Source organism: Mus caroli, unplaced genomic scaffold, assembly GCF_978045245.1.
Source record: "Mus caroli unplaced genomic scaffold, Mus_caroli_1 scaffold_7, whole genome shotgun sequence".
In the NCBI taxonomy this organism is placed as follows: Eukaryota; Metazoa; Chordata; class Mammalia; order Rodentia; family Muridae; genus Mus; species Mus caroli.
This window is the reverse complement of record NW_028227262.1, coordinates 50,836,042-50,908,130: the sequence shown is the minus strand read 5'-3', so window position 1 is coordinate 50,908,130 and position 72,089 is coordinate 50,836,042. Positions and strand designations below refer to the sequence as shown.

Here is a 72,089-nt window from a genome sequence, read left to right as displayed (position 1 = left end):
GTTTTTTAAAAAGTGGGAATTCTTGAATGCAATTGTAATCCCAGTGCTGGGGAGGTGGAGGCAGGCAGATCCCAGAAGCTCAATAGCATGACACCCTGTCTCAAAAAAACCTGATGACACCTGAGCTTGACCTCTGTCCTTACGCATGTGCACAAAAACACATGTGTACTCCACGTGAATATACACATGCAAACTGTTAGAAGGCAATCGTTATGGTTTAGTTTTAGTTTTAAGTGTGTTTAGGCCTCATTAAGTAATCACAGGGAAGCAAGAGGCCCTAGGCCCCTGTCTTCCACAGCTGGCAGCTGGCAGCTGCTTGTCCAGGTACTCTAAGTTCATTCCAGTGCTGCAAACCCATAGGCAGTCGGCTACATGACTAAGCTTGTATACAGAAAAGGAGGTGATCTCAAGTCCCAGGGCATACACTAGATAGATAGGACAGGGCTTTAGGGCCGAGGCAATGCTAGGCACTGAGAAGATTGTATTTCCCAAGGAAGTCACTCAGTCAGGGAAAATGTGTGTGTGTGTTCATGTGCATGTGTTACTGTTTCATGCCACATCGGCCATTTTTGCCCTTTCTTTACACTGACACCCAAGTTCTCAAGGTCATAAACTATTTCCCTCTCACTACTCCGAGTCTCCAGTACTCTTGTTATGCAGTAAGGACCATTGTTTCTCACCATACACACACACACACACACACACACACACACACACACACACACACCACACACAGAGTCATCTTACTAATTCAGGGTCTCGTCCAGCAGAAGGTTTCTTGTGGCCTCTCAGGTCATAGACACAGGCACAAATGGCAAATACTGCTTCCAGCAGGGGACCCATCCTTTAGGGACTGGAAGGTTAGACAAATGGCTGTGTGTGTGTGTGTGTGTGTGTGTGTGTACTCCCAGAAATAATCGAGATTAAATGTGGAATTGCTTAAAGCTTAGCAAGGTTATTCTCTAACTCAAGACTCCCCTCCCCCAGCTTACAGGTCCCATTCTGACAGCTTGATGGACCCTCCCTGGTTTCCCATTGTGTACAGAGCTTCAGATCTGTGTGGGCTTTAAGCAAATACCACCTGTTTTCTCTGCAGCAGCTGTTGCAAATAGCAAGGATGGATCGGGGCTCCGAATAGGGTCCACAGTGAGAATGGGAGGGAGAGACGGAGGACAGGCTCTACAGAGTGCAGCTATAGCCCTTTCATCATTTCAAAGGACCACTGACTCCCCTGGGTTGGAATGTTCTGCAAGAAGCGTGGCCCGTTTTTTTGTTCGTTTGTGACTGTGTTCTCCTTCTCCTCCTGTGTGAGCCTCTCAGAGCCTTAAAAGCTTGGATTCATCACTCTGTGGAGGAGTGACCTTGGATGTATCCTTTTGGTCTTAGTTTTCCTGTCCGTAAGAAAAGGAAAACTACAGCTGTCTTTGTGGCCACTGGAGATGGATTGAAAAGTCCTGGGGAAGTCTCAAGGGACTGTCTGTCCTGTGGCATATGCCAACAGTAGATGGCGCTCCTTCTCCTTTGCCAAGACAGAAAAGGTTAAAGGACCAGAAGAGTTGAGTCTTCCATAAAACAGTATGAAGCTACCCATATTGGCATTCAGTCTTTTGCCTTTAAGGTCAACACAGATGTTGGTTTCAGCCTTCAGTCAAGTCCCTACCCCAGGCTCTGCTTGGGGGGAAATCTATACACCGTAGTGGTTTAAATGTGACACACCTTTTGTGAGCTCCTGTGTTTGAATACTCGATCGCCAGCTTGTGACACCATTTGGGGAGGATATAGAAACTTTTGGAGGAAGTGAAGCCCATGGAGATGTGGGTGAGCAGTGTCTGTGCCATGCCTTCGCTCCTGTAGCCAACGCCACTCCCACCCCATCAACACCCATGCCTTACCTCCCATGACGCACTATACTCTCAAATAGTGAGCCCAGTCTCTTAAGCTATTCCTGTCAGGGGTCTGTCACCTGCACAAGAAAAGTCCTTATTAAGTTGGCCATTACTCATACTGTGTACCAGGCAGGATGCCGCTGCGGGGGAAGAGATAAACTTACCACACCATGTCTAATATGGACAAGAGAGGCTGGGTTGAGTGGCTTGAAATGGGTGGGGATCTTCTAGTATACAAGTGAAAATGCTGTCAGTGTAGAGAGCAAGGGGAGTGTGGATCCAGACACCATACTTCAGATTTAGCTCATTTTAAAAAGCAGATGGAAGCCGTGTGATCGTTCATGTCTATAATCCCAGCATTTGGGAAGCAGAGGGAGGGGCATTGGTGTGATTTCCTTTGAGGTCTACTTATTAAGTTCTAGTCCATACTGGGCTACAAAGTGAGGCTGCAGGTAAAAAATGGAAACAGATTAGAGCTCTGTGGCAGAGTGCTCACTCAGCAAATGCAAGGGTCGGGGTTCAAGCCCCAACACCACAACAAACAAACACACAAAACCGAAACAAAAGCAGCTGGGATATCCTCGACAGTGTACCTGCTTTGTCACATCAGAAAACGAAGGTCCTTGGCTCTGTGACTTCTAAAGCAGAGACATTTAGCATATAGGAATGAAGAGGCTGCTATGTTAATTTAACGTGAGGGATTGTGATCTAAAACCACAAATGGACCCAAGAAGGAAGCAGTGGGCAAGGCTCGGGTATGCAGCCGTGGTTCTGGGAGGGACTTCCCAGTGGCAAATACACATTTGGGTGGATGTCTAGTAAATTATAAAGTCTAGGCAGATTTACTTGCTTGTCCTGTGAATAAGAATTCTTTCTGCCTTCTTCAACCTTCACTATGCCAAGTCACACATTTTCCTGTCCTTATAAACTTCGTCCGGGATGGGCTATGAAGTCTTCCATACACCTACTCCTTCAGCAGAAGGCAGAGAGGGAACGCTGGAGCATAAGACAAGTTTCACATCACAGCAGACAGGAAACCTGAGGAGGAGATAGCTGCTCAAAGCTGCTATTGTCGGTTTGAGAGTGAATGGATAGCAAAATCATAATCTCTTAATTCTTAGTGGTCAAACATCATCTTTATTGAATAGATGAGCATGTTGCTACCTGGGAAATAAGAATGACTGGTTTCAAAGGGGGGGGGGTCTGAAACTAATTCTGTTACATGGTAGGAATACCCCCAATTAACTGTGTTTATCATCCTTATCTTACCCCTGATCTTCAGAGGAGACAATAGATTTTTCCTTCCCCATTTTACTTACCTTCAAAATCCACTGTCCCACCCACCACCCAATGCAGCCAATCAGTGCAAAGAGCACAGGGAAACTTTAACACTAAGAGGGGGGTGGGGCAAGTGGGCTGTATTCAATAGGGCAACACAGAGAGGAAATCAAGGTCATTTGAATATCATATGTGGAGGAAACAATTATGAAGCCCAGGGAATTGTGCCAAGACTGGCTTGGCATTGAAATTCTGGGCTGGAAGACCTGGAGGCCTCAGAACTGTGTCTGTGAAATTCCACAGGGAGGCAGCATATCCTCATGGTGACTATAACCTGAGGGACTTAGGATGCTAACTTTTGCTTCCACGGGCAGCAGAAAGCCTCAAAGAATCTTGGGCTCACGTGTCTATCCAGGCCCTTCTGTTTCAACATCTCAAAGCACAGCTGGATGCTGGGGGCACAGCTTTTGCATTAAGGACAGCAATGACACTGTTCTCACACTGGAACCCAATGTTTTATGTCATGTAACCTCCCTGCAATCCCTGAGCATCATCTGGTGGCCTGTCATCATTTCTCACCCAAGGACACTATGGCTCAGAGTCATGTCACCATGTGAACTGGGAAACTTGATTTACTGTATTTTCTTTGGAAAAGTCTTTGGACCCTGCGGTGATAGAAGGAAGGAGTCTTCCCAGCTTGGCTCTGTGAAATCATTGCTTACTATTTGGATGCAAACTTGAAAGACCAGCAGCAAAATGGTGGTAGTCATAGTTGGTATTTAAGAACAATGCCAAGCACAATGCCGAGGACTTTAAATATGTTGTGTCACTTAATTCCCCAAACTATGCGGACTGTCCCAAAGGTAGTTGTGTGCTCAGAGCAAGCAGGCATTGTATACATTCTTGTTTTAAAAACAAGTTTTACTGTCCCACATGCATTCAGTGTTGAATTAAAAATATGTTACAATATCAAATCCTTCCTTATCCCACTCCCATTGAAGAGGGTTAGCAAGTCTGTGAACTCCAGGAATAAAGTGTGAATGCCTACCACGTGCTCTCAGGCAAGTCCCTGAAGCTCTACTGCCTTAGCTTCCTGATTTATAGGGACTGAAGAGATGTGTGCCAGGAAGCTTGGTAAGGTAAAGCAGGATGAGACCCGGAGACTCGGTGGGCACACACCTGAGACTTAGGCAACTCCATCCTCCCTGCCAGATTCCTGGCCTGGAACACGTGTCACACCCCCCACATAAGGAAATGTGACTTGTGATCATGTAAGCCCAGAACAGAATTCTCCATGCTAATGAGGTACCTAGAGGCCCTGAGAGCTTAGCCAGCTATGTCCTTCAGATGCCAAACCTTTAGTGTCCCATTTTAGGCCCTACCAACACAATCCCAACATCTCCCAAAATGGTACCCTGGACAGAGGAGCAAATGTTCCAAACACAATATTTGGAGGCAATTCAAACTGAAAACCTGACAAGGACCTCACCCAGGGTTTCAGTTTCTAGAGCCTGGGCTTCTCCCCTCACTTTGGAGAAATCTTTTGTAGTGACGTTCCTATCACAAACATCTTTGCTACCATCAGGACTTGAGGGATCATTTTCAAATCAACATGTACACATATACGATGACAGAAAGATGCCCTTGTTCCCTGAGGGGTCCTTTGGCAATCTCGGAAGCAAAATGCTAATAGTGCTGTCTCCTTAAGAGATACTTTCATGATTCCGAGGAAAATGTAATAGGGTCTTAAGAGTGAGGCTGCCCATGGAGATGTGGGGACCTGTCACCAGGATAGAGGTGTTGGAGGTGTTGAGCTGAATGAGCAGACATTGATGAAGTTGAGGTTGGCTTCTGCATGCTCACTCCAAACCACCCTGCATGCAAATAGACGATAAGGTTCCAAAGTAACCTCACCTGTAATTTACAGATTATCCCCTGGCTGCTTCAAAAGCAGTTTTCCCCCAAGGATGTGCCACAAGAAGTTCCTTCTTAATTATCGGGAATTATTAAGATTACCATTTAGTAGTGACTAATTGTTTCCTATTTGGGCTCTCAAACGTGCTTAATTATACTCAGAGAATAATGTGCTCTGGCTTTATAAATAAATCTGGATATTATTGAAGTCACTTTTTAAAAGTCCAAAGGGAGTATGCTCTAATATTGGAGCACATGGGGAAGTCAATGTCTTCTCCGTTCTGTTCCCAGGGTGGCTGTGTAACCTTACACCAGTTGAGAAAATTAACACTATAGTGCTTACCTGTTCAGGGTCCTGAAGGCTAAGCCACTGGCTAAGCTCCAAGTACCACAGGCTTTATATACTTCAACATGTTATCTTTGCCATAGTTCTGTAAGTGTCAACTAGGGCAATCCTCAAGTGGAAAGATTATGATGTTCTATCTTTTGGTTTGTTTAATGCTCAAACTATATTGCCGACTTGAGGAGATTTAGTCTCACCATAGAAACACACCTCTGGGTGTGTCTTTGAAGAAGTTTCTAAAATAAATGAACTGAGGCAGAAAGACTCACCACAAATGTGGGCAGTTCCATTCCATAGGTTAGGAGCCCCTGATTGAAAAAAAAATTGGAGAAAGCCAATTGAACACTAGCAGGAATCTCTCTCTCTCTCTCTCTCTCTCTCTCTCTCTCTCTCTCTCTCTCTCTCTCTCTCTCTCTCTCTCCTTTCCTGCTCAGATGAACTGTGACTATGAAATGTGACTGGCTCAGGCTCCTGCCACCATCACCTCAATGTGGGGGTGGACTCTGCCATCAATTCTGAGCCCAAACAAACTCTCCCTCCCATAACTTGTCCAGTATTTAGTCACAGCAGAGAGAAGAGTAACTGATTCAGACTAAAGCACGGATATTAAGGACTTTGCCTTTGGTTTCACAGTGAATAAGGGCTCCAGGAAACAAGAGGTCTGAAAGGTAGAGATAGTGTGCCCCCGACATTCCGCAAAACAAAATCAAAGCAGTCCTCTCACCACCACACACATGCATTTCTTTTAGAAATGAATCATTTCAGATGAGAGAATTGGTGAACTGTGTTTGGCTCTGAGCTGGCATTTTTTGAAGTGGGCTGAGAAGAATGAAGAGAGCCTTTTAGTGTCTCTGTTCACCATGCAAAGATTTTTCTGAGACAAATGTGTTATTTCTTACACACCTGAAGCTGTGGCTGCACATTTTGACACTAAAACCCCAATCTGATCTGAGAGTCTTGTGTGTTTGATTCTGAAAGGTGGGGCTCTCGTTCATTAAATACCAGTGACTCTCTGAAGCTCAAATCTGCATCCAGAGTGAGATACCACTGCCCTTGGCTTCTGTAGCTAACACTTGCATCAGCTTTTTGTAGGATTCTTACATACCTCACCATACCTTTCACAGCCCACCCAGGACATCGGGACAGCAGATGGCATTGCCTCTGTTTCTCAAGATGAAATGAGGAAAGAAAGAAAGAAAGAAAGAAAGAAAGAAAGAAAGAAAGAAAGAAAGAAAGAAAGAGGAAGAAAGGAAGGAAGGAAGGAGAGATGAGGGAGGAATGGATAGAGGGGAGAAAGAGAGAGAGAGAGAGAGAGAGAGAGAGAGAGAGAGAGAGAGAGAGAGAGAGAGAGAGAGAGAGAAGAGAAGAAAGGAAAAGAAAAGAAAAGAAAAGAAAAGAAAAGAAAAGAAAAGAAAAGAAAAGAAAAGAAAAGAAAAGAAAAGAAATAAGGAAAGAAGGAAGGAAGGAAGAAGGAAACAAAGAAAGAATCAAGTCTGTAAAACCCGGTGCTGGGCAGATGTCTCAGAAGGCAAGAAAACGTGTGCAAGCACAAGGACCTGAGTTCAAATTCCTGGCACTCATGTAAAAAATGCCAGGTATGACTATGTATGCCTGTAGCTCCAGCACTGGGGAGGTAGAGTTGAGTGGATCCTGGAAGCACCCTGGCCAGCCATTCTAGTCAAAGTGTTCAGCTTCTGGCTCAGTGAGACACCCGCTGGGTGTCAAGGCAATAAGCTGACTGATAAAGAAGTGTGTCAAATGTCTTCCTTTGGCCTCTGCCTGCATGTGTACAGGTATATGCACCCACATGTTCACAGGTTTGCAACACATACAGGGGGGGGATAGGGAGAGAGAGAAGGAGAGAGAGAGGGAGAGAGAGAGAGGGAGAGGAGAAAAAGGAAAAGAGGGGAGAGGGGAGGGGAGAGGGGAGAGAAGGGGGGGGAGAGGGGAGAGAAGGGGGAGGGGAAAGGGGAAGAGAGAAACAACAATACTTTTTAAAATAGCACCTAGCAAGGACTGGAGTGGCAGGCATATAATCCCAGAACTTGGGAGTAAAGTCTCTAAAACCTATGTCACACAGCAACCTCCCTAGCAGCTCTGAGAAGTCTTTATACATATTGGGAATCTAATGGGCCTTTGAGATCTTACTGATTCGTTGGCCACTGTTATCTCAGGAAATGCAGTTAAAATAGTTGGGCATAGCAAAGACAGCTCGAACTCTCTCTTTCTTCTCTGTCATTTCCCCCAAATGTTCTCCATTGCTTCTAAAGATATAACCACCAAAGCTTGGCTGTACCTGTAGGAAACCAGAGAGATGGAGGGAGGTGAAAGAATTTGTGAACCTGGGAGAGACTTGGGGCTAGCAGCCAGTTCCATCCATGGTGTAAATTTCACACCAAGGAGCTTAGCTTTCCCTTCCAGGAGGGCAGAGCAAGAGGGAATTTCCCCAGTCACTGTGTTCCTTCAGCAACTATAGGAGTGGCAGCTCATGTCTACGTGTGAAGCTTCTTAGTGTAGCCCACTATGAGAAGGCCATTTGTAGATACTTTTGAAAAATAAAGTATCTGGCGTCTTTTTAATTTTGCTTTGCAGTTTTTTTTCTTGAAGAAACACAGGGGCTTTCTTCCCAGTTAAATGTTCCTTTTAAGAAAAGCAACATAAAATATTTCCCTCCACTCGTTTCTTCCACTCTCTTCCTCTTCAGTGGAATCAGGGTGTCCATTGTAAAAATAGAAACTAGGACCGTCCATGTTCAAGACCAAAGACCTACTTGCAGATGAGCAGAGAACACTGGGCCTCTGCTGGCCCCTGCTGGTCTCGTCACCCTCCACCCAAATTAAAAGGTTTGAATAGAAAGATTGATAACAGCAAAGTTTGCCTAGTGAACCACTGACTGGTAAAATCCATGCTTCTGGTAAGCTTTAAAATAACAGGGTGTAAAACATAGAGATGAACCCACAGGTACAGTCTTTGTGGAGAAAAGGCTGAATGTAAATGGAAGGAAATGTGTAAGATTGTTTCCTCTGACACTCTGACACTGCCCCCAGCATTAGCCAATGAGGAAAGGGAGGAAGGGACGGTCATTGGGATTATGAACACTGTTCTCTGTTGAGTCAGCTTGGCCCCCATTTTGATTAGCCTGGCTCCCAGTTCTAGAGAAATTAAAATAACCCGCCTCGTTTTCATCACTTGAAGTCTCTTGGATTTGTTGTTGCATATGGTGGGTCCTCCTGATGACACCAGTAAGCCTGTATTCATCTATGTCAATAGAAGGATGAGGATGGCCCCACTTCCTGAGCCCCCTCATAGTGCTTCTTTCCGTACAACCTTGTGGTGGCCAAGCTCTGAGCAGCTGTAGAACCTTTACTTTGTGGCCCCTGTAAGGCCCTTTGCTCTACAAACTTCACTATTCCTTGGCTTTGACTGAATCAGGGAGATAGATTTCTCATTAGTGAGCTATGTAGGGTCCTCCAATTCCTCCTCCACCCCCTTTACACACACACACATACACACACACACACACACACACACACACACACACACACTTCCTCCCTAATGTGTACAACTTGGAGGACTCCTTTTAAGAAAGAAATTCCATACTACAAATATAATGTTCTCTGTGAGTACTGGGTAGGATTGCTCTGTGTTTGAGATCTTTACCTAACATAGCTTGAATCTTAAAAAAAAAAAAAGATAGCAGTGACAACGGAAAAATCCTTAGGAAAGTAAGTATACTCAGCATGAGAAAAGACCAAGTTTTCAAGTCAAATGGCTCTCTCTGGAGCATCCTGAGCCCCTCTGGATGCCCGTTTGCTTCTTCTCCTGTAGAAGCGCAAGGCTCTGTGCCTCAGTTATGTACTCTGATCTGTTAGCATCTGTGTTCTCTCTACTTGCTAGACATCATGGGTAAATTCAGAGGCTCCATCTACCATGCTCCTGAATGTTTGGCTAAACTCTGTGGTTTAGAAAACAGCCTTTGCTAGAGACACAGCATGCTTACAAGATCAGCCACAGGAGGCGCTTCATTCAGTGTTCCACCTGTCTTCCATGCTTGTACCTATGGAGGACAATCATGGGATTCTTGGCACAGAACAGCCTAGACTTGGAGTTAAAGTCTCAAGGAATTTTCTAATATTCTCAGCTGCCCAATGTCCAGAGACTTGGGATTTGTTGGCCATTGCCATCTTTCTCATAAGGTCCCACTGGAATGCTCCTCACTGATGAAAATGCCAGTCTGGCTTGACCTATATCCAGTCTGTCTGGAGTAGAGGCAGAAGATCACTTATATATTTATACCTATTGCAGCATACACACCTGAATTTGTATTTACTGGATCTGTGGGAAAGTCTACTTTATGGTCTACCATATGGCACACCTACATATGAACACATACAATAGGCTCATCCCAAAGATGCACTCGTGTAGAAGACATTGACTTTGTAGGATGGGACATATTATTATTATTATTATTATTATTATTATTATTATTATTATTATTATTATTATTATTGGTGGAGAAAGAGGTGGGGTCGCAAAGTAGCTGTGAATTGCAACCCTGCCATGTATCTAGCTCATAGTTGACTTAGAAACCTATGCCCGTTGCTGTCGTTCAGAAGCCTCACCCTGTTCTGTCTCCATGCAGAGCAGAGGGACAAGGCTAGGGATTAGAAAGAGAAAGCTGATGGCTCCAGGGCATGCTCTGCTGCTCTTCACTGTGTATTCGTGGGCAAGTTGCTTTCTTTTCTTTTCATTTCTTTTTTTATTAGCCCTGGCTGACCTGGAGTTAGCTCTGTGGACCAGACTGTCCTTGAACTCATAGAGATCAGCCTACCTTTGTCTTTGCCTCCTAAGTGCTGTGACTAAAGGTGTTTGTCACTACTGCCCGACTGCAAGTTGCTTTTAGCTCTAACTCAGGAACCCTGCCAACAGGGCACGAGCAGGCCTCATCTCCCAGGATCAAGGAGCCAATTGAAGGAGATACTTATCAGAATGGTACACTATGCAATGTTAATATGTCTATTATCTATATACATAATATATCCTTTATCCTTTTGGATTTTTGTTGTCTACAGATTATTCAGCAATAGACATTTGGTAATGAATGAATATAATGAGAATTCATATTGGGTCAAGATCGGGAACACTGGCAGATGCTGTAAAACAGAGCAAATGGAAACAGATCAGTGCACACAATATTCTCATTTCAGTTTTAACCTTTGGTAATAAGCCATCCAGGGAAACATTCATTCACGTATATATAGACTCATCACACAGCATATACCAGCCACCATGAGTGACTCTCAGATCTAAGTGTGAGTGAGTTACCGGATAGAGGTTTTTAATGAGACCCAAGACTTCCTTCCGAATTGTTGCTGGCACCACACTAGCAGATTACTTTTTGAATTGATTGGTCTCGGGTGTATCTTGGAGGTAAAAAACGGAGAGCAGCATCTCTTCCCTTCCCACCTTTCTAGTGTAACTTTCAGGTACAAATATAGACGGAAGTGCTGCTGTTGCTAGCATGACACACTTTCACAGAGGCTAAGATTAGACAGCTCCAGGAGAGGAGCTGGCAAGGCTGTGGTCCAGCTTGGAGCCCCCACTTTGCTTTTCCATACACTAAAATAAAATGGATGAACATTGCTAATTACCTACTATGTGCTACCGGGGAGTTAGGGGGAGATCATGGAGACATCCTTGCTTCATGTATTTGCAAAACCGTTGAAGAGGGAAGGAAGAAGAGGGAATTTAGAAGAGGGAACTTCACTAAGCAGGCAGTCAGTGCCTCAGATTCTGCACTGGGAGAGTTAGAAATCCACTGGGCTGCAATAGAAGAATTCACTGTGAGCCCAAAGAAAGAACTGTAGGACTAGACTCAGCAGAGCAATCAAACCCTGACACTACAAGGCCTTATCTGGGGGGCAAGGGTCCAATCCTAGCATAACTCACTTTAATTCTGCATGCTAAGCTCTCCCTGTCTCGGTCTCATTCTCTCTCTCTCTCTCTCTCTCTCTCTCTCTCTTTGTCTCTCTGTCTCTGTTTCTCTGTCTATCTCTGTCTCTGTCTGTCTGTCTATCTCTCTCTCTCTCATTCATTTTTCAGACAGGGTTTCATTCTGTAGCCCTGGCTCTCCTAGAACTCACTTTGTAGACGAGGTTAGCCTTGAACTCACAGAGATCCTCTTGCCTCTATTTCCCAGGTGCTGGGATTAAAGGTGTGTGCTACTACAACCCTGAGCCTACTGCTTCTAATCTCCCTTTCATACACCCTGGGTTTGGCTACCTAAAGCTACCCATCGACTCCTCTGCTCAGAAGCAAAGGTGAGCATGAGCTGCCATTTCTGAGCCTGAATTTCAAACTTAGGATTTATTACCCTCCTTGATTTGTATATCTAGTCCCAAGCTGACATGGTCATACTGTACAAGCCATGATCACCACTAGAGGAGTATTCTCATTGCCCACAAGTGCCAGGCAAAGTCAGATTGTCCAGGAAGGACTGTTCAGAAGTCAGTATGTTCTCTCCATATGATTATCAATATTATTATCAGTAATGCTTAAGGGCTAGATAATAAATAAAAAGTTAGCCAGTAGACTGTTAAACAATAAAATAATGGCATTAACCACATAGCAAGATTCTTAGGGATAAGTAGGTTCGTTCAAACATTTAAGTGTTTTGAGCAACCTTGTAAGAGTCTCCACACTTCCTTCATGGTACAAGACAGCTGCTATAGATTTAGAGAAGACGGCTGTTGATGGTTTAGACAAGACTTCCCCATGCTCCTGTTAGCACAGGCAAAGGGGTATGTGATGTAAGAGGTGGTCTTGATTATTCCATAGATGTACCACATACAAAAGTTGGTTTGTCCAGAAGCCCTCTCAATAAATCTACACTGGGGTCATTTTGATCAACTCTAGATCACAAGGACAAGTCCAGATTCACAGAATTCTGGAACAAGATATATGTGGTTTGGGATCAGGCTTAAGAAATAGGGTGTGTGTGTGTGTGTGTGTGTGTGTGTGTGTGTGTGTGTGTGAAGAATTGGCAAGTAAAAAGCAGGCCTAATTCAGGCAGCAAGAATTTTTTTTTTAATGTTGGCTTGCACAACTGGCAACTTGGCATAGTTGAAAAAGGAGGAAACTATAAAATTAAACACAGGAAAGAGATTAATAAGTAATGGAGGGCCAGGTGGGGAGAAGGGAAGTGTCTCAACTCTGATAGGATTTTTTATGCTGTGGCACACGTGAAACAAAGATGCATGTGGTTCTGCGGGCTGAGGAACAAGGCTCCTGGTCAGTAGGTGTGGCCTAGAGACTTTTGATGCCCCAATATTCCCTTCTAAATCACCATTGATCCCCAAACGAAGATCTCTAGCACATTGAACCCTCAGTCATGGACTCATAGACCAGACTTCCTAAGTTAGCAGACTGTTGTGTATGGACTAAGGAGTATATTCAAGAAAGGAAGGAATTAGAAAATTATTAGAGACAGCTGGGGTAAAATTTTACTTCTAACTTTGAGAGTAGTGATGTCCAAAATAAAAATAACATGAATAGATATGAGGTGGCATGATGATTTTAGGCAAACACACTGAGTTAAGTGCTAATAGGAGATTTGTTTCATTGATCCATGGCTTTGGTACTCATTCTGTTACAGGCTCCCTACTCCCCCTTTTTTCCCCATACACATTGACTATGCTTAGTCATGATATTTTCTTGAGCAACGAGACATTACTACTATGTAGGTAGAGGCTTGATAATAAGGCTGGGCCTCTTGGAGTCAGGCATTGTACTGGAAGCAACCTCAGCTAGACTGATTGCTGTTGGCTGTGTGCAAAGAGAAAGAGTAGGAGGGTTTACCTTGTATGTTATTGTCTAAATTCAGTCAACTCAAGAATTAACAAGGGTGAGTGAAGCGTCTTTGCTTTAAGACAGTGGTTCTCAACCTTCCTAATGTCATGATCCCTTAATCTAGTTCCTCATGTTGTGGTGACCCCCAACCATAAAATTATTTTTGTTGCTACCTCATAACTGTGATTTTGCTACTGTTATAAATTGTAGTGTAAGTATCTGTGTTTTTGTATATTGTGGGTGACTCTTCTGAAAGGGTCATTCAACCTCCAAAGGGGATTGAGACCCACAAGTTGAGAACAGCAGATGCCTTATGTCAATATGCTTTGACTGTTTTATTGGCTGTCATAGATCATTGAAACAAAATCTACAGAGGCTTTCTCAGTGACATGCCCCTCAAGTTGAAAGATCTGGGCTTTACACTTAACTGTGCAACATCCGCATATGCTGTGGATTGATGTGATTTGAATGTGTCCCCCAAAGTTTGCCATCTTGGAAGCTTGGTCCCTAGATTGGTGTCACAGTGGAGGAAACCTAAAGCAGTACTGCCTAGCCGAAGGTAATTATGGGAACTCTCCCGTGATTCATGGATGAGTGCTGGAACTGGAAGAAGGTGGCTCAGTGATCAAGGAAGAGAAAGGACAAAGACTACTCCCTTCCAGCACATGAATAGGAAAATGAAAGGTTTTAATGTAAGAGTGTCATGAACAGAAATAATTTTTTAAAAACCCTCGTAACTGAATTTAGTATCTTCTTCTCATCTGAGTCTTTCTACATTTCTCTCTTTGACAGAACCAATTAGCTAAATCTCATAGAAAGTCATAATGTGACAAGGCTGAAGCCCTGGGAATTAGAAGGTTCTTCATTATCACCCATCAATGAACAGTACAGCCTGAGAAGCAACTGCCAGTTCCAAATTGGTCTAGCTGCCAGTTGACCCAGCATTCCTGAAGCCCATCCTTTGGGTCAGGAAGATAAGAGAACAAAGATGCAGAGTTGTGTGTGTTGGGGGTGGGAAGTCTGAACCAGGGGCTCAGGCCCAATACACCGGTCATCTTAAGACTTTGAGCTAAAGTTCTGTTGTGAAGTCTGACCTCTAAGAGTTCTTAATCATTAATCTACATAGAAGAGCCTAAAATTTCAAGTTGACATTATTCGTGTCTGTTAATACACAAATCACATACCATGCTATAACTGAGGCAGAAAAAACCAACTTTGTTCCTTTTTCTATCTTTTATATATATGTGTGTATGATGTAAACATATGGATAATATGTACATTTGAATGTATGTGGGTGTACATGTGTACAAGTGTATTAGCCAGGGTTCTCTAAATGATGGTACATATAGCTCCCAAGGCAGAGGGGGAGAAGGAGGGAGCAGAGAAGGAAAAAGAGAAAGGGGAAGAGGAGAAGGAAGAGACTGATTAACCTGGCTTAGGAGGTATGGTCTGGATACCAGTGGCTATCTCATGATGGGAAGGTGGAGAATTCAACAGTTGTTCGGTTCATGAGAAAGGACGTCTCTAAGTTCCAAGCTGGACAGATGTCCTGGAGGAATCCTGGTAAGCTGGTGATTGTCAGTTTATGTTGGAATCCGAAGAAGTAGGTTCTAATGCAGGCAAGGAAATGCTTTAGGAACAGACTAGATCCACTCGGACAGTGGGAGTGAAGGCCCCTACGATAAACCCTGGCAAATACAGGGACGTATTAGAAGAACTAAGAGGTGTGGAGAGAATAGAAATCTCCACCTCCAGACATCTGGGAAAGAGCCTAGAGCTTGGTTAAAAACAAGGACCTTGAACAGTATGGTGTGGCACACCTATAATCCCTGCACTGAACTACATAGCAAGTACGAGGACAACCTGTGATCTTGGAAAGAGAGAGGAAGAAGGCGAGACATGGAATGACAAGACACTGAAGAGGAAATGAGACCTTCTGCTGCTCTCTTGTTCTCATAGGCACAAGCAGAGATGTACTGCAGGGGTCCTAAAATAGGGCATAGTAGCAGTTCCCTGAAACACACAACTAAACCAGGACCAATTAAATATTCAACAGATGCATCTTGTGTTTTTGTATTTCAAGACAAGGTTTCTCTGTGTAGCCTTGGTGGTCCTGAAACTTACTCTGTAGACCAGGCTGGCTTTGAACTCATAAAGATCTGCCTGCCTCTGTCTCCAAGTGTTGGATTAAAGGTGTGAACCATACACCACAACTGGTGCATCTTGTAATGAGCCAGATCTATGGCCCCTGAGAACATCCAACTTTATCATCTAATTGTAGATTTCTCTACTTATAATGCATTTCCATTAGCCTGAGGTCTTGAGAATCTTCTTAAACATCATGGCCTTGCCTGCTTTCATTTTGTGTTAACTGTGTCGTCTGACTTAAAGTGAGTGATTTGCTGAGAAGTAAGACCACACTGAAGTCTGTCCCTGATGGTTCTTGGGTCACATGTCAGGTAGACCACATATTTTTATTTTATATTTATTCTCCAAATTTTTCCAGGATGATGACACAGGATGAGTATATGGTTAATCAGAAAAGCAGATGAACTTGGCACCCCACTAGTATATTTGGGATATAATGTGCCCCTGGGTAACCATAGCAAGCACTTTGGAAAACAAGATTGGGGAAATAACTCAAAATGTAAGCCAAAGTAATCAAGAGGTAGCCAATAAAAGAAGTAAGAATAGGTCCATCCTGTGGGGAGCAAAGCATTATTCATACAAAACAAAACGATAGAAGGAGAGGAAATGAAGAACACTACAAAACACATAAACAAACAAATAGATAACTCCACATTAAAGGACACAACTGCCCAGAATGAATGAAATTTAAATGAAAAGGTTAAATAAAGTCAGACCTGCATCAGTGTGGATGTAGTTGTGTACTGCTGTGATTTCTTCTCAGGACCAGGGTACTTGTCTTAGTTAGGGTTTTACTGCTGTGAACAGACACCATGACCAAGGCACCTCTTATAAGGACAACATTCAGTTGGGGCTGGCTTACAGGTTCCGAGGTTCAGTCCATTATCATCAAGGCAGGGAATGTGGCAGCATCCAGGCAAGCACAATGCAGGAGGAGCTGAGAGTTCTACATCTTCATCTGTAGGCTGCTAGCAGAATACCCACTTCCAGGCAGCTAGTACAAGGGTATTAAAGCTCACACCCACAGTGACACACCTCCTTCAACAGGGCCACACCTTCCAATAGTGCCACGCCCTGGGCCAAGCATATACAAATTATCACAGTACTTATTTTTTTTTCTTCCAGAACCAAGTTGATAGCTGATGACCCAAAGGGGATATTTTATCCAAGTTAAGGCTTTTTTTTTCTAGAGATAAAGAATAAATTGCTGTTCAGTCTGGAACCAGGGCAAGAAGCTTAACTTATCCCTGTGAATGTCTTTCACTTCTGAGATTCACCATGCAATTGGCTGAGGTTTCTGTTTCAACCATAGCTCAACCCAATCCCAATTTTCTTTTTCTTTTTAACTGTTACAAGTGTTACTGTTATGAGTTGCACCCTTGAAGGAAAAGGAGGAAAAGAGGGAAAGAAGAGTAAGGGTGGGGGACAGAAAAAGGAGGAGGGGTTTGTGGTGGTTTGAATAGCTATGGCCCCAAGAGTTTGAATGGGTGGCTCATAGGAAGAGTGGGAGACGTGGGTATTGGAAGATAGTATTATCTCAAACTCTGGCAAAGGGACAAGCCCAAGAATGCAGCTCGGACAGCTAAGGGGAAACTTTTCATAGACAGCGTCAGAAGGATGATTGGACTTGACAGTGAGGGCTGCAGGGAAAAAGAAAATCATTATTACTAGTAATGCAATAGTAATACATAGTGCCTATTAACTTCAGCAGGAGTATGTGTTGATAAAGAAAAGGAGACATAATTCTATTGAGCAGAGTCATGTTTTCATACTGAGAGTAATGTCAACATAGACTCTTGGCTTAGTGCAATCAGGTATATGTTGGAATGCTGAGGAAAAGGGAAAATGGTAGGAGACAGTGATGAGTGGAAGCCTTATGCGATAGGCAGTGAAGTCGGGACACCTCTGAAATAATCAAGCCAAGAATCATCAACCTGTGGAAAATCGGATGCCTAGAGGAGGTGAATGGAGAGCTAAAGAGACGTTACTTCTGAAGGGTGGATGGAAGGTTGTTTGGCCTTGATAACCTTTCATGCACTGCCTGATAGACTAGTAAAGTCTCTCTCTCTCTCTCTCTCTCTCTCTCTCTCTCTAACACACACACACACACACACACACACCTGCATCTCTTTAAGAAGTCATTGCAATTTTTACTTAATAGAAAGTTGGAAGTGAAAGATAACGTCTGATTTGCAGTGCGGGCGGCCAATGGAAGGAGGGGAGATGCTGGGCTGGATGAGTAGTCAGGATAACAAGCACCATCACTCCACAGAACACGTAGCTTGTCTTAGGACAAAGAAGTCCCAGAAATCAGTGCATTCGCTAAATTCCAAACCATCATGACCCTTTCTTTTTAGATTTGTTTGCATTTGGCTTGCTTTTGTTTGTTTTGACACAGGGTTTCATGTAGCCCAGGCTGGCCTCATGCTAACTATAAGACTCAAGATGATCGTGAACTTCTGATCTTCTTGCAAGTACTTGGATTACAGGTATATTCCACTATGGCGCTTTTTAAAATGCTATAGTGAGGACGGAGCGTGGGGCCTTTGTGTGTGCTAGGCAGACACTCTAGCAACTAAGCTATAGACCCAGCTTCATTATGACACTTTCACACTTAGCTCCTGTTGACAGGTTTGAAGAACGATGGCAGATCCATCCACTCTACTCTAATGGCCTGTGCTGTGGAAGATACTGCTAACACAGCACACCCGTGCTTCCTGCAACTCACACTATCCATCCAGCACACAAAGACAAGGAGTGACAGCACATTAACATCCTCCATCAAAGTCTCTGAGGGTTAGATAACTAGACAGTGGCTTCTTCCTGTTCCAAAAGACCTGATGAGTTTGGCCTCCCTTTGCACCATTTGCCTTACATAGTTTGAAGGCCCATGCTCCCGATGGTGTCTGAGTCTTTTGAGAAGCAAATGCTAAGCATGAATAAATGAACATATGTGTGTTGGGAGAAATGCTTCAAGGGGAGATGGAGAGGCTTGGAGAGCCAGCAGACTTCATTACAAGTTCATTGCCATTAAGGGGGAGTAGGTCCAAGTGCAGGCCTCATGGAAGAGGAGCAAGGTCACTTTGGAATCCTGTGCTCCTTGGGAGTGAGCCTGCCTCGATCATTCACACCCATGCTCACTGGGAAACCTGGCTTTGGCCCAAGCATGGTAGCACAGTGCAGAGCCCAGCAACTGGGGCTCTTTGTCAATTGTACTCCCTGAAGCTGGAGTTCTGTCATTCCCCTTTCCAGGACAGCCACATTCCACCTAGGGAAATGGGAAGAGTTGAAGGCTCCAGATTGGCCTATGGTGGAGATATGACCCTAGTATTACAGAGGAACCAGAGTGGTCCTCTCTGGTCCAGACCTCAACAACAGCAGACAGGCTGGTACAGTTTGTCATCTGCTTCTTAACTGGTTCACAGTGGCGCATGTATGGGCAGCTATAGGGAGCGTAGGGTGGAGACTTCGTTAACCTGAACTGAGCAGTGAGATTAGTGGAAGGAATCAAGGCTTCAGGGCACAGAACTCAGTGTGTAGGGAGGATGTTATCTTCTAATCCCAGCCCTAGGAAAGTAGAGATAGGAGGATACTTGGGGCTCAATGGTCAGCCATTCTAGCATATGTGGTAAACTTCAAATCAGTGAGAGACTCTGTTTCAACAACAAGGGGGCTGGGGTAGTCAGAGATGGCTCAGTGGATAAGAACAGTGGCCGCTTTTTCTGGTTCAATTTCTAGCATTTGCATGGTGGCTCAAAACCATCTTTTTACCTCCAGTCCCAGAGGATCTGATGCCCTCTTCTGGCTTTCATAGGCTCTAGGAATACACATGGTACACATATACATGCAGACAAAATATCCATACACAAACAAATAATTACTATTTTTTTCAAGACAGAGTTTCTCTGTGTAACATCTCTGGTTGTCCTAGAACTCTCTTTGTAGACCAAGCTAGCCTGATTCACAGAGATCCACTTGCCTCTGCCTCCCAAGTGCTGGGATTAAGGACATGTACCACCATGCCCAGGTTAAAAAAATCTTTTTTAATTAAAAAAAAACACCTCCCAAAAAACGAGGTGGACAGATCCTGTAGAACGATGCTTGGGGTTGTCCTCTGGTCTCCATATAAATGTGCACATTCATGTAATTTCACAAAATCAACATGCACATGTGTAAGACTCTAGTGCTAAGGAGGAGGATGTGGCCAAGGGACCTCCACACAGCCCTTGAAGTGTTGGAGTGATGGTACAACATCCTTTTCTTCTTCCATGGCTCAGATGAACCTGTTTTAATCAACAATTCTAACTACATTAAAAGCTACAATTAGATGCTGAGCTGACAAAAAAATATGTTAACCCACTAAGTATTTGCTTAGGAAGTGAATACCAGTATATACATACATATTGTATATACATATGTGTATATGTGCATGTGTATATGTGTGCATATTGTATATGTATATTTGTATATATGTTACCTGTATTATATGTGTATGTATACATATCCATATATATGTATACATGCACACACATACATACATATATATGAATATTATTCTTGACCTTTAGGTGCTTATGGCAGACTTTTATTTAATGTCTTACCAAATTTAACCAGTGTACATGACTTAACTCTTTCCTCCTACAAATAAAACGCCCAATTCACTTAAGGCATTTGTACAAAATACTCAGTGAAGGTCAGTTATTTAGCCTAGTATCCTTTTAGAGATGTTGGATCGTACGGTTTTAGGCTTTGGTTACTATTTTTCCAAAAATCAGCATGTAAATTCGCTTGTGACACCATGGCTGGAGTCCCCTCCCACCACTGCATAGTTACTTAGATTAATAGAATAGAAGTCATCTGCGATGTTACTCCTTAAGGGGGTGTAAACAATCATCTATAATCACCTATTCACCCCACATCGGGCACCAATGCCAGACCAAAGGAAGGGTAGCCAAGTCCACTTTGGTGAACCAACAAATGTGTTGGTGGGTGACATGAAAAGGGATGCATCACTGTGAGTCCCTCTCCAACATGGTGACCACATGGTGAAACCTGCATTGCTGGAGTTCCATCTTTAATCTTCTATTGCCTACATATTCGAATACCTCCTAAGAGCATGGTGGCTGGAAGAAGTGGGTGGAATGACTGTCCTTTCTCCTTCCTCCAGAGAGTGTTAGCAACCTCATTACCATTCCCATAGTCCTACATACTATTGTGTTGTTCTGTTAATTGCATTGTCATGACTGCTGTCCCAAGTTATGTTATAGATAACCACAGCTTTGTGGCTATAACCAAGTAATAGCCAAAAAACAAAAAACCAAACCATCATTGATCCCAACTGGCATAAACATCAGCCATAAAGATACACCTGCTAAAGTTGATTCCTGATTAAGTTTAGCGCCATCAAGAGGATTTTCCAAACCCAGGAGAGTGAATGGCAACTCCACCTGAAATAGTTCAGAAACACTGCAGACTTTCTGTCCTCTAACTCGAGACATTGTGAGCTGTGTGCTTCCCTACTTCCCTATCAGAATATCTGAGTCATCAATGGCACGGAGATGATGCCAAGTCAGTTATAAGGCTTTGCCCTGCCTTACTGTGAATTTGTTCCCCCATTGAACTGATAAGGATACGATCCCAGAGAAGTTATCTGAGGTTGCACCGTGAGTCATGGGGCCGCATCAGAATCTGGACCCTTGGCTTCATCTCTGCTTTTGTGTCTGATCATCATTGGTGCTGGCCCGGTGTCACGCTGCCAGGAGTGGTCCCCACCCAAATCCCAGTTCTACTGATCTATCTGAGGACTTGGCAGGAGAGCTATCCTTCTCATCAACTTTCTGAAATGAAACCCAAAGGGCTCTGCTATTGATTATTAAATGATACCACATGCTGATTCTTTATAGAACAAAATCGCCTATTGAATATAAAAACAAGGGAAGATTTAATGTCTCCCTGGTGAGCATGGTGGCACATACCTATAATCCCAGCCACATGATACATATACATATACATATATCAAAAACCAAAAATCTGGACGTAAACCAGATGGTTCATTGGGTTAAAGTACTTGCCATACAGCTTAGTAGCCTGAGTTTGATACCTAGAATCTACACTGAATAGCCAGATGTGATGGTAGACATCTCTAATCCCAACATGTCTATGGTGAGGTAGGAGGTGGAGCAGGAGAACCTCCTGAGGGCTCATGGGCTAGCTAGCTTGGAGCATGTAGCAACAGAAACTAGAGAGATTCTGCTTCAACAAGGGAGGAGAGGTTCACTCCAAAAAATTACCCGTGACATCCACAAGACACACTTTGACACAGATGTATTTGCAGTCACAACCCCCCACCCCACCCCCACCTCACACTAAGAATGAGTTTAACATTTAATTTAAAGAAAAAAGAGGGGAAAAATAGTGTTTGTGCTAGCTGGGCAATCATGCCAAAACACTTAATGCAGAGCTTTGTCCATTTGTAGAAAATAATTCTGCTTTCGAAAGTAGCAGGATCATGAACTAAAAATGAAAAGAACTCTCCAAATGGCATACACCGAGAACTCATTATTGAGCTGCTAATTGGCCCCACCTCCAAATGCTCCACCACTTGAAGGGTCTTGTGTGTATTAGGTCCCTTGTCTGCGTCCTTCCGCTTAGCATTAATGAGCATCTCAGAGACTTGCTGGGCCACATCCCATTATGTGCACACGCAAACCACACTCGAAGTTCAAAGTACTTCCCTCCTCTGGGAACAGCATCATAATGTCTCATTTGGAGTATATTTCTAGCTCCATTGTAACAAAAAACGACTGCAGTAGTAATGTGGTGCCTTGAGGGGATGGTTTAGAATTTGTGGGGAAAGTGGTGGTACACTGGCCCTTGGTCTAAATACTAAAAACAAGAGGAAACTGGCAGAAACCCAGCTCTCAGAGATACCACATCATTCTAACCATGGAATTCAAGGAAATTAATAGTGCCTTTTAATTACTATTTCTTTCTAATTGCTAATTGCTAATATTGTCTACTGTTAGCCTTGGATGTATTAATTTGACCATATATTTTGAGAATAGACAGAATCCTGTTATATTCATACTTGACTCAGGAAGATAGATAGATAGATAGATAGATAGATAGATAGATAGATAGATAGATATTTAAAAATTAAAGCATTCATCTGACAAGTAATTTTCAGGAAGAAAATGACAAGTCAGGTAACATTTTATCTTAGGGATTAAGACTTGACATGTCAATTTTTCTTTAAAAGTATATTTACAATATCCAGCATGCCTGTGTGTGTGCATGTGACACACACACACACACACACACACACACACACACACACACGCCTTAATACAACCTACCTTACTCTCTCCCCCTGTTACTCACCTGCTTCCCATACAGGCCCTCACTTGAGAGCTCTCAAGTATGTCCTCACACATTTGCAGCCACACAAATCCTCAGACATAGCAGATCCTTGAATATTTTTTTTTCTGGTTTGTTTCAAGAGAGACTCTTGCAATGTCATTCAGTCGGACATGAAACTCAGTATATAGTCCATCCTGGTTTGAAAACTATGTAGCTCAGGCTAGCCTGGCGCTCACAACCCTCTTGCTTCAGCCTTCTCAGTGATAGTTTTACAAGCTGGCTCTCCTAGCCTTCAGTAAAATCACCTTCAATGTAGAAAATGCAGCTCAGAGGTGTCTGCTAAGGTGGGGAGCTACCTGTAAGTATGATTCAAGGGAGGAAATGTAGCCCCTCTCTCCCACCTGCTCATGTATTCTATCACATAAATGATGCTTGTTGGTATCGATGAATAAAACCACTCTATATTGTTTGGGTCATAACCCTATGCTGTGGTTATTTGTTCTGCTGCCTCCATGGCCACTGGGGTTCTTTCAGTTTGGCTCATCTCTCTGCTCTAGTCTTATCCCAGAATGAGTTGAAGCCCCAAAGACAGTGTTTTCTTTGACTTTGCAGAAGAGAAAATTCCTTATCCGTCGATGTCATTGGGCTGGAAGCTAAAAGTCCAGACTGTTACCTCTGACTTAACAATGAGCAGCCTTTCTCTAAGATAGTCTTTTGTTAATAGAGTTGTTCAGTAATTTTCTCCATGTATGCATGCAACACACACACACACACATACACACACACAACCATGTATGCTTAAGGGAGAAAGAGAGACATATTTACTGTGATATTTTAAATGTACATGTGATATGAAAATATGTTTTTTTTTCTGTTTATCCATCTAGGACTGCATCCTGCACAAAAGCCATACTTTAAGTCGATGCTATTGGTGGGGATGCAATCCCTGGTGGGCACACCATCAATGATCCAAAGCTTCCTCTTCCCATGTTGGCTTTGCTTAGTTTCCTGTCATGAGGTGCTTAGCTGAGCCTGACCATGAGGTGCTGATTTCAGTGGGAAATGGTTTTATTCTTATTTATTTATTTATTTATTTATTTATTTATTTATTTATTTTCATTTCATCATCCATTCTCCAGAAGAGAGCAGAGGTGCCAGTTTACACCTGACTTCTAATGAGGAAGTCAAGCTGAAACATGCCTCCCCTCCTCTCTCTCCCTCCGTCCCTCCCTCCGTCCCTCCCTCCCTTCCTCCCTCCCTTCCTCTATGTGTCTGGCTTGGGGGGATTGGGAAACATAAAGTCAACAATGCTTTTTGCTGACTCTCCATGGAAATCTTATCTTTGAACAGGTGCAATTAGAAAAATGATAATCAAATCAAAACAAAACCTTAAGAGAGCTGTGTAGGAAAACCATCTTAATCATCCCCGCATGGTGAACTGATTAGCTCTTCTCAGCATATTAAAGGGGCAGCATCTCTGCAAGAGTTGGTCTGTGTCAGGCCTTCCACCAAAACAGAAGTGTAGTTCTGGTTTATATGGTGGGGGAGGTAGATGGTGATGGTATTTATTGTGAATGATTATAGATTGTTCATTGTCTAGACAGAAAGTCTCTCTTTTTTTTTAATAATGAGAATCATAAATGGGCCTCAACTAACAGTGCTCATATGGAGACAGTCAGCAATCCAGATACTGCATTTATTTCGATACAAGGTTGTCAGGTCCCTCTCCACGTTGGCAATTCCTATGAAAATATCCAAATTTGATCAATTTCCAACAACTCAAAGGACTATACTTTATATTAATATCATTCCCATCAACATTTAGAAGTTTCTCGGGGCCCAAGTTTGAAAAATCTTCCATAGCCCTGATCCTTCCTGAATATCAGCTACAGTTCTCAGCTTCTCCTAAAGCTGTCAATTCTGGCCACCCACTTCCACCTCATCCATGAGGGGCAGTGCTGCTGGAGATACAATCTCCACAGAAGAGGATGTATCTGCCACCCGAGTTTACAGACAACTGGTCACCTGTGTTTACACACCAGATACTTCATTTCTACGCTTTGGGTTCAACATTTTTAAAATACAGGTGATAATGGCTTATAGCCCACAATGTCGCTTCATAAATTAAATGCTAGAATGGATGGGAGAATTTTTACCACAGAGGTAATACTTTATTTACCACGGATACCATTGCTTTATTCAGATCATTCTTGCTAGACCCGATTGGTCTGTCAGAGAGGGAAACCAATGAAAAGACTAACAAGTATCCCATGTCAAGAATAACATAGGTTGTTCTGGGGACATAGCTTAGCTGGTAGAGTTCTTGCCTACCATGAATTTAGTCCTTGATTTGATCTCTTGCAGTGAATATACTAGGCATTTCGAAGCATGTCTGGGGTCTTAGCACTTGAGTGGTGGAGGCAGGAGAATTGGGAATTCAAAGTCACCAATGACTATTAGTCAAGTTTGAGGCTAGTTTGGGATACATTAGACCCTGACTCTGAGAGAGAGAGAGAGAGAGAGAGAGAGAGAGAGAGAGAGAGAGAGAGAGAGAGAGAGAGAGAGAGAAACAGAGACACACAAAGAGAAATACCATAACTTATTACCTTCTTCCTTAAATTTAACTAGGGAATACTAACAGTGGAGGTGCCTACGAAGCTCTGAAGGCCCAGAAGAAAGTGGTACCTGGAAGCTATGATGAGTCATAGGCAAGTTCAGTGATCACGCTTCTCCGAAGGTTCCGTTTACCAAAGCCTAATTGGACTTATCAGATTTACCAGTTATTAAAATTGTGTTTATTTGTTCCTTTTGACTTCTGAATGCATTTGTACATTTGTCTTTGTATCACTGAGAGTCCAGGAAAGACATATATAATGACTCGAGGTGATTCAACACAGGGAGCTGGTTACACGGCCAGAGAAGGAACTGAAAGGTGAATGAGGGCTGTGAGTGGAGGAACAGGGGGATGTTAGTACCAGCCTAGGAGTAAGAGAGGAGAGCAGTTCCCAACACCTGGGAGTGTGGGTCATCTCTCAGAAGCAGAAATGGCAGTAAGTTGCAGGAATGAAGATGAGAAGAGACGGGGAGGGATGTCCTGCCAAGTCGGAGCTACAGAAAGATGCACTCAAGTCAGAGGGGTGTCATATAAAGCGGTGCGAAGAAGCCCCATGACTTCCTTCCTCCTTTTGGCAATTGCTGCTGCCCCATGAGTCCCTTGGCCAAACTAACCGTCATCCAGAGGGCAACAGAGGCTGAGGAATGGAACTTTCTTCAGTATGGAGCTAAGAGCTCAAAGTCACAGAGCCACAATCTTCACCATATAAGGAGTAACTGCACATTGGTCTCTGCAAGGAGATGGTCAGGCCATGGCTCTTGTGACAGGCATTGTTGCCTCTTCAACATGAGTCCCCTTTATAAAAATAAGAACTCCAAGTGGAAATTTCACAGTGGAATTCAATTGAACAGGCTGAAAAGGAAAAAGACCATTTTTAAACTTGTAGAACGCTGTAACTCATGGCTTATATTTTCTAGCTATTACCGGATGACTTAGCAAAACTTTTCTTTTTTTGAGTTGTATTTCAGAAAATCTTGATTATCAGTGTGGTCAATCTTCTCTCTGGGATCTGGAGGAAATGATTAGGGGTGGCTAGCTGCAAAATGATTCAGATAACTGCAATTGACAAGGATTCATTTTTGTAACCTTAATCTCAAGAACAGTTTAAAAAGTATTCACCCAAATGTTTGCAAATGGCCCATTTGCAATAGCCCAAGTGGTGGTGGATTCTGAATTGTGCTATTTTATGTAATGGCATCCTTACATTGCATAAAGCCACTCAATAGTGACTATATAACATTGTATGTTCATGAAAATATCAAAGCAATTGAAACAAACCAGAGGTAGCTCTTACCAGGGACCCACATGTAGAGGGTTCCTGGGTGGCATAGGTTTTGTTACATGGCACCAAGGTAGATTTCAACAAGATGGGCCATGTATAACATTATACTATTGCTGGACACCAGCTAGTAAAGTGAACTATGCTTCACCATCTGAAAACCATGATGCAACTCCTCCCCAGCCTCCTGTTCGTCCCCACACGTTTTCTGTTGTCCAGGCCTCCCGTCAAGGAGCTCACCCACAGTGTGTTTATTTTTAAAGCAGTCATTGCAAGAGCTATATCACCTTACTGACAAACAAATCAAAGGCTGACTGGATGTCAGGTTGAAAAATGTCCTTGGATGTTGGTGGAGCCTGGCATTATACATGTGTGAATGAATTTCCTGCTTCGTGACATACTTGCTGCATTTCACACATTTGCCTGCTGAGATAAGTCACCCTCTGTAGAAATGCTCTCCTTCCTGCCATATCCAGAGGGAATCATTCCAGCCACGTGGCTATCGGTTGGGCTTGATTTAGGAGACACCAAGAAGACTCCTGTTTCTCCGCACTTATTGTCTCCCTGGGTCTGAGACATGGAGGCCAAGACCCGTCTTTCTCAGTTAGGTATGGTTGGTGTGTAGACTTGGATACTGTCTGGGTGCCTTCTGGGCCCACATTATTGTCTCTCCCCAGATGCACACAGGACTAAACCACAGAAGCCATGTTTATGCCACTTGACTCCATCCTCCATGGACTGAGTCATCAGACACATGTTGTATTCAGTATTTGTTTTGTTTTATTTTTAATTTATTCTGCTCTCGTATATTACATCCTACCTGCCATTTCACCTCCTTCCTCTCATCTATCCCTATCCACTCTCTTCAGAAAAGACCTTCCAGGGATATAAACTAAACATGGAGTATCAAGTTGCAGGAAGACTTAGGCACATACCCTCCTATTAAGGTTGGATGAAGCAACCGACTCAGTAGGAGGAAAAGGATACCAAACAAATCAGAGCTCTGCTCCTAGAGTTGTTGCAGGTGTGACTTCTGCGTCATATGTGGGTCAGTAGGTGGCAGAGAGGGGAGAGGCTATGTGGCAGAGAGGGAGAGGCTATGTCTATGCTCAGCCTTCAGTGTTCTGACCTGTGACTATCAAAATGTTTACTAACTAGCTTAGTGGGACATAGCACTACTGAGACCACTCCTGAGACAACCCTCTTACCTGGGTATTGTAGAAGAGCTGGCCCTGGGGATATAAGAGCAGGAGAGCTGACCCCACTCCTAGCAATAATTGGGAGAGCAAAGCTACACATTGCTGGAGTTGTGGGTGAATGGGCCTGAGTTTATGAGTGTAGGACAGCTGGCCAATGAAGTGACATGGACTAGGAAGCAATACCCTTTTCCTTCCCCCTCCACCAGCTGTGGTAGGTGGGAGACCTGGCTCTTGGGTCATGAGAGCAAGACAGTTGGTCCTATTTCTGACCAGCTGTAGCACTTGGAAGAGTAGAGCCTGCACTTCTCCTGGACAGCACAGTAGAGCTGACCATAGTACTAGGGACACCAGTGTGCCACCCCTGAGGTTCAGGAGCTTGGGGCAGCTGGGTCTGCCATTTGTCTATCTTGTGGTGACATAGATGAGAGAAAGACTCCTCTGCTGCCCTCCCCTGCTCCACCCATGCACCCATTGCCACCTACAGTAGGTTAGAGAGCTGACCCTGAGGTCATCAGAGTGGGAGAGCTCTGGTCTTGTCCCTTACTGGCTGCAACACTCAGGAGAGCAGGCTCTGAATCTCTCCTAGGCATCAGGGTAGAGCTAACCTTGGTTACAGAGTTGTGAATGAGCTGGGCCCTGAGTGTGTGAGAGAGAAAGAGCCAGTGGGATGACCAGCTCAGATAACTCTCAGGCCCTGATCCAGGGCTTTGAATTGGCCCAACATCTACCCCATCAATGAGCTGCTGGAGCCCATGAAGGGGCCAGTTCTACAGATCCAAAACTACAGGATCTCCATGACACAGGCCAGCAACAGGATATCCGAGAGGAGTCCCAGTGAGGTTCCAATATTGACATAGTAGCTGAAGCCAGAGGTTTTGTACTGGACCAAGAAACATTTGCAAGCAAAGAAGTGTGGACAAAAGGGTATACTGTCAGACACAGTGTGACACACTATAGCTTCCACAAATTTTTTTTTCTCTGTTAGGAGATAAAGAAGGGTACAAGGTTACAAGGAAGAGGGCAGATTCAAGGGGATGTGGAGATGGGAAGTACTGGGGCACATGATGGGAAATTCACTAAGAACCAATAAAAAGTTTTACAACTGAATCATCAGAGATAACCCCTACCCCCACTGTAAGGAGTCCCACAAAAACACCAAACCACACAACAATAACAAATAGAGAGAGAGGACCTAGCTCAGACCCATTCAGGCTCCCTGATCGCCAATATCTGTGAGACCCTATGAGCTCAGGTTAGTTGATTCTGTGGGTTTTCTTGTGCTGTCCCTGACCTCTCTGGCTCCTACAATCCTTTTTCCCCATTTTCCAAAGAATTTCTGTGTTATAGCCAGTGTTTGGCTGTGGGTCTCTGTATCTACTCCTAACAGTTGCTGGGTGACGCCTCTCTGGTGACACTCATGCTAGACTCCTGTCTACGAGTATGACAATATCATTAGGAATCGTTTTGTTGTCTCCTCCTCCTCCTCCTCCTCCTCCTCCTCCTCCCCCTCCTTCTTGCTGGTTGTGTTTGGTATTGTGGGTCTCTGGTCTATTCAAGCTTCTGGTCTCTGGCCCTCCAGGCAGTGTTGTGTGTGCGGGAGAGTGCTCCCTCTTGTGGCATGGATCTCAAGCTGGACCAATTATCAGTTGTCCATCTAAAGATGCATTTGTACTAACCAGGTGCCCTCCTCCCATGGTAATTTTGGAACTGAGACAGTGCCTACTATTAAGGATAGACTTATATCAAGGGGATATGATGCAAGCAGCCATTTTGAAGAAGAATGTGTATTTAAAGAGGCACTACTTATATAGAGAAGGCTAGACAAATCAAATATGGTGAGGAGGGGATCAAAGAAATAAAGGGCTCGCTTTTTGATTCACATCTCTTTATCTACTCTTGTTCTACCCCTCAGGCTCTAGTGGCCAACTATTTACTCTATTTTCTGTAAAAAAAAAATCATCATATTTTTATCATTCTTCATTTAAGTATTTAGGCCACATAACATTTTCTTTCCATGCCTGACTTACTTTCTCTGACACAGTGCATCCCCATTTATCCAGGCTCACATGAATTCCTGAATGACAGGTTTCCATTTTCTTTTTCAAGTTAAATAGTGTCATATATATGTCATATATATATATATATATATATATATATATATATATATATATATATGACTGGATTCAAACCCAGAACCTGTGTGTGTTAGACAACCACTATACCACCAAGCTAATCCCTAAACTTGGCTCTGCTAGGTCGAGGAGTGACTTCCTATGAAACCCAGGCTACCCTTGACCTTGATCTTATCTCACTATCAAGTCTTGACTGATAGGATGACCGGCCTGTGCTACCACCACACCCAGTTTAAAAGTCCGTTTCGTTTCTCTGTTGGTTGGGGTGGGGGTAGACACAGAGCTTGCTTCTACATCTTGGCTCTTATGAACAGAGCTGCATGAGGGAGTGTAGTTCTTAATTCACACTGCTTCCCATCGCTTTGCATGTGTATCAACCCAGAAGGAGGACTGCTAGGTATTTAAAGTAGTTCCATTAAAGTGTTCAGAGGACGGTCCGTGCTATGTCCATGGGGACATTCCTGATGACCTTGTCCAGTTTTCGCCCCATCCACAGCATTGGCTATCTTTAGTCCTTTTTGCTAATGAGCTTTCGTGCTGAGGTGAAGATCCAACTCATTTTGGTTTTAGCTTGTATTTCTCTGGTAATTTGAGATATTAAGTATTTAAAAATTATTTATGTTAGCCAGGTGTGGTGGTACACACAGCACTCAGGAGGCAGAGGCAAAACTCTGTTAAGTTTCAGGGCAGTCTGGTCTACATAGTGAGGCCCTACCACAAATATTATTTTATTTTTAAAAATTTTATTAGTTGGATATATTTTTAATTGTTATGCAAGACCACCCAAATCCTGTATGTGTATGAGGTACCATGAGGTATCTTGATAAATATATATAACATTGCATATGGCTTAAGTCCAGTTAAAATATTTATTTCCTCAAACACTGATTGCACATTTTATGATAAAAGCATTAATTCCTCCTCCCCCTAGCTTTTTGAGATACTTACTTCATAGCTGTTGCTTACAGTTACCTTGCTATGTATTAGTACAGTAGAGTTTCCTGTTTCTATCCAGCTGAAGTGGAATACCCACACCTTTTCCCAGACTCCCTTTTCAGAACCCAAAATGATACATTTAAACTGCAAAAAATTTCAGATTACATTGAAATGTTTCTTTAAAAAACCTGCCAATATCTCATCTTCTACCAGATAACTCCTTTGAAAAAGTAGCTTAAAGAGCACAACTCTGGGTCATTTTTTCTGTTATTGTTAATATGATAGTGTATTTTAATTATGCATCTGATTGTTGATCTTTTATTTATTGAAACCTTAACATGTGTATATATAGTATGTTGTGATCATCTCTGATCCACCCCCAACTCTGCTCTTTCTCCCTAGCTTCAAACACCTACCACCCCTCCCACATTTCAATTCATGCTGCCTGCTGGAGTACTAACTGATTTTGTTGGTTTACAGGTCTTGTGTGGGTAACGGGAACAGCAGTGCTCATGAGCATGACGGCCATGTCATGTCCAGAAGTCAGAACTTCCCAGCTTCCTCCCCATCCTCCAGCTCCTACATTCTTTCTCTGCTCTCTTCTGACATCTTCCCTGAGCCTAAGTAGGTTTGATACAGATGCTCCATTTAGGGCTGAGCATTCTATGGTCATTTAATCTCAGTGCTCTGAGATTTAATCTCACTGCACTAACTGCTGCCTGTTCCACAATGAGTTTCTCTGGGCAAAGTTGAGAGCGGTGCTAATCCATGGGCACCAACACACACATTTAGAAGGCAGACGGAAACATCGCCATTTAGCAAAACAGTAATTGTAGGATGGTTCCCTAGTTGGGCCTTTTAGTTCACCTCTGGTGTATTTTTAAATTATGAAGAAGAATCGCAGCGTAAACAGTATTTTTCAGCCTTTAAAAAGTTAAAGGCTTGTCTTAGGTAACTTGCATGGTTTTTTTTATCAGTCAGAAAACATCAGAGATGTAGCATTAACAAGCACCATTTACTGAACACCCGTGGTGTGGTCCTGTTTTGGGGATGGGATTTTTACCAATTTACAAGACAGGACCTTCTGCCTGTTAGTTATTTTGTATTGTATTGACGAAAGATGAATGTCAGATCTTACTGCTCTCACAAAGACTAAACCAGATGTTTTGCTACCATTGGGCCTGTGAATGCATCTGTGCTTTGAATAAGATGTCAAAGGTAGGACCCTAGATGCCTACTATCTCCATGGATACACTTCTAACTGAGCTAAGGTTTTGTTGGTGGTGCTCAGGCAACAAACACTGACTTTCATGAAGTTAGCAAGAATGGGAATTAATTGGAAGAATATTGTGTAGCTCGGAGTCCAGAAGGCACAGTTGGATATCTTCCTGGTGGGGAAGAACACGGAGCAGAGGCTCTTGACTGAACTCTCAGCAGGAACTTCTGGGTCTGTTCTTCAGATGGAGGCACTGTTGGCTGACTCTGCTCCAGTGGCCTTCCCTCCAGGGTTCCTCCACAGGAGATACAGCTTACAGGGAAAGAAAGTTTACTGATCCAGCTTGGGTCAGCACTTACTTCTCTAACCAGAGGATGTTAGATTCTGTTGATTGACACTTGGAATGGGGCCTGGGCCATTCCATTGGGAAAGGGAAAGGAACAGAGGGTGAACTAACTCCAACAGTGTCCTGACTTTTGTTTTGATTTTCATTTCTGGATCTCCTTGCCCTTAACTTCTATTAGGAATCAACCAGATTTCATTTCTTTCTTTCTTTCCTTCCTTTTCTCTCTCCTTTACTTTGTTAATTTTAAAAACTGAACATTTTTTAAATGTCTTTAAAAATTTTGCATTCTCTCTCTAATTCATTTCTTTCATGATTCTATTCTTTCTGAAGCAAACATTTGATAGCATTGACACAGAAAAAGCTGTAGAATTTAGAGCTCAGCATTTAAAAAAGCACTTTGTGAGCTTACAGAAGACCTAGGTTCAGTTTCTCAGCACCTACATGGTGACTCAAATTTATCTATAATTCCAATTTGAGGGAATTGGATGTTGTCTTCTGGTCTCCTTGATCAGCAGGCACATATTGGCACAGATACATATGTGCAAGCAAACACACACACACACACACACAAACAGTAAAAATAATACACACATACAAAGTAAAAATAAAAAGTTTTTTATTTAAAAACTGTTGTAAGTTTTGATGAGCTGGGAGATAAATACATACCTAATGTTTAGCCTTCTTATGGTACATAATTTTTATGACTGTTTGAGGAATCACAGACAATTCTACTCGGAAAGTCATATATCAAGCACAAAGAGTATCCTTAATCTATCAACATTTTTCATGTAACCTTTGCCATTTTTATTATTGATCTAAGTGGTATCAATATTAAATATAAATAAATATTGATAACAATATTAATATTGTTCTCTCCCTGATTTTAAAGGGCATACATAATTATGAAATTAAGCTTCTATACAATGTGACTTTGAAACAGCTCAGCATGATCTTGCATATTTTTATTCCCAGCATTTAAGAGGTAGAGGGAGGAGTACCAGGAATTCGAGGCCTGCCTCAGCTACATACTATGTTTGTTAGCCTGTGCTACATGATAGCCTTTCTCAAAAGAACAATAACAACAAAAACATACGGCTTTGAAAGTAAAATGTTTTTATTCCATCATCTGTCCCAATAATAGTGGTTAGTGACTTAAGCTATGTGCACCATTAACATACATGTAATACACAGTTTTCCAGACATGAAAGCAGAGTTAACACATATTATTTGTCTTTTCTTTATGTAAAACTTAAAATATGGTAAAAAGTAGAATAACAACCCAGTAATGATGGCGCCTTAGTTACTTTCTACTGCTGTGAAGAGACACCAAGAAAGCATTTAACTGGGGGCTTGCTTACAGTGTCAGGTTAGCCCAAGATCATCGTGGCAGTAGGCAGGCAAGCTAGCATGGCACATATCAACAGATAGCAGGAAGAGAGACTGGCCTGGAGTAGGCTTTTGAAACCTCAGAAAGTTCAACCCCAGTGACACACCTCCTCCAACAAGGCCACACCTCCTAATCCTTCCTAAACAGTTCACCAACTGGAGCAGAACATTCAAATACATGTATGTACCTATGGGAGCCATTCTCATTTAAACACACCCCAGATGGTGATACATAAAATCAGCCAACAGTGTTGCTTCACTTAGTATTATAATTTATCTGTTCCTCTCATCAATCAATATGGTTCCACCAATCCTGTTCTACAAATTAAAAATAGCAACAACTCAGAATCGAGGCGATTTACATATCTTGCTCAAGGTCATGTTAGCAGAACCAGTGTTCAAACACAGCTGATGTCCCCATATGATGCAGAAAAAGAAACCAGACTACTGGTATCTGTTTAAAAGTCTCTGTGTATTTAACTAATTGGAACAAACTTTGAATCTGTTGACTCAATCTGCCAACGAGTCTTTCTCAGATTGTGACTAGTGTTATATAAATACTGGACAGATATGACAAATATGTGTTAAGTGAATAGAAAGAAAGATTTATAAGACTACTATGCAATGTTGTTCAAAATTAGTTAATATATCATTCTCTGGCCATGCCCTAGTCCCCACGCTATTTGAACTCCTAAGCAGTAAACCCCTGCCTAACTTCCACTTATTCTTAGGCAGGAAGCACTCCAGTATTCAATGTTCTTAATCTTTGGCCCCTGGATCCTGCTGTTTTAGCATTCTATTCCTGAAGACATTGGGCATCCATTCTTACACTGGATCCTGCGGGGAAAGAAAAATAAATAGATTTTCATCTGTGACCTAACAAATGCATCTTTAGCTTTTGAAACTTCCTGACAGCTTTTTGTGTTAGCATGAATGGGAACATCAGATCTCCTGGGGATTGTCTCTGTGACCTTCACAACAGGAAGTGTGCGGGCATCTCGGTTTATTTTCTGCTTCTGATTATTTCCTTTAATAAGTGCTAAGTAGGCTCCATCCAGTTATTTTCCAGTGCACTTCTCCAAATCACCCAGTAGCATGTGCTAACATGTCGGTCTCTTGTTTTAATGAAGAGATTGCAGCCTCCTTGTCTGCAGTGTGCCCGGGGGACACAGGCTAATTTCTACCCTGATAAATCAATTTAGACTGGGAGAGAGTCCTGACGATGGAAAAGTCAGTTATTTTGTCCCATCAATACTTACGGAATGTGCACATGAACACAACAGAGAACCTAGTTAAAAAATGTTTACACTTCCATTTGTAGTGTAATTGTCATCACTACAAAAAGGAACAAATATGACTGCTGTGGTTTGGATTAATATCTCTAAAGACCCGCAGGTCTGAGGCCTGGTGGGCAACTTTTATTTATCACCTGGGACCTTGAAATTTAAACCACTAGGGGTGTTTTCTTAAAGGGGTCTCAGGGATTCCATTTTCTTCCTGTTTTTTCCCCTTGCCACCTTGAGGTAGTAAAGAGGCCTCCTCAGCTACTTGCCCCTGTCACAACACACTAGTTTTACAGGCTCAGATCAATGAGGTCACATGACCATAGACTGAGACCTCTGAAATCTTAAGTCAATGTAAACCTCTTCTCTTCTTATAAGTTGTCTGTATCAGGCATTTTGTCACAGTCATGAAAAGTGGTATAACTTTTTGCTCGTGGTCAAGTTCTTCATTTAGTACAGAAACACTTATCGAAAAAAATCAGCCACAAACATGATTTCCAGCCCTCAAAAAGCTCACAGAATAGGCAATGATTGGAGTGTTTTATATATGTGTGTGGCTGCTGGTAGTGGAAGTTTCTGGAAAGTTAAGAAGATAGTGAGAATACAGTGCATCACAGTTTATTGCGCTGAATTTAGGAATGGGCCACTGAACTGATCTGTGGGTGTGCTAACAGCAGGTAGAGTCAGGCAAGTCTTTGTATAATGGTTGAGCTGAGTTTTAGCATTTAAGTTATGGTAGTGAGCCAAAGAGCAAGAAAAGGAAAAAGGCAGAGACAGTTTGGCACTAAAAACCGTAAGTATGTTTTAGCCATTGTGGCCATGGGAATAACAAGAGTAGACTTAAGCATAGCCAGGAATGCAGGACAGGAAGAGCTGGGTAGTTAATGGTACAGAGCTTGGCCTTCTTGCTATCATAATCAATGGGGATCCAGAAAAAAACTGAAATCAAGCAAAATTCAAAGAGAGATTAGTGTTTAGAAAAACAAATTCTTTTTGACAAAATTCTAACAAACATGGATGCTTTTTGGAGTAGTGATTTGATTTCTAGGAAAGTATAGTATGGGTCAAGAATTCATGAGTTTACCTTTACCTATAACCATGGGATCCATCTAAGGTCCTATTAAGGCAGAGTTTAAAAAAATAAATCTTAGTAAATCCATATGATAATGAATATTAGATATTCTAAAATACTAAAATAATTTGTAGCTAGTGAAAATGACCCATAATAAATATTCAATGGGGAAATGTTAGAGAAAAGGCAGTATAAGCTGTGAGCCTTCAAATATTTCTTCAGATACATTTGTAAGAACGCGCTCAAGACATGATTAAGTATGAATAGCTTTCAACACTGAGATTATAGGCATTCATTTTTTCCTTTTAACTTACATTTTATAAATTTAAATAATGATTAACATTACTTTTTCAACAAGAAAATAAATCCATATATCTCAGCACTTGGGAGGTAGAAGCTGGAAGATCAGAAGTTCAAGGTCACGTGCTGCTAGGTAGTGAGTTTGAAGCTAGCCTGGGAAACATAAGACTCTGTCTCACATACATGCATGAAAACCCATCAACCAAACGTTAGGTGCCTTAGCTGAGAGTGATTAGTAGTTTAGGGGAAGGTAGAGATGTGGTAATGCTCACTTTGGGATTTGTCTTCTTTGGTTGTATCCCTCAGAAGATGATCTGTGTTGTCCTCCTTACTTCGAGTCCTGTGACCTCAGACACGGGAATTAAAAGCACGGCCCTCAGAACCATTTGGCACTGGGTTTGGAGTAACCGAATCTGAAGCCTGCTTGTGGGAACCCTGGGTGGCAGCTGTCTGTTGCTGCCTGCCTGCCTCAGCATTCATAAACCATAAACCACTTACTTGCCTTAAAGAAGGTAAAAGTCCTCCCCAAATTCTAAAACTCCTAGCCTTGTTGACCCTTCCCAAATGATCCTGTGCAGTCAGCAACTCCTGAGGTCCCCAAGGTCACTGAAGCACCCCAAATCTTTTTTTTTAATTAATATTTTATTACATATTTTCCTCAGTTACATTTCCAATGCTATCCCAAAAGTCCCCCATAGCGCCCCCCACTTCCCTACCCACCCATTCTCTTTCTTTTGGCCCTGGCATTCCCCTTTATTGGGGCATATAAAGTTTGCAAGTCCAATGGGCCTCTCTTTCCAATGATGGCCGACTAGGCCATCTTTCGATACATATGCAGCTAGAGACAAGAGCTCCGGGGTTCTGGTTAGTACATCATGTTGTTCCGACAATAGGGTTGCAGATCCCTTTAGCTCCTTGGGTACTTTCTCTAGCTTCTGCATAGCGAGCCCTGTGATACATCCAATAGCTGACTGTGAACATCCACTCCTGTGTTTGCTAGGCCCCGGCATCGTCTCACAAGAGACAGCTATATTTGGGTCCTTTCAGCAAAATCTTGCTAGTGTATGCAATGGTGTCAGGGTTTAGAAGCTGCTTATGGGAAGGATCCCTGGATATGGCAGTCTCTAAATGGTCCATCCTTTCATCACAGCTACGAACTTTGTCTCTGTAACTACTTCCCTGGGTGTTTTGTTCCCAATTCTAAGAAGGGGCACAGTGTCCACACTTTGGTCTTCATTCTTCTTGAGTTTCATGCGTTTAGTAAATTGTATCTTGTATCTTGGGTATCCTAAGTTTTGGGCTAATATCCACTTATCAGTGAATACATATTGTGTGAGTTCTTTTATGATTGTGTTACTTCACTCAAGATGATGCCCTCCAGGTCCATCCATTTGGCTATGAATTTCATAAATTCATTCTCTTTAATAGCTGAGTAGTACTCCATTGTGTAAATGTACCATAATTTCTGTATCCATTCCTCTGTTGAGGGACATCTGGGTTCTTTCCAGCTTCTGGCTATTATAAATAGGGCTGCTATGAACATAGTGGAGCATGTGTCCTTTTTACCGGTTGGGACATCTTCTGAATATATGCCCAGGAGAGGTATTGCTGGATCCTCCGGTAGCACTATGTCCAATTTTCTGAGGAACCACCAGACTGATTTCCAGAGTGGTTGTACAAGCTTGCAATCCCACCAACAATGGAGGAGTGTTCCTCTTTCTCCACATCCTCGCCAGCATCTGCTGTCACCTGAATTTTTGATCTTAGCCATTCTGACTGGTGTGAGGTGGAATCTCAGGGTTGTTTTGATTTGCATTTCCCTCATGATTAAGGATGTTGAACATTTTTTCAGGTGCTTCTCTGCCATTCGGTATTCCTCAGGTGAGAATTCTTTGTTCAGTTCTGAGCCCCATTTTTTAATGGGGTTATTTGACTTTCTGGAGTCCACCTTTTTGAGTTCTTTATATATATTGGATATTAGTCCCTTATCTGATTTAGGATAGGTGAAGATCCTTTCCCAATCTGTTGGTGGTTTTTTTGTCTTATTGATGGTGTCTTTAGCCTTGCAGAAGCTTTGCAGTTTCATGAGGTCCCACTTGTCAATTCTCGATCTTACAGCACAAGCCATTACTATTCAATTCAAGAATTTTTCCCCTGTGCCCATATCTTCAAGGCTTTTCCCCACTTTCTCCTCTATAAGTTTCAGTGTCTCTGGTTTTATGTGAAGTTCCTTGATCCACTTAGACTTGACCTTAGTACAAGGAGATAGGAATGGATCGATTCACATTCTTCTACATGTTAACAACCAGTTGTGCCAGCACCATTTGTTGAAAATGCTGTCTTTCTTCCACTGGATGGTTTTAGCTCCCTTGTCGAAGATCAAGTGACCGTAGGTGTGTGGGTTCATTTCTGGGTCTTCAATTCTATTCCATTGGTCTATTTGTCTGTCACTATACCAGTACCATGCAGTTTTTATCACAATTGCTCTGTAGTGGTGATTCCACCAGAGGTTCTTTTATCCTTGAGAAGAGTTTTTGCTATCCTAGGTTTTTTTGTTATTCCAGATGAATTTGCAGATTGCACTTTCTAATTCGTTGAAGAATTGAGTTGGAATTTTGATGGGGATTGCATTGAATCTGTAGATTGCTTTTGGCAAGGTAGCCATTTTTACAATGTTGATCCTGCCAATCCATGAGCATGGGAGATCTTTCCATCTTCTGAGATCTTCTATAATTTCTTTCTTCAGAGACTTGAAGTTTTTATTATACAGATCTTTCACTTCCTTAGTTAGAGTCACGCCAAGATATTTTATATTATTTGTGACTATTGAGAAGGGTGTTGTTTCCCTAATTTCTTTCTCAGCCTGTTTATTCTTTGTGTAGAGAAAGGCCATTGATTTGTTTGAGTTAATTTTATATCCAGCTACTTCACAGAAGCTGTTTATCAGGCTTAGGAGTTCTCTGGTGGAATTTTTAGGGTCACTTATATATACTATCATATCATCTGCAAAAAGTGATATTTTGACTTCATCTTTTCCAATTTGTATCCCTTTGATCTCCTTTTGTTGTCGAATTGCTCTGGCTAGGACTTCAAGTACAATGTTGAATAGGTATGGAGAAAGTGGACAGCCTTGTCTTGTCCCTGATTTTAGAGGGATTGCTTCAAGCTTCTCACCATTTACTTTGATGTTGGCTACTGGTTTGATGTAGATTGCTTTTATCATGTTTAGGTATGGGCCTTGAATTCCTGATCTTTCCAAGACTTTTATCATGAATGGGTGTTGGATCTTGTCAAATGCTTTTTCCGCATCTAACGAGATGACCATGTGGTTTTTGTCTTTGAGTTTGTTTATATACTGGATTACGTTGATGGATTTCCGTATATTGAACCATCCCTGCATCCCTGGGATGAAACCTACTTGGTCAGGATGGATGATTGTTTTGATGTGTTCTTGGATTCGGTTAGCAAGAACTTTATTGAGGATTTTTGCATCAATATTCATAAGGGATATTGGTCTGAAGTTTTCTATCTTTGTTGGGTCTTTTTGTGGTTTAGGTATCAGAGTAATTGTGGCTTCATAGAATGAGTTGGGTAGAGTACCTTCTGTTTCTATTTTGTGGAATAGTTTGTGAAGAACTGGGATTAGATCTTCTTTGAAGGTCTGATAGAACTCTGCACTAAACCCATCTGGTCCTGGGCTTTTTTTGGTTGGGAGACTATTAATGACTGCTTCTATTTCTTTGGGGGATATAGGGCTGTTTAGATCATTAACCTGATCTTGCTTCAACTTTGGTACCTGGTATCTGTCTAGGAACTTCTCCATTTCATCCAGGTTCTCCAGTTTTGTTGAGTATAGCCTTTGGTAGAAGGATCTGATGGTGTTTTGGATGTCTTCAGGATCTGTTGTTATGTCTCCTTTTTCATTTCTGATTTTGTTAATTAGGATGCTTTCCCTGTGGCCTCTAGTGAGTCTGGCTAAGGGTTTATCTATCTTGTTGATTTTCTCAAAGAACCAGCTCCTTGATTGGTTGATTCTTTGAATAGTTCTTCTTGTTTCCACTTGATTGATTTCGCCCCTGAGTTTGATTATTTCCTGCCGTCTACTCCTCTTGGGTGAGTTTGCTTCCTTTAGTTCTAGTGCTTTTAGGTGTGTTGTCAAGCTGCTAATGTGTGCTCTTTCTAGTTTCTTTTTGGAGGCACTCAGAGCTATGAGTTTTCCTCTTAGAAATGCTTTCATTGCGTCCCATAAGTTTGGGTATGTTGTGGCTTCATTTTCATTGAACTCTAAAAAGTCCTTGATTTCTTTCTTTATTCCTTCCTTGACCAAGGTATCATTGAGAAGATTGTTGTTCAGTTTCCACGTGAATGTTGGCTTTCTATTATTTATTTTGTTATTGAAGATCAGCCTTAGTCCATGGTGATCTGATAGGATGCATGGGACAATTTCCATATTTTTGTATCTGTTGAGTCCTGTTTTGTGCCCAATTACGTGGTCAATTTTGGAGAAGGTACCATGAGGTGCTGAGAAGAAGGTGTATCCTTTTGTTTTAGGGTAAAATGTTTTGTAGATATCTGCCAGATCCATTTGATCCATAACTTCTGTTAGTTTCACTGTGTCCCTGTTTAGTTTCTGTTTCCATGATCTGTCCATTGGTGAAAGTGGTGTGTTGAAGTCTCCTACTATTATTGTATGAGGTGCAATGTGTGCTTTGAGATTTACTAAAGTTTCTTTAATGAATGAGGCTGCCTTTGTATTTGGAGCATAGATATTCAGGATTGATAGTTCCTCTTGGAGGATTTTACCTTTGATGAGTATGAAGTGCCCCTCCCTGTCTTTTTTGATGACCTTGGGTGGGAAGTCAATCTTATCAGATATTAGAATGGCTACTCCAGCTTGTTTCTTCATACCATTTGCTTGGAAAATTGTTTTCCAGCCTTTCATTCTGAGGTAGTGTCTATCTTTTTCTCTGAGATGAGTTTCCTGTAAGCAGCAAAATGTTGGGTCTTGTTTGTGTAGCCAGTTTGTTAGTCTATGTCTTTTTATTGGGGAGTTGAGTCCATTGATATTAAGAGATATTAAGGAAAAGTAATTGTTGTTTCCTGTTATTTTTGTTGTTAAAGTTGGCATTCTGTTCTTGTGGCTGTCTTCTTTTAGGTTTGTTGAGGGATTACCTTCTTGTTGTTTCTAGGGCGTGGTTCCTGTCCTTGTATTGGTTTTTTTCTGTTATTATCCTTTGAAGGGCTGGATTCGTGGAGAGATAATGTGTGATTTTGGTTTTGTCGTGGAATACTTTGGTTTCTCCATCTATGTTAATTGAGAGTTTGGCTGGGTATAGTAGCCTGGGCTGGAGTTTGTGTTCTTTTAGTGTCTGTATAACATCCGTCCAGGATCTTCTGGCTTTCATAGTCTCTGGTGAGAAATCTGGTGTAATTCTTATAGGCTTGCCTTTATATGTTACTTGGCCTTTTTCTCTTACTGCTTTTAGTATTCTGTCTTTATTTAGAGCATTTGTTGTTCTGATTATTATGTGTCGGGAGGTATTTCTTTTCTGGTCCAGTCTATTTGGAGTTCTGTAGGCTTCTCGTATGTTCATGGGCATCTCTTTCTTTAGATTTGGGAAGTTTTCTTCTATAATTTTGTTGAAGATGTTTGCTGGTCCTTTGAGTTGAAAATCTTCATTCTCATCCACTCCTATTATCCGTAGTTTTGGTCTTCTCATTGTGTCCTGTATTTCTTGGATGTTTTCAGTTAGGATCTTTTTGCATTTTACATTTTCCTTGATTGTTGTGCCGATGTTCTCTATGGAATCTTCTGCACCTGAGATTCTCTCTTCCATCTCTTGTATTCTGTTGCTGATGCTAGTATCTATGGTTCCAGATTTCTTTCCTAGGTTTTCTATCTCCAGTCTTGCCTCATTTTGGGTTTTCTTTATTGTGTCTACTTCCCTTTTTAGGTCTAGTATGGTTTTGTTCAATTCCATCATCTGTTTGGATGTGTTTTCCTGTTTTTCTCTAAGGACTTCTACCCGTTTGATTATGTTATCCTGTTTTTCTTTAACGATTTGTAACTCTTTAGCAGTGTTCTCCTGCAATTCTTTAAGGGATTTTTGAGCTTCCTCTTTAATGTCTTCTACCTGTTTACCAGTGTTCCTTTGTATTTCTTTAAGTGTGTTATTAAAGTCCTTCTTGAAGTCCTCTACCATCATCATGAGATATGCTTTTAGATCCGTGTCTAGCTTTTCCGGTGTGTTGGGGTGCCCTGGACTGGGCGAAGTGGGAGTGCTGGGTTCTGATGATGGTGAGTGGTCTTGGTTTCTGTTAGTAAGATTATTACATTTACCTTTCGCCATCTGGTAATCTCTGGGGTTAGTTGTTGTTGTTGTCACTGTTTAAAGATTGGAGCAGAAGCTGTGTTCCACTCACCAGCAGTCTCAAAATCCTGTGGCGGGGGTCGTGGGTAGCTGGCGGGTGTCAGCCGACCCTGCGCTCTAGATACCCCGGTGCTTGTCCGGCCGGAAGTGGCCTGTGGTCCTACTCAGGCCGTTTTTCTGCTTCCCTAACTAATGCAGTCTCAGGTCCTGCGTGCAATTGGATTGGAGCAGAAGCTGTGTTCCACTCACCAGAAGTCTTAAGATCCTGTGGCGGGTGTTGTGGGTAGCTGGCGAGTGTCAGCCGACCCTGCTCCCTAGCTACCCCGGCGCTTTTCTGACAGGAGAGGCTTGTGGCCCTACTGAGGCCGGATTTCTGCCTCCCCCGCACCCCAAATCTTAACCAAGACCATCTTAACCTCCTCAGATCCAAGCTGCTCAGACATTACATTGTATCCTTTGTTTTTTGTTCTTTGTTTTCTTTTCACTTTTTTTCTGTTCTTTTTAGGTTATAACATTTGAATCACTTCCTCCGTTCAGTTCCGCCCTCCTGTCTGCCCCTCATTGCTCATTTTTTAATTCATAGCTCTTTTTTTTTTCATTAATTGCTACACACACACACACACACACACACACACACACACACCTTCCTAAGTATAACCGGCTTAGTCTATGCCATGCTACTCCTGTATTCGTATAGAAGTCATCTTCTATGTGCCTTCTTCTATTCTCATGTTAGTGAATGCCTTTGTACTATGTTTTCCTGTAGTCTGACTTGTGGCTATTTTCACACTAAGATTTAGTCAGTCAAGATTTTAGCATGGAGTGGGGAGGGGTTCAGATGCTCCCACCCCTCACTCCAAAGCCCAAACCTTGGACAGTTGATGGTCTCTAAGGGAGGGAGGGGCAGTTTTCCCTACTGATAGATGACCCCAAATTGTCCTAAGTAGCTCTGAAGATGCAGATGACATTTTGAGTGTGCACTTGATAAATTTTTTTGAAGGAAGATCTAAACCTTTGATAAAGTCGTCAAAGAAATTCAATGGATGTGTTATTAAATAATTCTAATAAACTGCGGAACAAATTTACATCTTTGAACGTATTTACCTACACATTTTTCATGTTCTATCTCTGAACACTGTGAAGTTTCATGTGTTTTCCTGGGGCATGACCCACATCTTGGCACAGAATCTCCTGCCTTGGCAAACAGAGGAATACCATATCTTTAGGAGATGTGGAAATTGTGCCTGCTGACCCATTGAGGCTTCTTCTTAGGCACCTGAGTACTCTCCTTCTTTTATGGAACATATTCTCCATGAACATTTTTTTTTAAGTGCAGAATAAGATTAAATTCTGGCTAGGCAGTAGAGACATATACCTTTAATCCCAGCACTTAGGATGCAGAGACAGGTGGGTCTCTATGAGTTATAGACCAGCCTTGTCTGCAAACAAAAAATTAAAACAAAACAAAAAAATTAAATTCTATTTAAAAAGGAGTGGGGTTAGGGCAGACCTAGGGGGGTTGTGTATGTGGTTCCCTGGTAGCAATAAATAATTAATAGATAGCAAAATTATCAAAACACTTTATATTCTCTGAAGGTGTGAAGGAAAAGGGATACTGGAAATGTTGTGAGCTTCCCTTCAGGTTAGGACTTGGGCACAAACCCTTGTTCTACCAATCAAAGGTAGCATTGACCTTGTATTAGAGGCTAGAGAGGTGAAGGAGCAGGGAGCCTACTGAAATTATTTTTGGTGGTTGTGGCTACTTTCTGTGCCCAAAGGTCTGATGTTTGGGGTGCAAACTGATGTTAACTGTCCAATGGTGGCCTTGGCGGTGGCTCCCTAGCCCAGTTCTATCAAGACATAAGTTACTCACCTGACCCTACAGACAGATTTACATGTTGGGCTCTGCTGTATTCCTTGAAGGCCCAGAGAGACTGCATTTTCGACAAGTCTCTTTCTACTGAACCTTCCTCAGGAAGTTGCCGCTGGTTCTTTTCTCCAAAGACATCATGTACAAAACTGTTTCCACACCTTCCTGGGTCCCTTTTTGTTTTCTTAGGAATTATATGCTTTTTAATGTAGCTTTATCGGAAATGTTACTCATTTAATCAATATGTGTGGCTGATGAGATGCTTTAGCCAATAAAAAGAGCCTTTCCCACAAACTTGATGGTCCAAGTGTGATCCATGGACCTCACCTAAGGGTAGAAATATAAGACTACAGGGAAATGTCCTCTGACCTCGACCTTTGCACCTTGCAGTGCGTGCTTCCCCCTGTGATAATAGAAGTAGAAGACACTGAAAAATCATTATGATAGACACCTTTCTTACACACACACACACACACACACAAATATTTGGTCCTAGTGACATAGTGACTTGACTGAAAGATCATTTCATTTGATAAAGTGCTTTTCATGCAAGCATGGAGACCCAAACTGCCCCACCCTTAAAACAGCATGATGGGGTGTGCTTGTAACTTCAGTGCCAGTGAGGCAGGGGAATGCCTGGGGTTCACCAGCCAAGTGCCCTAGTTGAATTGGTGAACTCCATTCCAGTGAGAAATACTGTCTCAAAAACCAAGGAGGATGTTGCCTGAGAACATCTATGCTCTATCTAACGTTGACTCTGACCCCTATATACATATTCACAATCACATCTGTGAGTACAAACAGAATGTGTATGTGTGTGTGTGTGTGCGTGTGTGTATGTGTGTGTTTCAGTGGTTGAACACTTGCCTATTGCAAAGGAAACCCTGGGTTCCATCCCCAGCAAAGGCAAACAAATCAGTCACAAAAGCACACTGCTATTACCAGAACTAATAAAAATTATAATTATTTTTTTCACATTATTCAGTTTTGGCCTTTGAGTTTGTTTTAGTGAAAGCCGAGATGCATTCCACACAGTATATTTAGGATATACACTTCTTTTTCTCTGTTTTTTAAAAACTGAAGTCACATGCCTTACATGTATGTCTCCTAGATCTCTAAAACCTGATGGCAGTTTTTCTTTCCCCTTTATTTTATGGTATTTGTTTATTAAGGCTGTAGAAATATTGGGTCTGGGGAGGTGGCTCAGTTGTTAAGAGCACTGGCTGTTCTTCCAGAGGACCTAAATTCCCTTCTGAGCACATACACAGCAGCTCACACACATTTGCAATCCTGTTTAAGCGGACCTGAACCCCTCTTCTGGACTTCTCAGACACTGTATGTACATGGTGCACTGTCAGACATACAGGAAAAGACCCAGATACATTTTTAAAATAAGTTATAGTGGCATCTTTTAGGATTTCTGATTTGCTTGGATGTCTGCTTGCATCCTTGTGGTGTCAGTAACACATTTTTCTTACTTATTCCCCCCTTTGTCATTGATGACCAGACCTCGGAGCTTGGTTCTCATTTAGTTTTTGTAGTCTTGAATTTTTCATGTTCTTCTTTCAAAAAGATGAGTCACAACTCCTCTTAAAATGCCTTATCACTATCCTACCCCTCAGTGGATGTTGTTGTCTTAGATACTCTTACAACATTAAATTATGTCCCTTCCTAGTTCTAAAGAGGCAATGGTCATGTCCCGAGTGTATGGACTACATATGTTTCTCTGACCTTCCCCTCATGCCTACCTAGTGCCCAGAGTGTGTGGCCCTGGGTAGTTACTTTGTAAACAGTTGATGAGTTAGCTGGATGTGGGAGCACATCTTCACTCTGTCACAGGCCTTGACTCAGCTTTGGGACTGAGAGTCTCACAAAAGCAGAGACTAAATGCTATCCAGCTATGTGGCTGAAAAACCCAATGTTGTGCCCCGTTCACTACTATGGCATGGTCAGTGTATACCTTGGAACCTCGAGGACCTTGATTATCCAGCCAGGCCATGTTTCTGTGAGATGCAGTAAGAAATTCATGTGATGAGCCTATGTAAAGCATTATATAAGTACAGGTAATATTAATGATGATAAGTATAAGTTCTAATTACTGCTTTGTATATCTGATAGGCATGGTCCTCCATTTACATGTATGGTGCTATTGACCCAACGTGTTTTCTAAGCACTATCAGCTTCCAGATTTTAACTCATTGATGAAGACTATTTAGCTTGCTCACCAAGTGAACAGCAGTTTGTAATGTGGGCTAGTGGTGTGTCACTCTGTAGAAAATTGTCCACTTAAAGGCAAAGAGAATTTATATACTGAGGCACCAAGCTCTATTGTGGGTCAAGCAAACACTTCCAATGAAAAGGAAAAGTTTTTTCTTCATCTGTCTGGAAAGTCCGAAGACTCCTGACCTCAGACCTGGTTGGAGCAAGGAGTGGAAATGTCTTAGTTCTCTGCTTCTCTATTCTTCTATCTCTTCTGCTTGTTTCTACTTCCCTTTCCCCCATCTTTTTGCTTAGCTACCCTGGGTAACCATAGGTCAGTACATCTAGATTTTTTCCTTCTCTTCCATCCCAGGCTTCCAAAATCAGAACTATTTGAGGAGAAAATTTCTAAGGAAAAAGTGGTGTTAGGGTCCGATGTCAATTCCTAAAGGAATCACTGTACTAAAAGATGATGTTCTATGGGGCAGAGCCACCGATAAACTGCGTAGGGTCCAGGAAATCATCTCACATCCATGCATATGCAAACCCTAACTCAACTCAATGAGCTTATAAACAAAACAAAACAAAACAAAACAAAACAAAACAAGCAAACAAAGAATAGCAACAACAACAAACCCCCATAGACTCAAAAGTAGAAGGGGGGCTGTGTTGGGAAGAATATGGGTTCCAGGGGGAGAGGGAGGGGCTAAGAGAGGGAAAAGGGGGTTTATTCTAATCAAAATATATTATCTATACATAGGAAATGTCAACAAGTCAGCAATTATTTTAAAAGATAGGATTCTATAATGGTCAGGACAAAGTCACATACCCACTCCCCCACTCCCACAGGGTGGCAGATGGCACTGTAACAGATGATCCTTCGAAGGTTTTCTAAACAGAGAGCAGAGTGAGCACAAAGAAAAGATACAAGAGGGGGAAACAGCAGCTGGATGTGCAGTCTTAAGACAACTCCAGCTCAGGGCTACACCCAAGAGAGCTCTCTGGAAACTGCTTCAATGAAGTCTTGAATTTTCTCACTTTTACTTTCACTTTAAGAATGATCCTTTAGGTCTGGGATATCATTCTTTAGCTTAGGCTGGCCCTAGACTCCCAATGTAACTAAGGATGACTTTGAACTTCTAACCATCCTGAATCTACCTGTCCCAGGTGCTGTGATTATGGGATTGATTATGCCACCATACTAGTTTATGCAGTGTTGAAGACTGAACCAAGGACCTCATACACCATAGACAAAGGCTCTAACCAACTAAATCACATCCCAGGCCTCATTATCATTCTAAACCTCAATTCTGGTACAAGTCTTTGACAGCCAGCCTTCCAAGGGCCAACAGACCATGTTTAGGCACAGTGTCCTTCTATTTGTGTGTTCTAAGAAGAAGGTACATAGCTTTGTTCAGGGGAAAAAAAAAACCAACCAAACAAACACAACTCCTAATGGGTCAAGAGATTCAGACAATGAAAAGGCTCAGCGTTTCTCAGTCGGGGTGATATTGGGCCAGAACGCTTGCTGTTAGGTACAATGTTTAGCATCTGTGGTTCACACCTCATCAAATTCTGGACTTGCTCCAAGCCCATCAGTTTCTGCTCCCACTTTCCAACACTAACTATGGAGGACCTGGATGAAGTTCGGAGTCTAAACACACATGCTACTCTCTCAGTTTACTTCCCTCCTTTTATATTGTCACCTCTGAATCTCGTTTCTAGCAGTTAATATATCCATGAACATCTTGAAGCTTTTAAGGGTGATTTCAGATATCCTACCATGCTATTGCTATAGGGAAGGACCCCAGAAGTATTTTAAGAACAATATTGAGCTACAAAATGTTGGTTATTGCTACCTCAATGCCGTATACATTTTCCAGTTCTCACTCACCACTCCTACTCATGATCTTTCTGATATAAAATTTAAAAAGAAAAAGCTATACTGTGAGGCAAGATATAGGAGTGGGTAACTCCAAGGAGATGCCCAACCATCAGTGTAGACCTCTTAGGATCATCATTTAGTTTATCAACTCCTGAAAGTGAAAATACACAGAAGAGATGCAAGCTTGCCAAGAATGTCTCCAAGATAGACAAAAGAAAGCCAAAATTAATCATCTCTGAGCAGCTTTTAAAAAATTCTATGCATGCATTATGTGTACCTGTACCTGCATTCAGCTGTTAGGAGACAGATTGCAGTAGTTAATAGTTCCATTCTTCAGTCATGTGTGTCCTGAGGACCAATTGCAGGTTGTCATGTTTGCAAATAAGCACATTTACCGACTGAGCCATTTTGCCTGCCCCTAGTGTATACAAATTGCAAGTAATTCTTTCCTTACTTTTGACCTTGCAACACCATCTTAAATAGGTTTCCTAATCTCTTCTTTCATAGATGAGGAAATTAAGGCTTCTAGGAATCCAATGGACATGTCTAAGATTGCACAGGATTTCTTAGAAGAACTAGGAATTTCTACCATCTTAAAATGCCACCCTTAACTCCAATGTCTCAAAGCACTCGTTGTTGTTTTATACAAAATGAAGAGTCCTGCTGAAACTAACCAGAAGACAGGTCTGGACATACAAATGAGCTAAAGTGCAGTCATTTAATACATCACCTAGCTGAGTGCCTTGAAGCTGCACCGGCTTGCCATGTTAGGACAATCTCATTTGAACTCCCAGCCAACTGAGAAATTGAAAGCAGACGGTGGTGGTGGTGGTGAAGCTGTTTGGTAACTTGTTGTCTTTTAAAATTAACTGAATCCTTCAAGTGCTGCTTTAGATTAGAGGTGACTAATTGGATAAAAGGAAAGGAGCCTTTCAACTGATGAAGAGTATTGCGGGAGCCCAGACTGAGTTCCAGAAAAAGAACGCACAAGAACAACTCCTCCAATAATGCTTTCATTATAAAAGTGAAGTTTCCAACACTCTGTTTCAATAGAGGACAAAATGATGTGTCGCTGCAGTCCAGAAGAGCTCGGGGGCTAATAGAAAGTCCTTTTATTTTTAAAATGGGCTTTAACTCTGACCGAAACTTTCTAGTGTCAAAACCCCTTAGTGTTTTATTTTTTTAAATGAACGCTCGGCGTGTTCTCGCAGATGTCTAAACCAGGAAGGACAGTAGAAGCCCAGACTGAGCCCGTTCTTATTAATATTAAACAGCCAGGTCTGTATCCTTGAGGCAAACCGGAGAGACACGGAGAGGAGCTGCTGACATTGACAAGGAATCCAAACAGGACTTGCACTATCCGTGTACACCACGTTGTCTCTCCCCGGCTTGACCTTCTGGGAGTTGTAGTTTTTGCGGAAGCTGATATCCTGGAGAGCTGGTGTGCTCGGCCCAGGCGGAACCACAAATCCCAGGGCACACCGGGCTCGGCCCCTCCCGCTCTGGTGTGAGAGTAAACTCACCGCGCCGGGGCGGGTGGCCGGCTAGCGGGCTGAGTGGGGCACTGCGCGGGGCGCGCGGCTTGGGGTACCCGAGGCCCCCCATCTTTGTCAGGTGCCCGGGTTCTGGTCCAAGTCCCAAGCAGTGGAAGGCGGGCAAGAGGGAGTCATGCAGTCGGAATCGGGAATCGTGGCGGATTTCGAAGTCGGGGAGGAGTTTCACGAAGAACCCAAAACCTATTACGAACTCAAAAGTCAACCTCTGAAGAGCAGGTGAGTGGTGACAGCTGGAGGGAGGCGCGGCAGGAGGCCCATGGGCCCCGCGCCTGCTACCCTGGGAGGAGAATAGCCAGTCTGGATAGCTCTGGGACAAGGACCCCGTGCCCTTGCCTTGGGGTACAGGGCGACCTGGCCCCTGGCATTTAGGGTCCCGCTTACAGACGACTTGCTCTCATCCCAGGGTATCTGACAGTGGCATTTTTGGGGACACCGCGAGTCTCTTGGGATGGTTCATCCAGGCGTGGGGACCCTCTGCTGCAGATGCCAGCTGCTGAGCTAGATGGGGGCTGGGGCGGTACCCGGCGCGAGGTGGGGTAGGAGGAGCACCGGACAGGGACGGTGATCTGGTGCTACCAAGAGCAATTTTTCTGAAGCTCCTAGCAGGCTGAGGGGCTCGGGAGAGGGAGAACTTGGGGTGGAGGGGGATCTGATGCTCCAGGGCAGCAATGAACGGACCTGGAGGTCTTCCCTTGTAGTCCAGCCCCTCTGGGAGATACTACTCAGAGAGGCCTCTAGGTGAAGTTCACCTGAGCTTCACCTTCCACCTGCCACAGGACAGCACCCGAGTCAGTCCGGGGAGGTGTGTGTGTGTGTGTGTGTGTGTGTGTGTGTGTGTGTGTGTGGTGAATAAAAGGAGGGGAGGAGGTTGTGGGTGGGTGTGTCTCTCAAGCTGGGCAATATGTCTGGAATAGAAGTCTTTGCAAATGCAAAAAGGAAGGAAGGAAGGAAAGAAAGAAACAAACAAACTACCTTAGAGGTCTGTGGTGGTTGGGAATGATCTCTTGGCACCTACACACATTTAATTCTCCAGGCCCTTCAAGAACTTTGGGCCTAGAGTGAAGATGTTCTCTAGTCTGGTGCCTTCCAACTCTTCAGTACCTCTGCAGTATCCTAATCCCTCACGACATCCTCCATTGCTACTTGCCTGGCAGAATCGGTTATCACTCTCTTTCATCCCTCTAGACCCTTGAAGTGCTTCTTATTTGTAATGTTTACAGAGAGGGGGATAGTCACTGGAATCTGTGACTTTATTTCCACCCTTTCAGTTGTGCGATGAAGTAAGGCTAACACTGGAGGCATCATCACCTGGTGCATCAATTGTCTAGGGTCTAGATGAGTGAGGTTCCCCTGGTAGAGGGTCAGAGGGACTCACTTTCAGGGGCCAGGGAGGCAGAAGTGAGGGGTGGAATCTTTGGTTTGGGAGAGAAAGAGGCTGGGTCTTATGAAGTGGAGACAGGTTGCTTTCCTTCAGGGCTGGGACAGGACCTTGAATCCAGTTATGGGAACAGAGCTGGGAGGAGCAGAAGCCCTGGGTCTCTGGCTAAGGCGGGCTTTTTGCACATGCTTGTGGCAGAGTGGAAGGAAATGTGTTAGGCATCAAGATGCATAAACTCAGCCTTTCACTAGTGGCTTCTTTTCATAATGGCTATTTGTGTGTGAATGTAGATAAGGGTGTATTGGGTGCTCTGAGTGATACTGTGTAAGGCGCATTGTTGGCTATGCTCATTAGAGCTTTATCTGCATGTGGCTGAAGGGACCAGTGTTTTACTGAGCAGTCAGTCCCTGCTTTTGCTTCTATAAGCAAATGCTTACAAGGCCAGAATGAGGGGGGCAGGGGGAGTGTGTGTGTGTGTGTGTCTGAAAGAAATGAATTAACTGGACTCTTCATTTTGATGGTGGCTGATACATTAAATGAGTTTGAGGGAGTGAAGAAGGTACCTCTGGGGAAAACCAATGAATGCCCTGACACTCATGGGGAAAGATTTGGTTCTATTCTTTTACCTAGTCAGCAAGAATGGCACGAAAGAGCACATGTCCTCTCTAGCTAGCTAGCTAGCACAGGAAAGGAAAAACGTGGGGATGTGGGCATAAACGGTTTCACACGTTGGTATGAGCAGCAGGTGCCAGGTAGCATGGAGTAGATATGCGTTCTTTGAAATAAAACCCGTTACATAAAATTTGTGACTAAGTTTCTGGAGTACGTTGGCATCTTTTTTGACTGTTTTTGACAGTTGTCCTAATGATATTATCATGAACATCGGTGTGTGACTTTAAATGTGGTTCAGGGCCTTCTCGTTGACTGTAGTTTGAAGTCTTTGCTGGGACATCCCTAACGTCCTGGTTAGGAAAAAGTTGTAAGGAAAATTTGCAGATTCTTGTAACAAGGACACCTATCCATCGTATTGTCTCCATCAGCAGTTCTTAATCTGTGGGTCGAGACCCCTTGGGGGCCATTCAACAACCCTTTCACAGGGGTTGCATGTCAGATAGCCTGCACAATCAGATCTTTATATTCACGACTCATGACAGTAGCAAAATTACACTTACGAAATGGCAACAAAAATAATTTTATGGTCGGGGGTCACAGGAACATGAAGAACTATATTAAAGGGTTGTAGCGTTAGGAAGGGTGAGGACCACTTGTCAAGACTGTTTCAGAATTCACCCATTTCTTGCCTATCTCTCTGCTGTAACTTTGACCAAGTTGCAGCAATCTCTTAACGCTCTCAGCCTTGGCCAGTTTTAGTAATTTTAAATTTAGCGCCACAGTATTCTTATTAAACTGATTTTTTTTTTTTAAGGCTGAGACCTGACTGAGTCAGTAACGTGCTTGCCACACAAGTGTGAAGGCTTGAGTACTTTTCTAGGAGCCCACATGAAGGCAGGCAGGCATGGGGCTTGGTGGTTGTAATCCCAGCACTGGGAAGGAAGAGATGAGCTTGCTGGCAAGCCAATCTATCTGAATTGAAAAGTAAGAGATAAAGATGAGAAACTGTATCAAACAACCAAGTGAGGAGTGACTGAAGGAGACACCTGAAGTCAACCTCTAGTCTTCGCATGCATGCACAGACACACAGAAACACACCCCTGTACACAGTGTACCGGTACATACATCTGAATGTGTATACACACATACGTACGCACAAACCACAAATCAGAGAACAAACCCCTATGGAGAACCTCAGTCATCACCGTGGGAAGTTGTGAGTAGCCTTTAGCAGGTAGATTGCAGGGGTGCGCTAGCTTCGCTACACTACCCAGGGCAGCTTCCACAGCCAAGAATCCTCTGGGCCCTGTGCTAAAACTCAAGTTAGATCATGCTGTCTTCTCTGGTTGAAGCCCTCCACAGCTCTTTTTTTCCCCAGTCCTTCAAATGGCACAATGCAGCATATGTGTCAGGCTGCCCTTCAGCTCTGACCTTATCTCTTGCTGCTTATCATTCTAAGCAGAGCCCAGGCTTCTACCTTTGGATATTCATTCATTCTACCTGCCTCTGCTTGGGCCATTCTTTGCCCAGACAGCCACAGCTGCAGTACTAAGTACCCAGCCAACTACTAATCTTCCTCTCAATGTGCCCTTAATTCTTATCATATGGATAGTGTGGCCTTCTCTTCATAATTACGCTCCCTCTAAACGCTCAGTCTCCTTATCCGGCTGTTTCTTTCATAGTGTTAATGTTGTAATTTACAGTGTAATTTGAATATATATGTGTGTGTATATATATATATATATATGTATGTATGTATATACATATATATATACACATATATACATATACAAACCTCACACACATAGGTGTACACACACATATATACATGCATATGTATATGTATGTATATCAAACTTCAGGGCTCCAAGGTGGTAAGAATTTCTCTCTGTGTCTTGTTAACTGTGAAGTCCCCAGAGCCTAGAACACTCAGTCACAAGGCTTGTAATGTTTCGAGATAGACGATTCTTTAAAGGACTGTCCAATGCATAGGATAGTGTCTGGTAGGACATATTTGTTAGACACACATGGCGCTCTCCTTCAGTAAGTTACAAAGGTATCGTGGTTGCTTTTTGTTTTTGTAGTCACTGTTGTGTTCCTTTTAAAGTAGATTCCCAGCAGGCTTTCTTCAAGGATGAATTTCCATATTCTTTGTGGCTCAACCCAGATAGTCACAGATATGTAGCTGAACTTAGATTCTGTGAACCTCATCTTGGTAAGACTGACCCGTAAAAGTGTCATAGGAAGAGACCCCGTAGAACAGACCCTCGTGATGAATGGTGTTTTCATGGGAATGAATTCTCCCCAGTGGGTCACAGGAGAAACAATCACAGTGGACCCAGGTTTACACACTAGCAAGTCACTCCGGGGAAACGCAGAGCTGTTCTTGAGCTCTGGGGGACACATAGGCAGTAGGTCTTTTGGACACAGTGCTGTGGCCTATGGCTCTGATGGCTTTGCTCTGCAGAAGCCTGAGGCTTGGTAGATGCTGACGCTCTTTTCCTGGGCAGACTGAGGAACGGTTTCATTGGGCCCTGGTTTCCGCCTACAAATTTTATTGCTGTTTCAGACAGTATTAAATTTCCTTCAGATTAGAAATGGGAATGTGAGCGAGTGCTAAGTTAATCACGGCAAGATGGGATGCTACAGCCGTGCCAAGTGTGGCTTCAAAGACAGATGTGTGGAGTTTGCAGAGAAAGATAGACTGTTCTGTCCCACACACATCACAAGTACACTGGCTTTTGTGGAGATTTCCCCTTCAGTTTTTACACTAAAAAAGACCCTTTTATTTGTTAAAATAATAATCCATGCTTAACAAAACAAAACTGTCAAGACAATCTCAATCTCTCCCTCTCTCCCTCTCCTCTTACTCTCTCTTCTCTCTCCCCCATTCCTCTCTCCCTCCCTCTCCTTCTCCTTCCCAACTCTGGTTGGTTTGTATCTGGACATTTTCTTGTTTTTACTTATTTATTTATTTATTTTCTGTTTTGTTTTTGTTTCTGGGTTTTTCTCTTCTGATCTGTCAGGGCACTGTTGGCCTGAAGACTGGAAACCATGTTCTGTTATTGTGTTTTTCACTAACTAGCTGGGTGATCTCGGTCAGGCCTGGGGATCTCCAAATTTAGTTTCCCCGTGGAGCAAGTAGGAGCCTTCTTCCTGGAGAAAGAGCATTAACGTTAACATTAACTCTGGGGTTGGTGCTGGCCCTGGTGGGTCATCATTCTGCAAATGTGAGTAGTTGCAGCTCCTCCTTCTTAGTGGGCTCCGACATCTAGGAATGTGCTTGTAGTTAAGAGATTGTGGCTCACTTCTCCAAGGCAAGTGCTGTTTGTTATGTAAGACAACTTCCTCAGTCTTACAAATTCTGTTTTGCTTTCCTTCTAACAAAGCATCCGGAAATTTGTTTTTACATTTTACATTTTTGATCCATCTGATAACAGTTTATGTAGGTTAAAAACTGGGAGAGGGCTGGGCGTGGTGGCGCATGCCTTTAGTCCCAGCACTCTGGAGGCAGAGGCAGGCGGATTTCTGAGTTCGAGGATAGCCTGGTCTACAAGGTGAGTTCCAGGACAGCCAGGGCTATACAGAGAAACCCTGTCTCGAAAAAACCAAAAAAAAAAAAAAAAAAAAAAAACCCAAAAATCTGGGAGAGGGAGCATCAGCACACACATAAAAATCCATAATCAGCATGCGTTTTCAAGTTTGAGTACACCAAAATTAATACAGTAATGATGGCTAATGGAGACTTAGCATGTTTAATGTGCCGATCTCTGTTCAGAGGGCTTTTGCATGAATTAGATATACTTAATCTCGGGCTTATGAGATGGCTCAGGCTAAGGCTCACAACCAAAAGACAAGATATGTTTAATCTTCCAAAAATCCAAAGAGGTGCTAAGAACTAAGAACAATGGTAGTACTAATTATGATGTTAAAATTCTCTAGTCCTGACTATATGCCAGGTACTCTTCTGAATATAACGTGTGTCAGCCCAGCTAATTCTCACATCAGCCTCAGGCTTCTGTATTTATATTTTCCACTTATTTGTTTACCGAGGGAAACTGAGGCATACCAAGCACTGGATAAGGCCCTGATTTAAACAGAGGTGGTCTAGTTGAACCCCCAGGCTCTTGTCAATTAGTGTGCACTGTCCTGTACAAGGTAGTGTTCGTGATTATGCAGAATCCAAAGTTGTAGCCAAAATGCCCAGTGAGGTGAGGGTTAGCGCACGTGACCAATCCAGTGACCATACAAGGTAGAATGTGGCCTGCACTGGGTATCAGCCATGCGGATTTATCAGAGGAACCAGCATTGGTATAGTGTGGGGCAGTGTTTCTATGAGTGAGGGAGGGAATTTGAGTTTGACCTTCAAAGTGAAGCAGTACTCAAACAGCCGAGAAGGCATGAGGTAGCATGAAGGACTTGCTCCTCAATGCTAGCAAAGGCTGGGTGCAGGCGGGCACCCAGGAACTATGTTACTGTTTGGATCATGGCTTGGCTATTTAGCTGGTGCCTCTGGCTTCATGATACCCAATTTCATGGAATCTCAATTAACTTGCTTACAAGATGGGACCAGTCGACCTTATCTTCTTGAAATTGGTGTAAGTTTTAAAACAGAGGCAAAAAAGATGCATGCGTGCTTAGTGTAGCCCGTAGTACCTTTGATGAACGATAGCAGCTCTTTCTTTCCTGGGAAAACTATACCATAGCATTGTCTTCCCTCTTACCAATGACTTAGCTCTTATAGAGTCAGAAGCAGAATAGTCAGGACTAAGGTGCCTCAACCTGCCAGATGTTTCTGCCTCATTATGCAGATGAGCTTTGTGTATGATTAGACAGAACACTTGATTAAAGTGGGATTCGAAGTGTTGGTTTTGCCTGTTATTGGAGATTTCCTCTTCCCGAGTGCTGCTATTTATAGAGTTTCTTTAAGTGTGTGTGTGTACATTTAATCCCCTTTGAGTTCTGCAGTGCAGTTTGCACAAGCTGATGTCTAGATCTGCTCCAGTTGTGCAAGAAGTGGAAAATATCCTTTTTTTAGAACAGGTCACATGAGCTTACTGTCAGGGATAGGACCTCAGTGTAAAAAAATGTGTCTTGGGACAAATCAAAGTTTCTAAATTTCTCTCTCCAACTGCTTTGTTTCAGAACTGGTAGTATTAGGATAAATAACAGGACCAAAAAAAAAAAAATCCTTGGTTACTATTCTTTTTTTGGTCAGCTGTCAAGGGCAACAAGAAAGAGTCTCATTTGTTTTTGTGTGTGTGTGCTTATGTGCGTAGCAAGCATAAAATGTGCTGTACTGTTAGGTTTGTCTAATTGAAGTAAATCATAAAAACATGTTTAACCACTCTCCAAGTGTGGATTATTTGGAGGAAATTATCAAGAAGGCAAGGCAGAGACAATACCTGTGGTAATCACAAGCTTTCAGTAGAACACAGTAAGTTTATGGTTCATCTGGAAAGTTTTCTGTGTCTCAATACTGTATGGCTGGAGGGGCAAAGTTACACCAAGACACAAAGTCTGCACCTCTGTTGAGACTGTAGGGCTGGACTGTCCACTGTAATTTCCCCTCCCTGCTTTGGACGAATGATAGCTTTGGATACCAGCATCTTCCAAGGCTCACTTTGGCTTCTTCTCAGTAAACCCATTTCTCCAGGTTGCTTCGTAGACACGGCTCCCTTGTTTCTTTGACCAGTGTTTTCTTCTGTGTTGGGTCAAGCATGCTGTGGAGGATGAAAGGGTTATCCCTGTGGTATTCAGATGAGACCCTTGGCCTGAGATTCCAGCCATGAGCCTCCTTTCCTTCCTCATGACTGCTGGGTACTTCTCAAGTGCTAGGTGCTGTGGTCCAGGCACATAGGCACAACAGATGTAGCCTTGGTGATTTTCTATTAGGGCTGGAAGTTGGTCATCTCTGAACAGCAGAGCTGTGGGGGAAGGGTAATAAGGAGTCTTAGTGAGAAAAGAGTCATAGGGCTGAATGTCTTACCTTAACTTCATGAGGGCCCTCTTGTGGCCCCCTCAGTCCCTGCCCCATCAGTCACTCAGTCACATTAAGCAGGAGAAACATAGCTCTGGAGCCCAAAGGACCTGGCTGTGTTTGTTTTTCTTCTTATCCACCCTCCCCGCCCCCATTCGCTTCTCCCCTTTACATCAGTTATTTATTAAGCATTTCTACTATGTTGGAGTTCTTGCTGGCTGCAGGGAGTGAAATGTAAATTAGATAGCCAGGGTTTTTACTACCACTGCACCTTCCCTCTTGGAGGTAGGGACCTCTAAGTTAATAATGAGCCAAAGAATTGAAAAAGGCAATTTTTGATACCTGCAGTGAAAATTAAGCGGAGTGTTACTGGTAGAATGTAGCTGAAAAAGAAGCAGTCTTTGTGGGGTCCCACCAGCAGGGAGGGCACCATGAAAGAAGTGCCTTTGAAGTAAGACCTGACATAATGAATGAGGAATGCCTGACATAAAGATGGCTACCTACCACTCTGTGACTTTGACCAAGTTACTCAACCTCTCTGAACTTCAAGTTTTCTCTTGAGTAAAACAACCACTTTGCCATGTTTCTACAAAACTAAAAGGCATAATGTTTAAAAAAAAAAAAGCTAACATCAGGTTGGCATTCTCTCTGGATGCCTACATAGGACCGATTGAAGGTAAGATGTAAAAACAGAGAAATAATGGGCATGGATCTTTGTTGTAAGTATTTATAGCTTGGTTTTGAGCTTTTTCTTAGTATTGGATGAGTCAAGTTTCATGCTTGTCTTTGTAAAGTTAGCCCCCGACTAAGAGTGGAGTTGGGTCTTGCTTTTCATTATTTTTTTATTTCCTTCAGAAGGGTCTGGCTTGGTGTGGTTGTCCCCCTTGTGTCTGCACTGAAGTCACATCTGACCCTGCTTAGCCTAGGAATGGGCTTTTGGCTGGACCAGGGGTTACATTTTTGGTTGTAAAGGTAAGGTCTGAGGAAAAGAGGACTCAACAGCAAATTTCCCAAAACCAGCCCATCCTCCTGACTCCCAGCTGTGAGTCTCAGCAAGGGATCCTGTCTCCAGACCATGAAGCATTGGTGATGGTGCAGAAGTGAAAAGAAGCTGACTTCCCACGCTCCTCCCAGCTCTCTCCTGATGAACAGTAGCTTTGAACGTGACCTCTTGAAAAATAGTATTTTTCAAAAATCATTTGGACTTCGATAGCTGTGTCCTTTTATTCACACACACACACACACACACACACACACACACACACACACACACGGAATGGCAACTTTTAAAAGGAAAGATGCTGCATCATGAGAAAGCGAACGTTTTCAATCTAAATCAGTGAGTTCAGGTCTAGGGGAAGGCACCCGATGGACTCTGGTTCGTCTATAAGGAGCTGTGGCTCATTGAGCAATTTCAGGAAGACGTGTGTGGGCTTTGCCTTCCCCTACCCTGCCCCTTCCCCAACGTGAGTCACTTGCTGAATCATCCACACACATTCCCTCACTTTCCATCTGATCCAGGACAGCACTGGAAAAAGTGGTTTCCTGCCCTATTGGAAACACGCACAGCTTATATTTGCAGACTGGATACTTTCATCAGGAAAAGTGTGGCTTGTCTGCAAGAAGCTATAAAGCAGAGAAGATCGATTTGGTGTAATGGCTGGGGTGATCTATGAGCTTACAAAATATCAGTTAGACTCACTGTTGACATGGGAACCACAAACATGACCTCCTTATTTAACTCAGGCACCTAAACCATCCAGGTAAAGTCTGACAGAAGACCTAGGTGACATTTGACCCCTATTGTTCTTTAGGTATCAACAAGGTCTCTCCCAAACTAGCAGAGACAGCACTCTACAGTTAAGTTAGTAAAGCCACTCCTGGTTATGTCCATGGTCAAGTCTCAGCTACCTTTATCTCTCAGCTTTCCAGCAGAAGTGAAGTGAATTACGCCAGTACCAGCTTTCCCCTGTTGTTTCTGAGCCTGCAGATTGGCACTGTACACATTTAGTACATTGCTCAGTAGAACCCTTTGCAACCAACCAATCCATTATGCATGTGGCTTAGAATGACTGAATGAATGACTTAACTGGTAGTATGACCAGTTAAGAGTCTTTAACTTGCAAAGGAATAGGGTGACTTCAGCAGTGCACTCTTGAAAAGTCTGTTTTTAAAGTAAGCACTTACAATAGCCTAGGTGAAGCAAGCCCAACAGCCATGAGCAGCTGGTGCCGTTCCTTGTGACAGGCATGTCTGCCCATTTGCTGTGAGGAAGGACACGTGGAGAGTAATTTGAGAGGTTGGCCACTGACGGCAGTGTCCCGGACAGTCAGACTGCAGACTTTTTGGAACCACACCTTGCATCATTCATCCTAGCATGGTAATTTCCCCTTGTCATCCCACTAATAATGTTTTGCCTAGGTGAATGCTGCTGGGTGAGCAAGTGGCGAATGACAGGAGCTTGGAATGCAGCCCCAGTGATGCAGATTACAGGTAGAAGCTCTGCTTCTGTTGAGTTGGAAGTGAATGAGAGATGGCTGATTGGGTTTGCTCGGTCATCACAGCAAAGTCACTGAAATACACAATTTAACAGAAGCTTGAGTGACAATGATGACTAGTGATTTTTTTGGTGTGGGGGCGTGGCAAGGAGGGGTTCAGTGATAATCTATGGAGCTTCATTGACTTTGAAAACCCCTCTTTGTCTGTCTCTCTTGATCCCCTACACCTGACATCAGTCCAGTTAGTTTTCCCTGGTAGCCAGCATCCCTTCCCTGACACTTTTCTTCTACTGGACAATCTCTTTTCACACATTTAGTCTCTCTCACATGGTCAGCCCTTAGAGTTGAACTTCATGATCAATGCCATGTCCTTAGGGATGTGCTGACTAGTGAAACCTAAGTGGACCCCAAGATTTCCTTGGGTACTGCCGCTATCACTCATGTACCTCTGGTAGAGAACTTTCTAGAGAGAATTAACCTCCTTCCTCAAGCAAACAAACAGGTGATTTTTTTTTTAAATCAATGATCATTGATTTTCTTGGATCTGAAAATACATCAACACTCCATAATTTTTACTGAAGGCATTCTGTGTCAGGGAATTGTTCACTCTGAAACAGCAATCCAAGAATAATTTAACATAGAGGTATGGAGTTTATGGGAATGTACTTGAACAGTGATTTATAATCAGTGTGCATCACTGAAGTATACCACACTTGGGGAGGGGCACCTCGGATGCACCACCCCACTTTCTGATCTAGTAGCCCAGGATAGGGTTGGCGAAGTCACATTTCTAAACAAGTTTGTAATTGTTGCTCGGGCGAGGGCTTGGGGTAGAGGCCACACTTGGAAAACCATGAATAGGTGCTAGAGGGTAACCTATCTAAATGAACTTGAAATAGAAAACTTGCAAAGATTTTGGTTATAAATAATGTATAATGACGGAGTTGGCCCCTGTCAGGTGATAGAACATTCATATTCATCATGTTTAAGTAGAAAAGAAAACTGTTGGTGACATGGCACAAAAGTCCAGGGGTATGGATGACAGGTCTACCCAAGAGGATGACTATCTGAGTGACTTGAAGTTCACCTATCTTTACTCCCCTAAGGACTGGCTCAAATCTCAAAGTGAGGGTAGTTTCTTCTCAGCTCTGCGAGGGTGGAACTGGAAGCAGTCCGAAGTCACTTGACTGAGAGATTGAGTTGAGAAACAGGGTGATGGTGGTTTGGGGCACGTCCACATGACCGAATTGTTTTCCACAAAACTTCTGCTGAATAAAACGTGAAATACGACTTTCGGCCTGTTTTCCCATCTCTAATGAATTCCAGACAGTTTGTAGAGTGTGGGAGTTTCCAAAACAGAGAGGTGGAATGACTGGGCTCAGCCAGTGTCCTTTTTATGGCACACAAGGCAGCCCTGACATAGCAGACGCTTGCTTCCTCTTTGTTCTAAGCCTCAGCACACTTCTCATTCCTCTGATTGGGGTGGGTGGGTGGGGGTGGGACTGTCAAGAAGGAAGGACAGGGCCAGTGTTGGGTCAGACAAATTAAGTTCCTAAGAAAGTTCCAGACTCAGGATTTACCAGAAATGCAACTTGTGCCTGGGTTTAATCTACTTAGACCCAAATGTTTTGGATTATGTGTTTTTGCTGTTGTTGCCCAATGAACTTCTCCAGAGAAAGAACCCTCATCTGCCCTGACCATAAAATGGTGAAGAGTTTTCACCACCACTTCAGGAAGTCTAAATTTAGGAGAAGGTAGACTTGAACTTAAATCTCACTTTTTTCCACCCATTATCTGAGCACCCTGAGCATGGTATGACAGGGGTGGGGGTGGGGAGCACCAGCTTCAGTGCAGGACTGAGAGGAGCTAAGGAGTTGGTAACAACACAGCATGAAGCTTTAGGGTAAATGTGTGAATTCACAGATTTGTAGGGTCTGGGGACATAGTTCAGCCAGTACATGCTTGCCCGCTTAAGTGTGAGGATCTGAGTTTGGTCCCCAGGACCCATGTAAAATAGTAGGGTGTGGTGGTGTGTGTTTGTAACCAAGCCTTAGGAGATAGAGATAGGTGGATCCAGGGTTTTGCGTGCTAGAGGGCTCAGTCTGCTTAGTAAGCTGCAGGCCAATGAGGCCCCCCACTCCACCCTAGAATAAGTGGATGGCACCCGAGGAACCACAGTCTGGCCTCCACATGCACTTGTACACATATTCCCCCCACATATGTATCTGTATACCCATGAACCTTCTCACATACACATATAGAAATGTGAAGAAACATATGAGTGTAGTGGTCTGCCAAATCCTGGCTGTTAGTCCCTCCTGGTTCCCTTCACACATATCATCAATTAGGTTTTTAATTTGAAATGAATTTTCAGTTTGACACCACAACAAGGAGAGAATAACCAAGTCCATAATAAGTCCATAGACAAGGCCCCCATACAATCTCCACGTTGTATAATCAGCATTGAGAGTTGAGCCAGGTCAAATAGTGGGGAATGGTGGGATGCCTCAGAGGGAGATATTTAAGGCTGGCACGAGCTATTTACATACAAGGCGTTGTTACCCTTTGTCGCCAGTGCAGTCTTTGTCTTTATCAACATGTTTCCTTTCATCATAATTACAGAGCATGACTGGGTGGAGAACGCACAAGAAGAGGCACTAATTGGAGTTGTGCAATATCATGGACGCTCAGTGCACTGCTGTTGTCTGCACAGGCTCCTGCGATTGCTAACTGTCCCTATCCAGTCTTGTCCATGTTGTCTTTCTGCTCTCTGGTCATACATGTTAACAGCGTCATCTTTTTACATAGTAGTCATATTTATCCAATGTCAGTCAGAAGACCTCATACCAAACATCAGGATCTTTTTTATCTTCCTACATGCTTTAGGAGATTAGAAACTGAGTTTAAAATGTCTGTGTCCTATGCCAGTGTGCTTGCATTTCTTGGCCATCAAAATTGCTCTTTCTGAAAGTGGTAGATAACTAGTATTTAGAAAATAGAAAGGAGTTAACCTGGGTAGTAACTGTCTTTCTTAGGGGAACAGTTTCGTTGCATCCTAGGTATATGTAAAGGCCTTCATCAGGTAGTGGCCAGCCATGTTCCTAGGTACCAGGATGCTCATCTCCTTGATTCTGTGAAATCATAACATGACAACCAGAGAGGGATTACAACAGATTCAGGCACAGCGATGCACATCCGTGATCCAGAACTCTGGAGGTTGAGGCAGGAAAATCTTGAATTCTAGCTCATGTGGGCAACATAGCAAGACCCTATTTCAGAAAACCAAAGCAAATCAAGCAAAAACAGAACAGAAGACTGGGTTGTAAGGCAGATATAACCGCTGCTGTTACCTTGTGTCAGCTATTGGCCATCCTTGCCCACTACAGCAGTCTGGGCTATCTGTGCTTCCACTGATGTCTTAGCAATGAAAATTGAGGGTCATACAGTGAAAATTGCATGAAAACGGAAGAAATGGAAAAATCATAGAAATGTTCATCGGCAGGAGCTGTCGATGAGTACCTAAGTCACAACGGGATCTTCTATGGTTTAAACACACAGACTGTATGGATACTCTTCAGATGTGTATGGGTGTGCGCAGCAGGATTTTGAGCCCATCCTAGTCCTGAATGAATTGGAGAGTCTTTCACATCTCTTCCCTCAACTACCTGTTATTACGTAGGAGCAGGGATAGATTTATCAAACACACACACACACACACACACACACACAGAGTTTCTATCAGAATCCTGCTCTGCATCCTTAAATCCAGTGCTTTTTTCAGGGTAGTTGCAGCCTTGCTGTGGCATTTCAGCTAGTGCAATTTTGTTTCTTAGGGAAACATCTCAATCCTGAGTATTATAAGGATATAAGCAATGTAAGGTTTTTGTTTTTTTGTTTTCATGTTGTGGGAGCAAAGATGCACAGAGCCAAAGGCAGGTTCTTTGTGGTTAGAGTCAATGAGCTTGGAGAAGTCCTTGGCACAGGAGAGGTTGGAGCCTGAGGAAGGCTGTTTCCATCCATCGTGTCTGATGGTTTTCTGAACCTGGACCTGAACCTGGAGACGAGTGGGTGACTACATGGAGGGTTAGGGATACAGTTAGAAGGGAGGAACAGGCAGAAGTGATGGGCAAGTTGTTCTGGAAATTGTCAGGGTAGATTTCTTTCTTTACTTGGCATCTAGCTGGGTGGATGTTAAGAGATATGCCTCCTGCTCTGATTTTTCTGAGTCTTGCCTTTGGAGTTATTTGTAGCATCCTTGGTATATTTACTTTGCTCTTCTAGGTGAGGGTATATTTCCCAATTATTGAACTCACTGTGCATAAGGAAATGATGAGCAAGCCTGGGTGAAAACTGGTGTACTTGGCCAATGGATGAGTGGCTTGCTGGCTGATGATTCAATCAAGGATTGGAGGAGGTCTTTGTAGAAGAAATGAGCCTGCTTGGTGGTTATACCATCTACTCTAGAAATAAAATCACTTCAAATGGTATTTACTGAGGGCATCTTTCTTGTACTAAGGGCAAGCCACTCTACATGAAAGCCTTATTTTAAAATTAATTAAGCTCCTTGTATTTATAAATAGGCCAGTGGTAACATTTTCTTTTCTCTTCTCTTCTTTTCCTCTCTCTGTCTCTCTGCCTGTCTTTCTGTCTCTCTCTCTGTCTCTCTGTCTGTCTCTGTCTGTCTTTCTGTCTGTCTGTCACTGAGCCCCCAGGAGAACAGAGAATTTGTTAGACTTTTGGGCATGTCAAGTGCTTAGGACACTGAGTGGTCACCAGATCTTTTTAAAATAAAAACATAACCAAAATGTTTTGGGGATGTAGTTTAGTTGCTAGAGTGTATGCTTAGCATGTATCATACACAACACTGGGTTCTAGCCCCAGCACCAGCTAAAACCAGCTGTGCAGCATACATCTTTAATCCCAGTTCTTCAGAGGTGGAGGCTGGAGGATCTGAAGGTCAACGTATAACCTGGAATACGCAAGAATCTTGTTTCCAAAACTAAAACTACAAGAAAACCTTGAACAACGATTGGATAACACCTTTTTGGTGTGTTCAAAGGGCTCTTCTGGGAAATGGGAGGAAATGGCTTCAGACTTTACCTTTATTAGCTATCCTCCTTGTTAGATATTTCTGAGCCTAAATTTCTCTCCTGTATAATAAAGAGTAACAATAGAATTTCCTTCTTGGGCCAGCAGTGAAAGTGCTTTCAGTCCTCAGTACAGTAAATGAGTAGACAGAATTGCTGTTGCTGTTGGTGCTAAGAGAGGCAGTAAACTATAACCAACACTCCTTAGTTTGGTGGTCATGTTCTGTAAAATCACTAAAAACATCAAATTTGTGAATATTCCTGGGAATCATTCCTGGGACAATAATGAGGTAGTTTCCTGAGAGCATCTGGTCCCAAATTTTTTGTTAACTAATCAAGGCATAGCTCTGTTTTTATGTGTTTCTGTTTAAAGGCACCATAGTTTATGGATATTATTGACTTATGAATGAGAAAGGCAGTGGCTCAGCCTCAGCACCTTGCCTGGAGCTGTTTAAGTAGTGGGGTCGCCATCACAAAAGCACAAACGCACTGACAGGCTGTGAAAGGATGCTTATCTGCAGTGGCCTATGAACACAGAAAGAGCTAAGCAGGTCTTAATCATATGACCTCAGTGGGGAATGGGTACATTGGGCTGCTTGGATCTTTTGCTATTCTACTCATATCTATAACTACAAGAAAGCGGATGATGTTGATATTTGTCATTATAGATTTTAATTACCGACTGAATTTGAAAATGGGGAACCCATGAATAATGAAAATTGACTTTGCTAAAAATGCTCTTCTTGCAGCTCAGATGAAGGAACTCAGTTTCCCACTTTGTCCGTTTGACTGCTCTAAACATTATCGTCACTGCCAAATTGTGACTCTTCTCTGGGCTTCTCTGTTCAGATATGGTACCTTTGACCCTTTGTTCTTTGTTTAGGAAGTTGGGCTATGAGAGTCAAGTCCTGGGTGTCAGGGGAGGCAGAGAAGCTCTGAGTTCTTTACTGAAGAGTTCAGGAGGAAACAGGTGGAGCCTTCTAAACGCTGGTGAAGATAGAGCTGAAGTATCCAGGCCCAGCTCGCTCAGGAGCTTGCAGGTGGGGATTTTGATTTCCTTGAGCATATTCTAGTTATCAGCTGTCATTGTTGTAAACGTTAGCTGAGTACTTGTTAGAGGTGCTGGGGATTCTTCTAGTAGAAGGCAGAGAGGAATTGGTTTCAGCTGCACAATTTACTAACAACAAGAAAACACAAAAGCCCACCAACAGCAGCCTTGTCTGGTGTTCTTAAAGCCAGCCCTTTTTGTGGCTGGAGTCTTGGGTTGTAGTTTGACTTGTCTTTTCTTGTATGTTTGGGTACTATAATACTATTCAAAGTATGTGTGTGTGTGTGTGTGTGTGTGTGTGTGTGTGTGTGTGTGTACACCTTAGTTCTGGAGTGAAGAAGATTACCTGTGTTATTTTCTCTTACACTACTTTGTGTTAGAAATTGAACTATCAGGAACACATAATTTGCATCTGGGTGAATTTTAAATGCATCAAGCCATCTGCTACCCAGCAGGTATGGTGTGAGATGTTTAAGACACTTTGTATAGTATAATTGTGCCACGAGATTGGCAAGCTCCCATTTTATAGAAGAAGAAATGGAGGCTTGCCTATCTTCTTCTTCTTCTTCTTTTCTTCTTCTTCTTCTTCTTCTTCTTCTTCTTCTTCTTCTTCTTCTTCTTCTTCTTCTTCTTCTTCTTCTTCTTCTTCTTCTTCTTCTTCTTCTTCTTCTTCTTCTTCTTTTTTCCTTAGCTATGTTAGGGCACTTAAAGATGACATCCAGATTCAAACCTAGGACTGTCCCAACGTGGGTGCTCACCTCTTTCTCCATCACGCTTTGGAGCGAGTGCTGGAGATGTTGTGGTTCAGAGGGAGTGGCAGGTGTGATCAGGGGTGACAACTCATTGTTTTTGGAATGGAAAGAAGACTAGGTTTCTGATGAAGTAAAGACCGAGGACTCGGGGTGTGGCTGAACATCTGAATCCAAGGTAAATAGATCTATGTATTAAAGGTGCTCACAGCATTCCAGGATAAAACGTCCTTTGTTTTCCAAGCTGCTTCTGAAGAAGGAAGGGGAGATAGGGTGTGATTGCTCCCAGAAAGGTAGCAGAAGATAGGATGTTGGCTCCTTAATCACTCTCAAGGGCATTATGGGTAAGTTGTTGGTTTCCCCCATTACTTATCAAAGCTGTTCTTTGGGTCTTGCTTCCCGATGCCTTCAGCAGCCTTATAGACACACCCCAGAATCTTGTTCACCACTGGACATGTACTCCCTAACAGCTTGGTGTTTTTCACTGATTTCTCTCCCTTCCACACCCCCACCAAACTTGTTCATTGCTTTTCTTGTGTGCCTTCATAAAGTTGTAGCCAGTGTGTTCCCTTTTGGACTGTTTATCTTTGACATGCCAGAGTTCTTGAAACATCATAATATTGTGTAATGAGCCTAACTTCTGCCTTGACATGTGGGTGTTAAGCGCATTAGTCATTGCAAAGCATTGAGTTAAATATTTTCAATAAAAGGTTGTAATGATCTAACAGAGAGGAAGAAGCTGTAAACCGCCCGGTTGATGGCTTTAATGGGGAGCCATGTACTTAGTGTGTTTCCCCAAGCAAGTTAGGATCCATAGCTCAGATGCACAAGGCTTCCTACTCTGCAAAGTGGGAGAGGAGAGAGATGGACAGTTCAAAGGGACTTTATTGTCACACGTGAAGGAAAGCACCAACCGTCCAAGTTTCCAGAGCTCTTGCTCCCGAATCCTTATCTGTCACGTATCTCTAACTCCCACGGGAAATGTTAAAGCCTTCTGGGAGACGTTATCAATAGGGACTCTTGGGCTGTGTCTTAAGTCTCATTAAAGGCCCTTAGCCTTGTAATAGTGATCAGTCGGTATTGGAGAGCCATCAGCGAGTTCTCCACAGCACTGTGGAAAGCCAGAGCTGAATGAAAAAAACGCCTGCACCTATCAAGTTGGTTTTATGAAGAGTTTTGGGCAGCATTACTCACTATGAAACTATGTTCCTGTTGCCCTGGTTTATCTCCACAGACATCTCTCCATGGCAGAAGGTTGACTACTTGTCTCGCGGTGTCTCTGGGCATCTGAAGATGGTTGAGGTACATTGCTTTGGTCCTTTCTGGGGAGTGTATCACAGCCACGGACCTCTTGGAAATACTGTCTAGATTAGTGGTTTTGGTGATTGCTTTGTTAGGATGGTGGGCTGCCTTGTGCGTGGATTTGGAGGTTTAAATGAGATCGTGGGCTACTCCTCTTTTTTCCTTGCCAGAGATCTTCAGTTGTTTTGTTAGGAAACCTCAGAACTCTGTACCCTTTCCTTCCTAGAGAGTTTGCAAACAAGGGGGGTTGTTTTTATGTCTCAGTAGCGTCTGTGGCTGCTGTTAATGTAGCTCGTAGCTCGGCACTAGGTGTTTTCAAAGCACATCTGAGTGGAAGCATTTCACTTCTTTGAATCTTTTTCTTTTGTAGTGTGGCATCTTGTACATATTGATCACTGTTTCCATGACCTAATAGGCAACTGATGATATTTTTGGGACTGGAGGATTTGTGGAGGGGAGATCTCTTCTTGCCTCTCACCTTTGCGCCTTAGCCTTGCAAGTATGAATGATCTCTTGTCCTCCTGGATAACGCGTGCCACATGGATTTGTCCTCCCCATTCCCTGAATCTATAGATGAGGCCACACTTTTGAATGGGAGCCCAGGAACCTGTTGATGTGAAGTATCTTTTTACCTTTTAAGATTACCATCGTTAGCCCCTCCCTCCTTCCTGGCTGGGTTCCCTGTCATTTTAAGCAGGCAGCAATTACAGGTTTACTAAAGAAGCTGGCTTCTGCTGCCAAGGCTCCTATTAATTATCACTCTATCTCTAATTTAGCCTTCTCAGTGTTGAGAGAAGGCACATGTAAGCCTTCTGCTGGAGGATTGCAATGAGCTCTCCATAATCACCTTCTTTCTGAGCCGCTTGTGTGGACTCTATGTTCAGCCAAAGGGCCAGGGTGGCCCTGGTGAGTGTTTTCGTCTTTCTTCCATAAGTTGTTTGGTTGTTCGTATTTAGCATGGTTGTGGGTTTTTTTTTTGTTTTTTGTTTTTTGGTTTTTGGCTTTTGTGGTTTTTTTTCCTTCTGATTCTGGCCTGAGTAAGAATCAAATAAGCCTTTACCTTGGGATCTCAGACCTATTTCCAGTCTGTTCTTGAACCTAAAATGAAGACAACTTGAAAACATGTAAGTGATTTTCCCACCAGCTGATTCCTCTACGGGTGAAGAGAAAAGAGACCATGGAATTGACTCAATGCCTCTCTTCCAGAAGGTAATATCCAGATGTTAACCAGAGCATAATAACACATATGGTGACCAGGGAGTGCATCCTAGTTACCACTTCTACTTGCCAGTGTATGTGTGTGTGTGTGTGTGTGTGAGGACATCATTATTTAATATTATTATTTTTTCTCTTGCTGCTCAGAAGTGACTGGATCGCTTATGTTTGTTCAGAAACGTTGAGTTCACTTGCTTCAGTGACCACTCTTTGAAGTTTCTAGGGCTCATTTGATCAGGTCTGGAGTGCTTATGCTTCCTTTCCCACTTTGTCTCATGTTATTTTTGGCACTGCTGGTGTTGGAAGCTGGGGAAGTGATTCACTGCAAAGTGAATTAATTTTCCACGTTTTCCGATACGCTCCCCAGTTGCCCCCTGGTTCCTCTCCCCACAACCCCCAGAGATGACTCTGCACTTACACTGCTGTCATCTTTGCTGGCTCAGACAGAAATGCTGATGTCACTCAGATTTCTTAAATTACAGCTGCTAGGAATTAACAGAAATCGTAAAAGTATACCACTTCCTCATTTTGCTTCTTTCTGGACTAATTATTGTCCTTCTAAGTCCTTGGGGAGGTTAGGGCCTTGGAAGCAAATTCTGTCTAAGAGTTCAAAAGGCAACTTTCAAGTTTCTTTCTCTGCTACTCCAGAGATAATGTAGCCCCTAGGATGGAGCTCTGGCATGACCTTCAATAACCCCAGCCTGGCTCCTCACTCAGGATCTAACAGGCTGGGCCATTGGACCCGTCTTTTCTCCTGGGTGAAGCGTTTCAGACAACTTCCCTTAAGTAAGTTTCCTTATATAGAGTGTTTTTGCTCAATGTCTTTTGCCAGCTCCAGACTGTTTTTGGTATGAGGTGGAAGTTCTAATTTGTTTACTGATGTTTTCTGAGCCTTTGCTCCTTGAGGTGTGCTCTCTTCTGACACCCTCACTCTCTCATTTCGTTTACCACCAGCACACATTTGTTCTTCTGTCTCCACTCCCATCTCTAGTAGCTGGCTTTAGGCTCTCATTACCTCTTGTTTGGTGGCTTGAGCGATGGCTCCAAGAACCTGTCCTGGGAATTCCCCAGGCTTTGGAGAGGGCTGTGTGGCTGCCACCTGGAGTGAGCATCCAGGATGGCCATGCCCTGTTTGGCTCTATTGATTGAACTGAGCCCCATGGAAGCAGAAATAGAAGGGTTCAGCATTCGCACTTTCCTGTGTTGAGGTTTTTGCTTATTTCGTGTATTTAGAAAAAGCATCCATTTGCAAACTGCTGACTTACTATTTTCTCTGGAATGGAAACTATTTGGATTATTTCAATGACTTTTAGCTAAGACTTGTTTGTCTACAGAATTAGTTTTGTTTTCTGGTGTCCCATTTAAAGTAAGACTGGAATATGCCTTTTTTTTTTTTTAACTTTACGGAAATAAGTGTTCCTTGGTGCTTGGGAATTACGCAAACCAATGTGCATTTGAAATACCATGTTTACTCCACAGAATCAAAATAGAAACTCTAAAGTGAAAATTACAGATATGTAAATATTTATAACTTGAGACATTGGCTTCCTTTGATTTTTTTCCCTCTTGTTTAAGACATCTTCAGATTTTAGAGTATTCCCTTTCATAGTTCATTTTCTCACTAATCCATTTCACTCTTTCTTTTTAGAGGGGTGGGGTGGTAAGCAAGGTTCAACAGCAGACTTGCAGATGGAAGTCATGTGTGCTCCTTGAGTGTTTGCTATGAGCTGGTGACGGGAGCTTTTCTGTTAGCTTTCACTGAATCGCTTTAGTTTAGTTTTAAGATAAAGAGATTTAGCT

General features: G+C 42.9%; 1 protein-coding gene and 1 pseudogene across 8 annotated transcripts in view; both read left to right on the top strand.

The window, feature by feature from the left end:
* Positions 1-27,671: 27,671 nt before the first annotated feature.
* On the top strand, positions 27,672-27,790 carry LOC147003874 (small nucleolar RNA SNORA17; annotated as a pseudogene).
* Positions 27,791-50,377: 22,587 nt separating this feature from the next.
* Positions 50,378-72,089, top strand: part of Mitf (melanocyte inducing transcription factor) — a 207,691-nt gene continuing 185,979 nt past the window's right edge. For 4 of the 8 annotated variants that reach the window (XM_085840227.1, XM_085840226.1, XM_021164526.3 and 1 more), the window contains exon 1: positions 50,378-50,636. In XM_085840227.1, coding sequence (XP_085696353.1) covers positions 50,533-50,636 — 104 coding nt within the window. In that variant the 5' untranslated portion in view covers positions 50,378-50,532. The remainder of the gene's footprint in view (positions 50,637-72,089) is intronic. The other 4 variants (XM_085840228.1, XM_029478309.2, XM_029478308.2 and 1 more) reach the window with 2 other exon arrangements.